The 72,089-nt window shown below is 41.8% G+C and overlaps 1 protein-coding gene and 5 non-coding genes across 6 annotated transcripts; 4 read left to right on the plus strand and 2 right to left on the minus strand.

Annotated features, from left to right (window-relative positions):
- Positions 1-25,592: 25,592 nt before the first annotated feature.
- On the plus strand, positions 25,593-43,348 carry zgc:171566. The gene is made up of 9 exons (XM_050039425.1): positions 25,593-25,928; positions 29,439-29,553; positions 31,877-31,927; positions 32,542-32,626; positions 32,834-32,972; positions 36,306-36,412; positions 40,061-40,151; positions 41,270-41,407; positions 42,716-43,348. Exons 1-9 carry the CDS (start codon positions 25,820-25,822, stop codon positions 42,835-42,837), a joined length of 957 nt encoding a protein of 318 aa, XP_049895382.1. The 5' UTR covers positions 25,593-25,819; the 3' UTR covers positions 42,838-43,348.
- LOC126386862 (U7 small nuclear RNA) lies at positions 31,090-31,145 on the minus strand. Its single transcript, XR_007569556.1, has one exon. It is a non-coding gene; the product is annotated as a U7 small nuclear RNA (small nuclear RNA).
- Positions 35,837-35,893, minus strand: LOC126386864 (U7 small nuclear RNA). Its single transcript, XR_007569557.1, has one exon. It is a non-coding gene; the product is annotated as a U7 small nuclear RNA (small nuclear RNA).
- On the plus strand, positions 36,865-36,936 carry trnat-cgu (transfer RNA threonine (anticodon CGU)). Its single transcript has one exon. It is a non-coding gene; the product is annotated as a tRNA-Thr (tRNA).
- Positions 37,629-37,700, plus strand: trnat-ugu (transfer RNA threonine (anticodon UGU)). The gene has a single exon. It is a non-coding gene; the product is annotated as a tRNA-Thr (tRNA).
- On the plus strand, positions 38,705-38,776 carry trnat-ugu (transfer RNA threonine (anticodon UGU)). Its single transcript has one exon. It is a non-coding gene; the product is annotated as a tRNA-Thr (tRNA).
- Positions 43,349-72,089: the final 28,741 nt, after the last annotated feature.

Here is a 72,089-nt window from a genome sequence, read left to right on the forward strand (position 1 = left end):
AATCCGGCACCGTGCCGGAGAACTTCAAGCCCTGTATTTCTGGATCCAAACTAGGGATGTGCACGATTAGTTGTCTTAACGATAAAATGTCCGCCCCCTCGCTAGTCGGCACCAGAAATATTAGTTGGTTAAACCAGTCAGTGTTTTATTCATGTACAAGGCCACTTAACTGTCATGTAGCCGCCCTCCACTAGTGGGTGCTACAGAGCCGTCAGACAGCAGTCCCCCTCCTCACGGTAATGCTCAAATAGACTGGAGTTTTAAAACAGCACAGCAATTTTGGAGAGATGTCCTCTCGCAAAATTGGCGTGGTTTTGGAGTACTTTCAACGAGAAAATGAAAACAAGGTAGCATGTAGGCTGTGTCAGAAAAAAAAACTCATGTTTTTACAATGCTGTGTTCCCTGTTAATTGAACAGATTTGAGTCAAAAAAAAATTTGGAACTGTCATTTTACCGCTTTCGTATCGATGACAAAGAGAGGAAGAATTGGCTGAAGCTGATAAGGTAAGTTACAATTCTTAAATGAAGCAAACAAAAGCTTTAGCCCTAATGCTAACTTTGGCTAACGCTAACTGTTAAGTGTCAACGCTTGCAAAAAAGCCAATCCTTGCGGATATCCCCGATAAAAAGTAGGAGTTTTATACTGTATTTCTGTATGTGTAAGAGCACATTGGAGAGTACGCTCACATGCACAAATCTTCTGGATTTTACCCGTAAACTGAAAAACACAATTTTCCTACTAAACTGTTTACATAGTTGATGAAAATGAATTCTCCACTAATAATCCTGTTTACATGCAGCTGATGAATGAACAGGGTTCACAGCAGTGTAGCACTGTAAAAAAGTCAAGGCTTGGACCCGGAAATAGTATTTTCAAAGGGTGTTACGTCACAACTTAAAGACCTTATAGTGTGCAGGCCAGTAGACATTGCTTATTTTCTCACCACGTCTCATTTAGTTATTATATTAATGCCTATAAATAAACACACTAATGGTGTCCTGATGTTAAATGTTGCCAGGAGCTCCTTCACTGCTGTGTTCTGCCCTCTGACTCATGTCTTTTCTCTCCTCCTCCTTATCCTCCCCTCTCTCCTCCTCTGACCTCCTCCTCTCCTCCTCCTCCTCCTGTCTTCTCACTCCTCTTCCCGTCAATCAGCGATAACACAACTAAGCCTTATTAAAAGGGGTTTTTGGGGTTGGAGCTAAATCACACAGTTTATTACACACCCACACTTAGAATCACCGGCTTGCTCCCCACTAACCAGCACATTATTTGATCTTCTCGTCTCCTGATTAATGGGATCTCCTCCTTCAACTGATAAGGACTAAAAACCGGGCCTTCTATCTTTCTCCTTCACACTCTCCTCTGTTTTTATCTGTTTCCCTCTTATGGCTTTCCCTCTCAGGTCTCGCTCACTCAGTCTCTCTTTTCATTTGCCTTTTTGTCCTCTCTCACACTCTTTTCCTCCACTTTCTCCTCGTCTTTCATGCAAATCACACAGGCCATTATTATTTGTACCCTTAAATTTCCCCCACATCGTCTGCATGATAGATGAGTGTGAGCAGGCATTTTCGCTCTCTGGCACAAACAAACACGCACTTGCTTATCCATAATCTGTCCTTCAACGGGGGAACGAGATGGTTTGATCAAACAACTGTTACACAGTGGTGGCGGAGCTACTTATAAATGCATTACACAGTGGTCATTTCCTTTAGCTGTTTACAGACACACAATGCAACAAAGTGATTTATGCAGAAAAGAATTGACTGTCCTATCAACAGGTTTGTTATCCATCCATCTAATCTTTTATGTTCAGCATGCCTTGGAGGTTAAGATGCCAAACATGAACCACAACATTGTTGGTTTGAGTCCAGCCTGATGTCTCTGATAAAAACATAACAAGCCCAGTTCAAAACTAATATATTACTGGACTGTTTATGAAACACCAGAAGGCTTTTCACTCAGTCACTGTCTTTGCCCCACTGTTGCGGTCCAGCCCAGAAAGTCTTGTAAAGACATGTTAAATGAAGAACAGTACACTTAGACGCACTTACACAGTAGAAGGGGTCTGCTTTCTCTTAAGCTGTACCCACTGACCGTTCACACAACACTCCCCTCTTCAGCTCCAGTCAGTGATGTATGTCCCACTGTGACTGACCGAGGCTGCGCAGTGATTGGCCGCCATCAGAGTCAAGTTCTGCCGATAACAATAGTTTGTAAAACGTTCTAACGGTGCCAGTTAATTGTCCAAACCCATTCATTGGTCGACCTCAAGTTACAGGTAGTTAATAAAATAGCGTCACATGTTCCAACGCCTTATTTCCACTTCCTCCTCATATCGTTGGTGGCACCTGTTCTGACATTGCTATTTCGACCACTGCTGGCTAGTCAGCGAGCTAGCTTGCTAATTCCATCATGCTAACGTTACAGTGATTACGGAAAATGAGCCGAACAAAGTTGTCACTCATCTGATGAAAGCTATGTGCTTTCCTATTCTGTGTATGGACGAAGCATTAAGTTGTTAAATTTTACTCGTTTAGCAGATAGCTAGCTAGCTAGTTTGCTAATTACACCATGCGATCAGGCTACTCTGGTTACAGAAAATGAAGTATACATTTTTTGTCATAGAACAAAATGTCAAAGTATCTTAAGCTTGTGTTAACAACAGACCTTATTTAAGGCATCTAACCAAAAACCCACTTAAAAAACCCATTGCCTCTGACATGAGGAAACTGGGAGTGCTAAAATGCTGACTCATGTCTTTGTTTACGACTTATTTCTGAGGCACTCTACAGGGCTGGCCTCGCATGCAGGTGCCAAGCCACAAATGCCCCCAAAAAATTGACTGTCAATTACTTTTCTCAAATGTGGAGAATTAAGTGCAATTGATAGAATTAGGTGATTAGACAGAAATGCTAGAAAGCTAAAATTAGCTTATTAAAAAGTGATGTTATTAACCGTGTTTTTAAAAACAAACCGCTTGGTTAATGTCGTAGTAAAAACTGCCTGGTACTGTAGCAGTTGGAGAGAAGGTCAGATTCTTCTTTCAGTCTCTTTTTGTATATTTTCTTTGGAGGTTTCTTTCTTTGTTCTTTATCAAGCAGAACAGGGCAGATACCAATTAATTTCCGACAGCTTTATTTATTTATTCAGGGAAGGGGAAGTTTACATTCAGTCGTATTTGCCACTCATTATCACATTCTGCACACTCCTAACCTTGAAGTAATGATGCACTCCTTTGCCGATGAGCAGCTCCACCAGAGCGGCTCTGGGTTTAATGCCTTGCTCAAGAGCAGCCACGGATACTTAACTAAAGGAGAGGATGTACTCACCTCCTTCACGCAGACTTTCAAATGCATTCTGTGAGGTGCCCCCATTAAACATGATGGACTGGTACAATTAGGAGCCTCAAACAGCCTTTCATGGGTCCATAAGGCAGTTATCATTGGACAGCAGGGTCACACACCATGAGCAAACACAATTCACGCACCATCTCTCTTTGTGTCTAGCACCTCTCCTTCTCTCACACAAATACGCATCATAAACAAACATCATTCTTGCTCTGTCATTTTCATCTCTCTCTGTCTCACACACTCATCTTGAGCAAACACCTTTTCCGCTTAGTCGCACACACATAAATATAGCTTCACACCTAACACACACACAAACTCTACACCTTAACACCTATTCTCACTTAGTCATACACACCCTCTCTACGCTCATACACACATACGGATTAAATTGAACGTGGAGGATTTTCATTCAGAAGATAAACATCCTGGCAGGGTCAGAGGGCATTTGGTCTGCTAGTACGCATGAGGCACAATGATGGAAAACACCACTTTTCTATTCAATTTTTTTATCAGTGATACAGAATACAGCAGCGAAACATGGACAGAGCATACAACAGAGCAAATATATGCTGACACAACAGATGCATTACTGAGACATCACTAAGATGAAGAATTGCAAGAATTGCAACATTTGCTCAATATAAGGTTTTGATTCAAACAGAGTTGTTGGCAGTGATGCCAATTTGCAACAACTACCAGGATCCCATTGACCAAGAACATCATCTGGTAAACTTTGGTAGCAGCTATACAGCGTACATGTATAGGGTTTTTGTGAAAGGTTAGATCAGAGAAAATGGATCTAGTTTGTGCTACCTTTATCAAGGTTGAAAGGAGTGATAAAGTTTTCTGTCTGTGTTTGAACTACAGGGCCTCTCTGTTGTTTTAGGGTGCATTCACACCAGGATGGTCCGGGGGACTCTGTTAGATTGGGCGGGGAATGCCAAAAAATTTCACACCTTCATTTGGTTTGGTTCACTTTCACACTGCACTTATTAAAGTGGACCAAACCGCCTGGACAACGTCATGCAGTTACAATAGCTGCTCGTTTGGGGGCAGTATTGACCAAAACGACCACTGACCAGGAAGGAAAAAGCATGAGGAAGAAGAAAACCCGGCTCATCGATTGGCCAAGACCGAAAACGGAAATCCTTCCAACTAACCAGCGCTAGATAGTCCTCTGACCATATATTAATAAGCGCCTGAATCGATATATCAATTCATTGATCAATGGATCATTACAACCCCAGGCAGGGTGTCCCTACTGTACGCAACACCCAGACCCTTCAAAGGAGGCTGCCTCATGTCCCACTTTGAAAAGCCCCCACACCCCTCAGGAGGAGGGCTTATTCGCTATCGGTCATTTCCTTATTTCTCAATTCATCTCAGCATCACTTCTGTTCATCCGTCTTCACTGGGACCCCACATCCGTCCCCCTTCGCCTCAGGAGCAGGTTAATGTAACTTCAAGTACTTTCCACCAAGCTGCTTAATGACAGGACTAATGAATGGCAGATCTGAAATGACCCTTGAGTGAAGAAATAATCCTGGTATACAGTCTGCTTGGGACTAAATCACTTAACTGTTCCTGTAAAAGCAGCAGCTTCGATCATTCAGACAACAAGGAACGTTTCCACCGTATTCAATGTCATGTGACCATTTACACATTTCCACCAACATCGCTACAGTCCCTAGTTTCAGATATTATAAGTGTTGTATGCACTGCATGACCAACAGTATGTACACCCCCGATCAGTATCTGTAATGTGATTGTTATGCCTCTCATTCCAAAACGATTAAACTGCTGCTATAAAAGCCTCCACTCCTCTGGTTTCAGGCTTTCCACCAGATTTTGCAACCTGGCTGCAGGGCTTTGCTCCCATTCAGCCACAAGAGCATTAGTGAGCTTGGTTACTGATGTTAGGAGATAAGGTCTGGCTCACAGTCAGCTTTCCGGTTCATCCTAAAGGTTTTGGATGGGCTTGAAGTGGGAGCTCTTTGCAGGCCAGTCATTCCACACCAAGCTGAGAAAACCATTTCTTCATGGAGCTGGTTTTGTGCATGGGGACATCGTCATGTTGAAACAAGAAGGGCCTTCCACAAACTTCTGTCACAATGTTGTAACATTAATATTCCCCTGATTCCCTAATTTACGAAAAACAGCGCCAGATTAAAAGTACACAATGAGTCCTGTTGTTATGTTGACACACACAGTAGATAACAGTGCTACAAAAGGGAGTCAACCATGCCAGCCTAACACCAAACAACTTTTTAAGTGATTTCACTGTCACAAACAAATTTCAATGTCGGAATTAAATCATGAAACTCAATCGTTTGGTGTAAGGCGGTCCTAAAACTCACTCAGAGCTGTCTCAGGTCAGTCTTATCTCATCTTGACGTTCCAACAAGATCAAACATGTTTAATAAAATCATATGTTTATAGTCTTGGCTTGTGTGAATAGTGCAGTTCAATGCTGTGAACATTGCCAACAACCAAACAGGAAGCAGCAAACCAGGTAGAGAGTAAACATGGAGGGGGCTCTGGAGAGGTGCAAGAAGAGTTGTGGAGTGAAGTGTTTAATTTGGCATCTATCTGATCCACCAACCAGCACTTACATTCGTGAGAAATCTCAAGTTTTGAAAACGTTCATAACTCATTTCCCACGGTCTCCTCCCACTAAAGTAACGCAGCTAACCAACGGAGGCTGGTACACACAAATACAGTTTATCTTGGCAGATTACTGATGTCAAGTTGACAAGAATATTGTCGACATATTATCTTGTGCATCTAGAATTATGTGTTTTGCAGACACATGAGGAGCTGTTAATATGTCATATTTCTTGAAGGGAGTTTGGCGTAATACTTTCCACCAGGAACAGGATTGGATAGAATCTCAAAAGGAATCTAAGCGTAGTTTTGCAAAAAGTGACCAGTCATTGCAAAGACTTACACTGTGTGACTGAAAACTCACATTATCTTTAGATGTGAAAGGCTGCCGACTTTAGTCTTTTAAAGCTGAGCTAAATGCGCTCAAACTTGTAAGGGTTATTGGTGTAAATGTATTGGTTTATGTATTTAATTGTGCCTTCCACGTTTAACTCAAGGCAATTGAATCAAACGCAACTGGACTTGTGTTTGTTTAAAGCATATTGTGGTTTTATGATGATTTTAACAGTATATTTTTAATAACATTTTAGATCTACATGTAAAAGCCCAACTAAGGACAAGAGCTGAAAGTTAGCAAGAGCTATAAACTCTCTGTGCAACACATCACTCCCATACTCTGTGTTGGAACTATGTTAAATTGCATCGTCCCTATCAAATAAAATGACATTTTACCAAAGAATTTTAAAGTCTGTGTATGATTGACATTAGTTTTAACTGGTTTTCACTCACATTTTTAGTTAATGCCACACACTCTTGAAGTTGTTTTATGCTGCAGGAAGACATCATCTCCAGTAGTTCACAGTTATCAGCACAGCTCAGAAAAACTTCCAATTAACTAAATGAAAAGTGAAGAGAAATATTGAAAGAAAACCTAAATGAGGTGCTGACTGCATTAGACTCCCTCTCCAGGGTGTCTTAAAACAACAGTCAGGTGCCCATATGGACACTGAAACAGGTTTTGCTTGCTGTAGTAATTCGTCCTCTTCACACTGACCATTAAGACCATTAAGACAAAGACAAAACAGCACTTACAAAGAGCTGGTACAAATCGGAGCGTCCATGCTTTAAACAGTGGATGCACATAGTCAAGGAGATCTTTACAATGGAAAAGATGGCTTTTTCCCTGAGGTCTAGAGGAGCAATATTCCATAGGAAATGGGAGAAATGGACTGTCCTTACTTCAGAAGACATGGGCGCAGCTTCACTGTGTGAATGTCTGGACAATAAAGGGACATTTAACATGTGGACTCATCAATACATATACATACATATATATATATATATATATATATATATACACATATATATATATAGTTTAAACCAGGGGCCATATTCACAAACATTCTGAGAATACTCTCAGAGAGCTCCTAACTAGCCTAAACATTTTTAGTAAGGAGTTCTAGCTTTAGGAAAGTTCTCAGAGGAACTCTGAGCAAGGAAAGGACAGAGACTCTTGTCTTACTGAGGAGGTGTGGTCGACCCTGCTGCTAGGCTTGATGCTTTCTTTTAACAGATGTGATTGGTTGTAACAGACACACCCTTTTGTGAGCCTGCAAGGTGTGGACACCCAGTGGAGATGAAATGAACTGCTGACTGTGAAAGTGTTGTCATTGTTAGTGTGATCACTCTGCTGATGGAAGGTTGAGACAGACTCAAGTCATCACTGCTGCAATGTTTCATTTTTACAGTTCTCCAAATATCTCAGTAATGTGATCATTTTATTTTGGCGTTATAGCGTGAGGTGGAAAAAGTGTGCGTATCCCTAATGACATCAACCACACTTATTATCCCTGCACAATCTTATCTGAAGCATTTCATTTACTCGCTGTCATCCAGTCAATATTTCTCTGACCTCTTTGTGTTTCCACCATTTTCTCCTCTGATTAACAAACTCTTAAGTCTCTTAAAAGTCCTCCTCCCAGCAGTTTTCTACCTTAGGAGCTCTTTTAATGGCTAAGATGCTCTGTGATTAACTCTTTATCTTTACAAGGACCTAGTCTTAATTTGAAGGGGAAATTTTAAGAAAACATCACAATTCTAACAATTTTCTTAGACTTTCGTCACTCAGAGACTCTTAGCACTGAGAAGCTTTGTGAATACGGCCTCAGATTTTCATGTGCTTTTAATAGTTCGTATATGTCTGAATTTATTCTCTTTCAAATATGGATAAAAAAGTGTTATTTTTCATTAAAAAATATATATAAATAATTCAGACGCAATGCCAGTGTGCATATTATGAGGTGATTTTGTTTTAACTTCTATCTGCAGTTCTCTCTTCACACCTGACCTTAACCTTCACAGATGCACAGTAAGTCACATAGAAATATCTCTCTTTCACTCCCTCATCCATACCATTGTCAACACCGCTCTGTCTCTGTTTCACATGCGACACTGTCTCAGCTGCACACATTCACAAATGCGCACTTTCGCGCACGCACGTGCACACTGTAGCTGACCAACATCATCACTGTCTGCCTCCTGTGTTCATGCTGCAGGACCAACACGCAGCCTCCTCTCCCTCTCTTGTTCCCTCTCACTCACACAAACACGCACGCACACGCACCCTGACCTGCCAGCATCAGTAGCCTCGCGCAATCTCTGCTGAAAAGGCGGAACAAACCCGTGGTGACACGTGTGCGCACAGCGCGCGGCTCCAACAGACCAAGCGTTTCCGCGCACACACACAGGCTACAGACACACATACACGCACACGCACACACACACACACGCACAAGCAATTACCAAAGCTGCAGGTGCTTCTCAATCAGCCCTACAACACATGCGCAAAAAGACGCGCGCGCACACACACTTCCAGTGATCCAGAAAACTCTAAACACATGAAGCAGAAACAGCAAAGATTCAAAGTGTCTCCAGAAACAAACTGCACGCGTTTCAGCACAAATTAAAGCAGCAGTTAAACCCGCATCCGCTGGAAAACACACACTCGCACGCACGCACGTGCCCAGCGCAAACACAAGCGCACATTAATTTGTTTTTGCCTTCCTACCTTCCTCGTGCATCCGCTGCAGACAGAAAGTGAGGTTCCTCCGCCAACCCGGCATGTTCATGAGGGAGAGGAGGAAGAGGAGGAGAGGTCTAGATGATGAGGAGGGTGAGGGTGATGATGATGAGGGATGATGAAGAGGAGTGATGATGATGAGGGCAGTAGATCCTGTCCGGTGGAGGTGATGACACGCAGGCGACAGTAGCCACGGAAAATATAACGATTCCCCCTGTTTCTTCTTCTTCTTCTCTTCTCCTTTGGCTCTTCTTCTCCTTCTCTCTTCCTCCTCTGTGGTCCTCCCCCGGTGTGTGTTTCGATAAACGGCGAGTAGCGGCTGCTCTCTGTGGCAACGACCCCGCTGACAGTCCGTGTGACAGTCGGTCCCGCTGCGGCACCAATGGTCTCTCTCTGCCTCTCCGTTACTCCCTCACTCTCTGCTAACGGAGTCCAGTCACCTTTCTCTCTCTTTCATTCCTCCTTTCGTCTCTCTGTCTCTGCCTCTCTGTCTCCCTGCTGTCCGTCCATCCCTCTCCCTGTCTCTACTTTATTGTCTTTAATTTACTCTATCTCTACTTGTCCCTTACTATTTTGTCTTCCTTGCTCTACTCTCTGCATCCCACCATCTTCCTCTCTCTGAGTTCATTTTCAGTTCAAAATGTTTTTTCATTTGTTTATCAGGACAAAACATTTTTATTTCCAAGGCAGCTTACAAGTACGAGTCATTTCTGCATTTATAAGGACAAATACAAGGCTGCATGCAAATAGGCATGCATTAAGCTACATGGATACGCATATCTCAGCTCATATTAACACTTTAACAAGCAGCTCCTGGTGGACCACTCATTTACTCCTTCTGTGCTGCCAAACTTTGCTCAAAGCTACAAAACTTTTTTCTTAAAAAAAAAAAAAAATCCAGGAAGTTTTAAAATGGTGGGTAATCACATATTAATTCTTCGTCACAGACAATCTCACAGACCAACAGGCATAGACTCTAGGTCTTCATTAGGGTCTGATAATCATGAAACCAGACTAAATTATACACCAGCTGTGAGTGGCGCTCGGCCCAACACATGAGGTCGAGCATATAACAAATAGAGGGCACTAAAATAATAGCATAGGACTATATTTATATTGGTTGTATACTAAAACTCAATCACGGCTGGTGTATTATTTAGTCTGATTCTGTGTTTTTCCAGCCAAGTGTCATAAATATATGTGAAGTTGACACAAAGTCTTAACGGATTACTTGGTGGTGAGCAAGAAATGTGATGAAATTACATGACAACAATGCCAAAGCAAAGTCAATGAGGATCTTTTGTCATGGTGGACACACATAAGGATTAAGAGCGAGAAAGTTCACGTAGGAGGATGTGGTGGACACCACAGTAAATCTTCAGTAGCTCGGCTACAACTAGAATGCTGCATTTTAAGTGGGAAACATCGTAGGTCACAAATCACCCCAATACTCACCTCCCTTCATTGGTTGCCAATTAACCTCAGAACTGATTTTAAGATTCTTTTAATACCTATTCCAGCTCAACATGGTTTAGCACCGAGTTATATAGCTGAGCTTCTGACTACCTGTGCTCCAAGTTGTGACCTGAGGTCCTCAAGCCAACCCTCGCTAGTCGTCCCTAGATCGTGGCTGGCCCCGAAACTGTGGAATTCTCTGCTTGAGGAGATTAGGCTGGCTAGCACATTACCTTTTAAAGTCATTGCTTAAAACATATTTCTATATGAAAGCTTTGCCTTTCAATGCCTGATTTGTAATGTTTGTTTTATTTCCTTTTGTTCTATTTTTGCCTCTGTACATACTATTTTCCTTAGCTCTTACATAAATATTGTATTGTTTTGTTGTATTTTTAGGCACTTTGTGAAGCACCTTGTAACCTTATTTCGATAAGTGCTTTACAAATAATTATTAATATATTATTATTAAACATGGACTTTCAACCAGGAGATCACTGTTTGTGTCCTGCGTGAAACAAAAGTCAAAGTAATTACATGAGTTTAGAATTCAGTACGCAAAGTACTTAACGTAGCTCGTCTTGTCGTCCTCTGCTTATCCGGGTCCGGGTCGCGGGGGCAGCAGCCTCAGCAAAGAAGCCCAGACAGTCCTCTCCNCCAGGAGATCACTGTTTGTGTCCTGCGTGAAACAAAAGTCAAAGTAATTACACGAGTTTAGAATTCAGTACGCAAAGTACTTAACGTAGCTCGTCTTCTCTCGTCGTCCTCCGCTTATCCAGGTCCCGGTCGCGGGGGCAGCAGCCTCAGCAAAGAAGCCCAGACAGTCCTCTCCCCAGCCACTTCCGTCAGCTCTTCCGCGGGAACCACGAGGTGTTCCCAGGCCAGCCGGGTGATGTAATCCCTCCAGCGTGTCCTGGGGCGGCCCCGAGGTCTCCTTCCGGTTGGACATGCCTGAAACACCTCCCAAGGGAGGCGTCCGGAAGGCATCCTTACCAAATGCCCGAACCACCTCAACTGGCTCCTCTCGATGTGGAGGTACCACCAAACACATGTTAAATTAATGTCCATTTTTTATCTATCATTCAAAACAAATACACAGCTTTCAGCAGGTTGCATACTGTCCTGCACCACAGCCATCAAAAATCTTGGTAGGCTTGGTGGTGAATACAATTCATGTCCGCTGAGTGAAGTGAATTATTTAGCTCTTACAGTGAGTTTACATTATTTAGGTCTCGAGCGTAGTTATTTGGGTAGAAACACAATCTTTTCAAACGTTCTCAATATCGCCAAACATTGTAGTTTGTTTTTATTTTGCACCACTCCACTAGCAAAAGAGGTATGTTGGCATGGCTACGCATCAGTGTCGACTTAAGGCAGACACGTTGGCCTCTAGTGATTGTTTAGGGAAAATCAAATCCCCCTTCCTCACGGAGATCGGTTAGAGTGGAGGGAATATTGGACTGAAGTTGGAAATGGCGTGTTGAAACTTCTGATATCAGGCAAAGAGGGTGTGTCCAGGAGATGTCAGTCAGTCTGTCTGTACGTGTCCACACAGTCCTGAGAAGAAGTCTAATCAGTCAGACCGCAGTAAGTGAGACACCTGTGTAGACTGTGGCTGTGTAATTAACTGGTTTTAGTTGCCTATACAAATTACAGTGCCAGGTGTATCTAATGTTCTGGCAAATCTGTACATTTTGGGCATTTATTTAGAGAGTGCAATCTGGTCTTCATGTACAGCCATGCTACTTTTTTATACACTTTATATTATTATTTTAGTTTTTATTCTAAAACTTGAGGTTGTTTTGGTGTATCAGCACACCAACAGCAACTAGACTAATAGTACAAAAGAATCAGAGAATGTATAAAGTAAAACGGAGAAAAGTTAAATAAAAAGTGACATGAGATTAACAGTTGAATTAATTCCAGTTCAATTCAATTTGATTTATAAAGCCCAATATCACAAATCACAATTTGCCTGAGAGGGCTTCACAGCATACAACATCCCCCACAGCAGATAAGGAAAGCAGCAAATAAGGAAAAGCATTATTTAAGAACAGGCCAGGGTTTTCAATACCTCTTGTATATTGGTACTTTGTAACAAAGACCAAGCAGCAAAGAAAAGCTTCTGACACACTCACAACTCATTTCATACTGCATGCATGTCATGTTCTTTGCTGGACCTTCATCTTCATACTTTGAGTGTAGAATCGCGAGGTGACGTAGCTGACACATACAGTTGAAATGTCCTCGACTATTCCTGTGTGACGTAAGTGAGGCCCTGTTGGCCTTGTAGTATCTGTGACAGCTCTTGTGCTTGTTTTGTTACTCTGGTTGTCAGTGGCCCTCCAAAAATGTCACCAGAAACACTCCCAAGGCTATCTCTTAAAATATGATTAAATGGCAGCAAACTCTAGAGTGCAGAATACATGGTGTGGACACAGAGTAAAGAAACATTGCTTTGTTTGTCCATCGATACTTGAGTTAAGTGGAAAACTGTTTGTAACCTGAAACTTTGCTGATACAGTTTGGACATCATGGTTTTGGCCAGTCACTAAAAGATCAATTTAAAACCTTTGTGTCCATGTGACACATTATGATGAGTGACTTTCAGAATCAGTAATTTTATTTCTTATTTTTCTTATTTCTTTGCTTTGTGTGGACAGAGAGACGTTTGCTGGCCAGCTGTTAGGACACAGTGTTTGGCCTACATATTGTCAGAGGAAATCATTTTTACAAGAAATTATAAACAGGGAGGTTTACACTAGGGCTGTCAAAATTGCTCAAAAATGACATTCGAATATTCGTTCTAAAACTAACTCACAGGTTCGAACCATTCAAAAAAAAATTTTCCGCATTATGTCCACAAGAGGGCAAACTAATACAAGGAAACATACTTGTAAATGTATTAATACAAGGAAACATAACTACCTGTAGGTATTTTTATTTCAACATAAACGTCTTTGAAAACATTTACATACCTACACATTAAAACACATAAAACAATTATCTATAACATTACGTTATAAACGACCGCGGACCTCTCGCTCGCCCCCGCTCTCTGACCCATGGCCACACCGCCCATGTTAACCGATTGTGTCATCCACACCGGCTGCGCCGCGCCGCGCAGCTCCGTTTCGGCGTCTGGTCTATTTTCTGCGCGAGCCGCGAGCGAATGTGTCAAGCCAGGGGGTGACGGAGACAACAGCTGAGAGCAGAACCTCTTGTCAACCAGCAGCACTTCCGCGGGCGGTGTGGCCCTGGCGTTTATGCAGTGCATTCAGTGCAGCGGCCTCAGGCCAACGCACACTCGCAAAGAGGACAGCTGCGATGGTGGGTTTTTTTTCTCCACAATTGAATATCAATTTTCACATTCGAAGGTCCATTTTTTTTTTTCAAATTCGAATTTAAATTCGAATTTAGAATATTCTTTGATAGCCCTAGTTTACACGTTAGACTTTACCAGATTTTTCAAGTCAAAAACCAGTTAACATAAACTCTGAGTGCAGCAGAGCTGATGATAAAGGTGCTCGCTGTGTGAAAGACAGAAACAGAAGGGGGGGGGAAGAAGGTGGAAGGTGGACTATTGCACAATGTTTCTGTAAGTTATTAATAAGTTACTCTTAATGCTGCTTTGTCACTTAATGACCTGCCCACCCAAAATACACAATATTTTCTGGCAAGTTTACCCGAACCATCACTAGTCACCACTAGTAATTACGGTAAAAGTGGGTAATCATTTCTGTTCTTTTTTTTTTTTTTCAGTGGCTAAAATCTTTTTTGCTGTGGCGACCGTCCACAGCAGTATATTGCTTAGCTTCTGTGCCAGTGGTTTGGTTTATCAAAGATGCTAGCAAAGCAACACAGTACACAAAATAAGCACAGCAGAAATGTCAAAGAAGTTGGACCACCATGTTTAACTATATATCTTTAAATGTTACAGTTAAGGCTCAAACAGAGAACAGACACAAACAAGTCAACCAATTTCACATATCTTCACAATTCAAAACATCTGCCAGTTGTCTATATGGAAGTGCGAGCATGATATCACTGGGATTCAGTCTATGGGCTGGTGAGCTGCATCAGGTGCCTTCAAAACAATTGCGAAAAACCACAGCATGCTGAAGAGAAGAATTGTGTCACTTCCAACTTCAGTAATATCTGCCAAGCAGAATAACTGGTTATTGTTCTGTTCAAGGTTTTGAAATTTCCTTATATCACGTTATATAAAAGATAGACATATTGGTCACAAATTCTACTTACGGAGGTGATAGTATGCTTTAAATGAAGTGCTTGTCAGAAGGAGACCAGTGTCTGAAACCCTGATACCTCTCAAAAGTCAAAACCGGGAGGCTGTGGCCGACAATTCTTGTAACTTTCCAAAACCGACAATCTGACAAGCACGACCGCTGGACACAGCGACTGGCCAGGCATGCAGAGGTGAGACAGTAAGCTGGATCTGAGCTTCCCTCACAAGCTCTCTCAGACAACTTCTACTGTCAGTTTTCTTGTGTGCAACCCAGTGGAAAACCATGAATGCCTTTGAGGACACACTGTCCAAAAGTATGCACCCTTATCCTCATTTGTACAATTCATCGCATCTGGCCCCTCTCTGTGACAGCAGGCTGTCTGCCTGTCTTTTGAGTGTGGCCTTTGGAACAGGTTTAGACACTTGTGCCTGTAGATGTGAGCAGATGACACTTTTTATGAAGTAGTTTATTTCAAGCAGAGCTACATTTATTTTTAGTGTTGCCACCTGATGGCAGTACAACTCAATATCACAATAAGCACAGTCTGACACAATATCACCTTATGAAGTTGCTAGGGCTGATGTGTAAGCAAAGAAATGACTTTTTACCAGCCCATTCTCAACCCCAGGGTGTCAAATACCAGTGCATTATCAGGCCCTTGGCATGTGATTTTGACACCTAAGGGACCCTTTTGTGTCTTTATGAGATTCACAGGGTTTTCAACGAACTCCAGTGTATTGAAACAATACTTGACGCTGAGAGCAACTGACATAGTATAAAGAGTGAGGAAGTCTGCAAAAGGCGGGAGGAAGGGGAGGTGGATGTTGACTTTGATGACTTTCACCCTGGAGACCAAAGTTAATGACCAGTGTGGGTCAACAATGTTTCAGTGTACGTTATGCAATATATTTATGGTCGTCATTTTAACCCAAATTATCATCTTTTTTTTTAAGTAGTTTTGTTTCTTAAACCCTGCCATTTTTCAACATTAACCACATATTACATTAGTGAGCTGCAGGAATGAGTCCTAAAACACGGAAAGGAGTCTGCATTTTTGCAAGTCAATAGGTTTTGGTTAGATGTCTGAAATAAGGTCTGTGGTAAACACGAGTTTAAGAGACTAACATATGTGGTTCTACAACAGAAAATATGTCTGTAAATACCCCACTCATGAATTTGGAAGCCTTTACCTGTCTTAAAAACAGCAGTTCCTGGCTAAATGAGACTACAGAATGCCATCGTGCTGAACATGTCTTCGCAGCCTCATTGTGGCGGCAAGTCGGCAACCATGATGCAGTTTGTTTATGGCCTGCTGTGGTTTTTTATTTCTGGCGATTACATTTGCGCCATTTACTAGCAGACACAAAGCAACAGTAGCATTTATTTGAGTTCATGTTCCTGTTTGCCTGAATGCAATATTCATTCTCTTTGTAGCTCTGGTTTGGTTTTCGACAAACCTCAGATAAAAACATCTTGTTCTCTCGACATTTCAGATAACAATTGACTTTTTCCTTATCTGAAGTGAGGGTCAAAGGACAGAGGGTGTCGTATGCTGTACAGACTCTGGAGCCCTTGAGGCAAATATGTGATTTATGATATTTTCAAACATGAATAAAACTGACTTGACCTGAGAGCATGGCTACCGAGCTGGCAATAGGTCTCTGTGATCTGTGGTACACACGGTATTTTTCTGTATTAACAGATCAAATGACTAACTAGTGATGCTTTAAGTCTTCAATGCCATTTAGTATTGAAAAACAGAACTATGTGCCTACGTCCTCAGGAAAGTCACATCCTGTAGCTCCGCTGTCACACTCATCTACTGCATGTTCCCTAATTCAGTCCCAGTGGAGCTTCAGTGTACATCGGTGTGACTTCACAGATGAGGGAGTGGAACACACTCTTCTTCATTTGGTGATTGCGGACTAAAGAGTGTTCGCCGGTACAAACTGAACTGCCCTGAGGCGTAGGAAGAGCAGATCTGAATACACGTGTTCTTGTCAGTGGCTTCAGGTGCAGACTTATAGACTGCAGTCACAGCATAAAGACGGCCAACACACAAACAATCACAAAACCACATACTGTCGTTGTCCTTGAAAGTATTGTGTTGTCTCTCTTCCTCTAGCACACACACACACTCAGGTTTTACACACATGCCATGCAGTCTGAGCTGTGGGTTGGGTGCAGAGTCGGTGTCAAGAGCTCAGCTCAATCCTGATGCGTCATCATGTTCTTTATAGACTTTATAAACAAGAAGTGTTAAGTTGACTTTAAAGGTTCATCCTCGATCTTGGAAATAGCAGTTTGACACATTGTGCTTTTCACCACACGGTCCACTTACTTTGTGTTTCTCAGCATTTGGACTTCAATATATGAACACAAACAGAGCAGGGACCTAAATACACTCAGCTACAGGAAGATGAAACCAGCACAAAGGCCCTGATGTTATCAGACACTCTTGTTGTTTGCAGTGAGGCCTGAGACTCTACATTTAACTGAGGTATAATGTGTGGTACAAAAAGTTTACAAAAGCACACACAGACAATCAAAAACTAGGTGCTGGACAAGTGATCATACAAGAGACAGAAACCAGCCCCACCTTTTCTTTAAATTTTTCTCTCCTTTTTTCGTCTTGACATCGCATGACATTAGGGCTAGGCGAAATAACGACTATGTACAATATATCAATATATATTCAAGCATAATATCATTTAGACAACACTGTTTATATCAATATAGGGTTAAGTTACATTACATAACACATACCAGTGTGCATCTCTCCTCTCTCACACTCTCCACACAGCTCTGCCTGCATTTAATCTGTTTCTTAATTAGTCAAAAAAGTCAAAAAATGCAGCGACAACACAGACGTTTTATATACAAGACGTATATAACGAGGACAAAGTGTCTCTCGCTACCTCCCTCCCTTGGCCTGTCTGTTGATGCTCTGTAAAGAAATAAGAGCCACGAGAGAGAAATAACAGCCTAAATAAATATTTTTAAAAACTTAGTCATTTTCCAGCAACAGATTCATTTAAAAAGGACATGGAAAACATCTTTTTAACTCCCCCAAAAAGATTTTTAATTGTTCCAAGCTACAATGGATTTAGACCTACTTGATACTTTTATAATCTTGTTATAGTTTTGTGTCCTGTGCTGCAAACCTTTAAACCTTTGCAGCTCCAGTGCTGTGTGCAGAAACGTTAATGTGCAGCCCTGCCAGACTATAGTATCTCAACTACAGCACCCCCACCTAACCTTCATAGACTGATGAGCATACCAGGAATAACTCGGTACTGTAACTCCTTCATTTTTCATAGAGCACCATCATTAAAATTCCAATTTGTCCAATACTTTAATGACTAAATAAGTGCAAAACTAGCTTTTAAACATATAAACCAACACTAGACATTAAAAACCTTCAGTTAAGTCCATAAGGACAAACTTCCCCCACAAAATGACCACTTGTTTATCAGTCATGCCGTTTTACCTTAATTTCGTGAAGAAAATGTTTTGCTCGTATGCCTCAATTAAATCGGCGCTTCAACAACAGCAAAACTATACAATAACATCAGCTTACAAACTCTCACACAACTCGTGCAGTATAATCTAAGTCTAAGCTCAGTGCTTCCCAAACACATGCATTTTCACTAAAACCTTACTGTTAAAAACTGAACACAAAGTCTCTTCGAAGCCAGACTCCAAAATGCATGTGTTTGGGAAGTACTGAGTACACCAGAGGATAAATGTGACTTGGATTATACTGCACAAGTTGTGTGAAAGTTTGTAAACGGATGTTTTGATATAGTTTTGCTGCTGTTAAACCTGGTCCCAGTCAATCAATAAATCAATATGTTCACCATTTTCCATGGAGCTATGCGAGGAAAAAGTTTTCTTCACAAATTCAAGGTCACACAGCAAAACTAACCGATATACAAATTATCATTTTGTGGGTGAAGTGTTCCTTTAAGCGACATTCAACTTGGAACAGTCCAGTTGTTTTAAGCTGCACAGACCACAACAGGACACTACAACTCCCCGCTGAAACCCTGAGTCAGCAGCTCGCTCAGCTCAGGCAGGTTCTACTGCAGTTAAAACTCTCACCACTCCTGACTGTTTTTCTCGGTTAGACGCATAAAAATAACAACAAACAAACAAGTACATACTTATATAAGTAGGTAAATATGTGATTAAAACATAAAAAATACCATCATTATCATTAACATACCAGGATGCTGCAACAGACATAATATTAAACCCACATGTTCTCTATTTACTTGAACCAGAGTTAGGATAATGGAGAGTATTACAGGCTGATATCCAACTAATACTAAAAAGGTGAACCATACATACAGCTTGATTGACTCAGCTAAAGTATTGTACAGTAATGGTTATGCACACACAGCCTCACACAGCCACTGTTCAAACCCAGAGGGCTGTTTGGTGGAGGAGTGTGACCTCTTGTGGTTCTTCAGTAGAGGTGCAGTGCAATTTGTCCCACTGCAATACACTCTGACTTAAGTCACTGATCCGTGGGCCACCAGCATTACAAACTGCTGACTTCATCAAATTAACACACATGGACACACTCAAAAACACCTTATCCTTACTGCAGTGCTCACTACACGCATTATTTGATACTCACACACCCTCATCTACTCCCTCTCTCTCACACACACACACACACACACATTCATGGGCACTTCTTCTGTCGAGCTCTCTCTGTCCAATTTGCTGCCCAATGACCAGATGTTCCACAAAGGACAAATTAAAATTAGAGGAGAACTTTGATGATGTGCGCTGGACAGCTGTACTTTCTCTTTCTGTGCACACAGTATGTTCTCTCTGTTTCCTCACCAAACAAAATGGACTCACATTTGCTCAGGAACAAGATAAGAAAAGGAAACACAACACGTGACGACAGTGAAAGGACCTGCTGACACAATAACACAATGCAACAAATAAGGTAAATAAGCAGAGTGCTTTTGATGACAAATGTGCAGGTCAGCAGAAGTTGTGAAGTTCACAGAGCCGCAGCAGAGATGCAGTGTGGGCAAAAAATACACAAAGAACTAATGGTACAGATTTTCTTTGAGTGCGACTTTTCCCACATGGATCGTGCCATGTTGGGGGGGAAGAAAAATAAAAAAAGCTTTGGATTGTTTCTACACACAACAGCTGCAGCACTGTGATAAGCTGGAATAGAGTGAAATCAAACAAGAAGAGTGTACTTGGCTGTGATTTATTTGCAACTGAACAGCTTTTTAAACCATGACCCTCATTTAGTCTGTTTGTTACAGAGGCCTATTACCTCAACATTCACAGCCTTGTAGTTTCATCTATCTATCTATCTATCTATCTATCTATCTGGGGCAGCAGTAGCTCCTTGGACTTGGGACAAAATGACTTGTGTTGGGAACCAGAGGGTCATCAGACTACTAGCTGGAGAAGTGCCAGTTCACCTCTTTGAACCTGCCCTTAAGCAAGGCACCTAACCCTAAATTTCCCCACGGGGAAAGTATATCCTCTTCTTCTTTTAAATGGCACTCAGAATGAAATTTAAGACTTATTTCTAGAGTTGTACCGATACCGATACCAATATCGGAAATGCCTCCGATACTGCCTAAAATGCGGTATCGGGTATCAGCAAGTACAGCCTATGACCAATCCAATACCACGTAATGCCTCACGTCATTACGCATACACACGCTACAGGCAAATGAAACGGAAATGGAGCAGAATTTAAAAAGCATTCTACTGTAGCCTTTAAAATGACTTTTTTACCAAATTGTGTGGCTGCACTTTAACCTGTGTCTTGATCTGTGTCAACACTGGATAATAATAATTAAAAAAAGTTTTATGGCATTCATTCTACTATTATGTATTTATTTCTTAATATTTTACATAGAGTTTTAGGAGTTGAGACATACAACAATTCATATCCCATCCATTTTTATTTTACGCGCCAGGATCGGATCGGTACTCGGTATCGACAGATACCTAAGGTTCAGGGATCGGAATCGGTATCAGGAAGGAAAAAGTGGTATCGGTACATCTCTACTTATTTCTGTCACCTTTTCAGACACCACAGTACCTCTGCTTTCCTAACCCTACCTTCAAATGTTCGGGGATCTGTTGCTGCTAACCCTGGTGCTACTTCAGGAGACGTGGGTGAAGGCGTGACAGGTAAAATGTAATGCATGAATAGGTCCTGTTAGTGCATGTGTGTGTATCTTGGGCCTGTGTGTATATGACAACAGAGTGGAAAAAAATTAATTTCCCCTCTGGGATTAATAAAGTATGTCCTCTTCTTCTTTCTTTCTTCATGCATCTATCCATCTATCTATCTAAAAAGATCAATATGAGCGTGGTAGAGATGACTTTAGTAGCAGTATACAGTACTATGGATGGGGAAGAGCATGTCGAATATTCTGCTTCTCTATGGAGTAGAAGAAGGCCTCTTCCATAGATCTTGTTCTATGTTTCTTTTAGCTGATCCAATTCTTGTTTTTTTGCTGGGGCACAGCCATAGCCCCATGGACATTTCACTCTAAAAACTGGACAGTCGATAGGATTAATTCTGGAGGGAGATAGGACAGTCCTTTCACTATAGATCAGCAGTGTCAAACATGCGGCCCATGGGCCAGAACCGGCCTGCCAATCTGGCCCACTAGATAACCAAGAGGTGCCAGATTTCATGAGCAAGTTACACTAAGTGTTGCCTACGTCATGCAAAATTCTGCTCAAGAGGCTCTTCCACCCTGACCAGAGTACACTCACCTGATATAACAATAAATACTTACTGTGCCCATGTTTAAAGATAGTGAACATTGTGCAAAATATTGTCAGCAGCTTCAGATCAAAATAATCTGTGTCTGGAAATGTGTGGATAAATGCACATGTACTGACAGTGAGAAGTAGAGTGACTGAACTTTTCTTAAGACATCTCAAGCTGTTCATCTGTTTTGTAAAATGATGATTACATACAGAGTGTGCCTGTAATTCTTTACACAAAAAAGGGGAACATATTGGAGGTGATGGTACTTATAGGTTATTGTGCCATGGTTTTATTGGTCCAGCCCATCTGAAACCCCTGTGTTAGATGTTCCTTTTGCTGCAAAACAACCATAGCTATTCTTGTTTTTATTTTGGTGGGAAGAAGGCATTTACTACAACTATCCTGCTTATATCCCCTGAGCCCATCAGCCACATATCTACCAACGCCTCAGCACATAGTGATACTGCTACACCAAACCTCACCACAACAACCATGAACAGAACATGAAGTCACTCCAAAATACATCACATCTTTCAAACACTAAACATCTCTCTCCAACACTGTGCCATGCAGGTGAGTTACAAACACAATCAGAACATTTCTGCACCACTGCAAACACTATTGGTGGGCCTACACCACACCACATCAGATGCACTGTAAGCTGTCAGTCACTGACTTACCTGTAGAAGTGTCTGCACCTGGTTTTCTTTGCAGCAAAATCCCGCTTAACCTCTCTGGAGTCCAGTTCGCGAAGAAAGTCACCCTCAGTGGACATTAGCGTCAGATGACTTAGTGTCTCCTAGTGCTGTGTTTGACACGGACAAGTCAGAAATATTAAAAGGTCCCCAGGTATACTTTGTCTCTATAAGCAGTGGCATCTCCCAGATGTATCCGTGTCATTATGGATCACCTGGTGAAACGTTACTCTCAGTGTCAACTTCGGTGATGCGGGGGGCGGTGCGCTGTCCCTCGGTGTCTTGAGCAGCAGGTGACCCCGCTGGTGACGCACTTGTTCGGCTGTTTCCAAGTCAGAGTCGGGGTCTGATGGAGACGCTATTTGCTCTTCTTCACAGCTGGCATTTTCCAATATAAAGCTCTACGGGTCTGCCTCTTAGCTAACGCCACTCTTTCGAGGCACCAACAGTAGAGCTAACCGCAGCTAGCTAGCAGTTTTCCGGTACCGTTAGCCGAGTCTGACCACTTACACCTCGCGCTTCGACACTCTGAGTCTTTCTTTAAAAAATCCTGTTAACATTGGTATTATTTTAAAGTAACTCCTATTTGTATTTTTTTGGGACCCCTTTCCGTTTCAGCACCCCCCACAAAACTCCGTTATCCCGCCATGTTTGTTTGTATGTTTTTACAAGAGGCCAAGAGGTCGCCCGAGCTCCTAACGGTCCAACGCAAACTGACCAATCAGAGTCAAGAGATATCACCTGGCAACAAACTGGCCAATCAATACGCGCGATTCATGACATTGCCCCGCCCTCGCCCAGCAAATATCACTTCATTATAATAGCACTATATTTTCAGGATATCAGAGGTCTGAACCATGAAGCAGGAGTTTTCTTAATTAATTGATTAAGTCATTCATTCATTCATTTATTCATTCATTTATCTGTTTATTTATTTTTATTTATTTACTCATTTGGATGCTTTTTTATGCACTCTAGCATCGCATTTTACCGTTAAAACGTTTTATAAGGTTTATTTTTCAACATTAATTATTAATTGTGATGTTCATCAACCATTGTTTATTCAGGGAAAACAGCAATGAACTGAGTTCACATTCAATGGGCTAGATGGATACAAATACATAATTGCAATAAAGTGATGAAAAAAGTCCATAAAAAAAAAAATAAGTAGCAACAATGTCTATCAAGAATTATAAACAGCAATAAAAACAGTAAAAAGACGAAAAAGTTAAATAATTAAAAATGGAGTCTGCCATAAAGGACAGATACATAACAACAACAATAAAAACAGTAATACGTATAAAATCATGTGTGTCAATTAACCAAAGCAGCAACACTGTAAAACAACCATATCATCCAGCATATACTTGAAATGATCCACCGATACCTACCTGTCCAATTTCAATACTTCTTGCAACTTGTTCCATTTACGTGGGGCGAGAAAACCATATAGCTAATTTACCGAGCTCTGTACTGACCTGAGGGGTTTCAAGGGAAATAAATCCTGTGATCATGTGCGATCATGTTAAACATATTAGCAGCTGTTAGTAATTAGTACTGATTAGAAACAGAATACTTTGCAACAACTATCATTAGATTGAAGAGAATTTTGAGGTATGTGTACTTACATTTGATGCACCTATCCCAAAGGGAATCATTGTACTTTTTACTCTACTACATTTATTTGTCTGCTTTAGTTACTTTGAAAACTTAGATTAGTAATATAAAAATACAACCAAGTAGTAAATCATGATGCATAATTACATATTAAACTACCCAGCAGTATATAAAGTATTTAAAATGAGCTCCACCTTTACCAGCTGCAACATTACAGTTATTACCTGCTCTCTCTCTTGCACGCAGTCACACAAAAGGTGCTGCTTGAATGACCCAAACATGTATCCAAAATATCATGTTCTTTTCAAGGCCTTTAATAAATTAATGAATTATTATTATTAGTCTGATCATCATTAATTCCATGTTAATAAAGTTTGGTATTGTTCAGGGCTATTTCTTGTCTTCTCTGCAGATGAATTTATCACAGTGTTCTCTTACTAAAATAACCCACACAGTGTCAGTCAGTTCTCGTTCTCGCAACATCTCAGTCAGATAGACCTCATCAGACATTAACTAGGCAACATTTCCACTCTTTAGTTACAGTATGTAGCAGAAACAGCTTGCCGTTACTTTTAAGTGTTTTATGTGATATGGTCAGAGTAGGTCCTTCATATTCCAACTAAATAGCAAAACACTCACTACTATTTATTTCTTACGGTGATATCCTAAATCTATGTCAGGTATTGGATCTCTTGATATGTAGAAATAGTCTGGAATATCTACAAGTTGCCATTACATGATAAGGCGCTGTGCTTTGAACATAATATTCCTGTAGAAAGTTTCTACTACCGTTTCATCTCATATCATATGAAGTAAGCTCTTTGATTCATGGTTCTGATGATGTGGCTCCTAATTAACAGCCCCGCCTCTTTCACATGAACGTGCTCTTGGCTGGAGAGGAAACCCAGAGATGACTGAGCCAGCTGATAACCAGCTTTGTAGTACCGAATATCCTCCTGAGACCTGAACTTGTGTTTGGCATGCATTTTTAATTTCTCCTAGCTATTTGGGATCAGTAGGACCTGATTAGTATGAAAAACTGAACATTGTTAACGGTAATTAAGTCCCAATGTCTTCAAACTAATACTAATTAAAAGCGTCTCAGCTTGTTATCATTTCTGAAGTTTGTAAAGTTTGTAGGGCATATCAAACTACACTTATAAATCCTTTTATCAGGTTTTGTACCTTGTCCACTTTTGTGTCGGGGTCGGCTGCAGACTGACGTGGCAGAGATGGCTGCCATCTTGTTTTTACATGGATTAGGGTATTGTGGTTTTGCTACCACTAGATGGCACAAAAAAGTGTCCATGAATGAGGACAACAGGTCTAAGTTAAGCAGAATGAAGTATAAAGTGCAATAAGCCCAAAATGTGATGTCCTCAAATGAGGACACAGTGCCTCAGGAGGTCTTTCAGAGAGCCAGCGTTAGGGTTAGTCATGCCAGATAACCAAAATATATCATGGACATGTTGAACTGGTTTTGTAGCAGGCCCCAGGCTTCAGCCCAGCAAAGCCCATGCATTAAATTCCCACTGCATGTAGAGCAGGCTGTCCACTGTAGCTGATCTAACTATGGAGCTGAATCATTGTACCTGAGCTGAATAATAGTACCTGAGCTGAAGGCACCGGAAGTGTTGATGGGACATGTGTCTGATCTGTGTGATCTGTCTCTATGAGGAGAGAGCAGGAGGAGGCTTCTCTAGGTGACGTGGGTCTATGGAGGGGAGTTCCACACGTGACTGACTTGATGCTGCTCTTTAGCGAGCAGAGGCTCACACTTAGACCACACAGCCTCAGCCACACTCAGCATCCTCACCCTGACCATTATTTGTGCCTTCTTCTTCCTTCAGATCTTTATTGCATCTGCATATTATTATTTTTATAGACAGAAACCAGCACCGGTATTGTATCGTTTCCTGCTGAACCTGCAGCCCCATCCTCCATCCCACATCTCCAGCAGTTCAGTGACTGAAACACTGCCCGGTGTCTTGGATGTGTCGGCAGACTGCAGCGTTGCTCGCGGTGCTGACCGCCTGTCTCTGCGGGCAGCGGCTGTGCGCGGCGGCGAAGATCCAGCAGCTCAATCACCGGCCGGTCATCGGTAAGATTCAGCCGCCTCAGAAGCTGTTTGTGTCGGTCCCTGTCCGTGCAGAGACCGGCTGTCGGATTAGCTCTTATGTAATTCTAATCGAGAATGTTCGAGAGAGGTGTGTGTATGTGTGTGTGCTGACAGAGACACAGGGAGTCTCTGTATACTGTAATATCATCATATAGAAATACCAGCATTCAATTATGTGTCATCTGGAGGTGCTTCTCTTGTGTGTAGGCTGTATATGTAGCCTGTGTGCTGCAGATTCAGAGATACTCCACTGGAATGTAATCAGTCAGTTGGATCAAAACCACTCTTAATATCTATCATTGGTTAATATCCTAATTATTAAAAACCACTCGTCCTCATCTGAATTTTCAAGGCTGTGTTTCAAAAACTGTCAAAAATAATGTGTAAATTACAAATAATATTCAAAGTAATTACCACATCTGAAGTACTTTTTCTTGTGATGATTGGAGCAAGAGGGGGGCAGAAAAAGAGATGAATGGATGATGATGATGATGATGGATGGAAGGCTGCAGGGGAGAAAGTTGTGCTTTATTTGTCTTTCCATCGCCTTTGCCTCATAATAATTATGTGCAAATGTTCTCAGGGTGTATCAGCTTTTACACAGCCAACATGTATAATCACAGACTGTAATACCTAACACTTAATTTACCTTTAACTCCAGGCAGTAGGTATGTTTCTTTATATATTTTATTAATATATTGACAAAATATGTAAAGCCAATAATTACGCACTGAGGTCTGAAATAATCGATAGCAAATGTATCATAATTAAACATAACTAAACATAACAAATTGCCATTATTATCCTCCTGAGACCCTGCGTCCTCATATGAGGACATTACATTTTGGGTTTCCTGTACTTTACACTTCGTTCTGATGAGCTCAGTCTGCAGCTGATCCTGACACAAAAGTGGATAAGAGACAAAACTTGATCAAATTTTATGGTTGAAACTTGTTTTTTTGTGCTTGATAACATCTGTAGTTAAATATTTCATACACATTTTAGCTGATAGCAGTTAGCAGCTAACTTGAAGAAGAACAGCAGCCAGAAATGTCTGCAAATTGGGAATCCAGTGAGGTTCAGGGGCTCCTTACCCTCTGAGCAGAGGAAGAGATCAGCCGCCATAGTAACAGAGACGTTACTGCCATGTTATGCGGTTGTTATTGTTTATGAAGCGCTGCTGACGTGCATATATCACACTCGAGACTGTGTAAAAAATGAAAAAGCGGTGAGAAGAATGGTCCTAACAGCGGCCCCATAGCACGATGTCTGTGTAAAAAGGGGCCCCAGTTAAGTTTCTGCAGAGGCTGCAACACTCTGAACCTTATTTTTGAGGTACAGAATTAAAAGCAATAACATAACTCCAGCGTTGAGATGAGAAAACTTTGCCAGGCAACATGTTGTCTTGAGCAAACCTGCTGCTGTCACTGTGGTCAGAACTCTGAAACTTTTCTAGACTATGGCCATGACTCATGATCTGTGGTTTTGAGTACAGTAGGAAGTGTGTTGACATACAAAGGGGTGAGTTTGTCACCACATTCAGATGGCCTGTTTGTTTCACAGCAGAGTGTTACAAAAGAAAAAGAAGAGATACCCCATACATCCTAAGAGTTTCTGTTAATCTGTTTTGGAGCAGGTGGAAGTTTGTAAATGTTTATGATTAATATAGCTTCAGGATTGTGTATTTCTGTTTACCTATAAAACATTAGATAGTTTCAATTTTATGATGCATTTTGTTGGGGTGAAGTTCTTGCATGGCTGTAAGTGTAAGGACAACATCAAACACTTAAACAGGGGCTGCACAGTTAATCAAAATCGCAATACAGACAAGTGCAATATCCAGAGTCCATATTCCAGTTATAAGGGAACATGCTTGTTTGTTTACAGACCCCTAGCAAAACTACCATCATCATTTTATATTTTTAAAGTGAAAATAAAATGCAAAAATGACCATTCCCACTAAAATTGCGACACGTACCGCAATAGCAATATCCATCAAAATAATCGCAGTATGACTTTTTTCATGTAGTGAAGTCCTATTGAACACATTTTGCAGGATGTTGAATAAGTCACACTCAGAAACATTATTTAGATAACCATATTAGTTTGGTATTGTCTTACATGTAACAGGGTCAATTATACAGCAGCAATATGTGTCACAAAGCCAAATGTTCAGTATTATAATTACACACCTTTGGGGGTACCCCACCTATAAAGGGGTGTACCTCTTACCTCTCCCCTTTTGCTTCTGCAGTCCATGGGAGAGGTAAGCGACATTGCTCTTGTAGTAATTTTTGTGTTTCACCTATGGTTTTAAGTTCATTTTTCAGCCTAAACTTATTGTATAATACGCTTACATATTCCTGAGTCACCTAATTTGTGTAGGGGCTCGAGTTATATGGTCGTAATTGATGGTGGATTTTGTTTTTACTTCTTGCTGTCAGAGTTGTCCAGCAGTTATATACACATATGTCATATATACACTGACACCTATGCGTGTGTACACAAATTCTGCTTCTGCTTCAAACTAAAACTCAGGCATTGTGTTGTATATTATACTGGATGCATGAATTTTAGGTCCAGCACTTCACATCTTACATTTCTCATCTGCCGTGCTCTGGCAGAACTTTCACTCTCAGCATGGGACACCCCCGTTGTTTTGGTGGCTGCCAAGCTGCAACCTCCGAGGCTGACACATGAAGCCAACACTGAAGTGCCAAAAACTGTAGTTTATCAAACGGCTACTTGGGCTGGCACCAGAATAAATTAAATCCCCACAGAACCCCATGTTAAAATGTCCAACTTTACAGCAGAAATAAACGTGTATATCCTGGTACAACAGTTTTGGTCTCTGTAGCTAATATAAGCATTAATTAGTTGTATAACTCACCTGTTAACATTTGATTAAGGCCCAGAGTTATGCATGTTTAGGGCTGGGCTGCTTGAGTGACAGGCTGTCTGCAAGGTGTCCCCACAGTCTGTGAGTCACATCCACCCCTTGCTCCTCCACAGCGCCACCCTCTCGCCCACCTCTGGCTCCAAAAAACAACTTTAAACAACTTTAAAATAGAAGTCCCCAAACCAATAGGTGACATCACGGTAGCTACGTCCATTATTTATAGTCTGTGGTGGCTGCAGGTAAAACAACAGGCTGGGGATGAAAACACCTGATGGACCTGATGGAATTTTTTAAACTATATTTAGTACATACATCTGGCTGGTAGAGTTTGTGCTGTTTTGTGATACATGTGAATTATGATCTGATGTTCCGGTGACCTTCGGGGAAAAAAATGAAAGGAAACATGAAGAGAGACGCACACGTCTCCTGAATTAACAAGTCAGTACCTGTAAGAGATTTGATCTCTTCAAGAGTGCATCAGTGTGGACATCTCTTTGTTTCTTCTTAGTCTTTCCTGTGTGGTTCGGATTTCAAATTTTCAATGCATTTATTTATATATCTGTGTTATATTATTTGTCTTTTGTCCTCCTTAGGTGTGTTGGCGCAGGAAAATCTTCCCGGAGACCGGTTTGCTCGTGGCTCCTCCTACATCCCTGCCTCCTATGTCAAATACTTGGAGGGAGCCGGGGCGAGAGTTGTTCCCATCAGGTACACCAGTCAGATATAACATCTCTCTCATACTGTATGTATCAGATGTAGGAGCCACATTGGATTAACCTGTATTTTGCTGTTGCATATTGACCCCACCTCACCTCTCTGTATATTGTGCATTTCTTATTTATGTCCTGTGTTGTCTTTAAGTTCCCTTTAAGTACAGTGCACGCAGCAGACTGTTGTTCATTGTACATTGCAGCTTCATTATTTGCCCAAGCACCCAGGCTCCAACAGACCTGCTCCAAGTGAAGCCAGGGCAACACCCATGATCACTGTGGCGACTGCAATTTAATACTACAGCAAAAACTTTTGTTTTGTAGATGTGTTTTTGACTGATTGCAGACAGTGACACAGTGACACAATACATTGCATTTCCTGTGGTTGCTTCACAATAAAAGCCACAGTATAAGGCCACTTCAGTTTTATTCTGGCTGGTTTCTACACTCAAAAAAACAGCTGCATTCTGATGTGAATCAACCCATAGATTCCCCTTTCTGTCTCCTTTTGATGGGCCATTTGCCCTAACAAAACATGACAACAACAATCCATGTGGCTCTCAGCAAGAATGTAAAGGTTCAGATTACCTAGCAGGTGAGTTCTCAGTGATTAAGTAGAAATATCTTTACTTTCAGTTTCAATACCTCAGTTTAAGCCACAGCAGGCAGCTGTTTTCAGTAAAGGCACGTGTGATACCACGACCCCATGACTGATACCGCTGTGTGTTAGATGAGGATCACAGAGTTTTAAAGGTAGTGAAAACAGGATATAGGCTTTTGTAACTCCCATAAAAGGGATCTCATTAATAACAAAGTACGTGCCTCTTCTGCTAGTGCTTTAAACTTAACAACGGAGTGTCCCCCTACAGTTAAGGCCATCTGGCAGTCCAACATTGTTGAAAACTTGTTTATTTGTGCCATGTTCAGGTCAGTTTCTTCATCATTCAACTCGGCTATATAGCAGAACATACTCTTTCTCTCTTTTAATATTTGGAATTTTTTTCTAGTCTTCTCAGCTGTAAAATGACATGCCAACATTTACATTTCACTGTGATAAAGCAAAGCATTCTTGCAGATAATTTTTATAACTGTTTCATCTGTCCTATAATATAACATAGGCTACTTAATTCATGGTTTTGATGAGGCCGCTAGTAATTAACAACCCCGCCTCTTTCACATGAATGCACTGGCTGGATAGAAAAAACCCCAGAGTTGGTTATCCAAATGGCCAATGTTAGGGTTCGTAGTATAGGCCTCTGCTCCCCCCTGAGTCACAGCCACTGAAGATATAGTAGTGTGGAAAAGCTGGTTGGTTTGCTTGAATAGACTTAGTGTGCTCCAGCCCCGTTGTCCCTTAAAAATATACAGACAGTACTCATGTGTACTTACATATCAGAGCTACACTTTCCTTCATAACTCACATACATGCATACTGTTAGTCAACCCACCACTATGACATCAGTAATGTATGCTAATGTTCAGCTTTTTAGTAGTTTGAAAATCTGCAAACGAAATTTTATTTTCACACATTTTGGTGGGATTTCTATTAAAGAAATCCTGCTTGAAAAATACAAAAGAGCTTTTGTTCCAAGTGATATATTCTGTCAAATTGTGATCAACATGTGACTCACAGCAGTATCAGTCATGGTGCCCAGAGTGTTTTCATGTGGGAGGAGCCTGTGCAAATGAGACGGTATCATGACATCAGTAGCTCACTTGAATTGTGAAGTTTTGTTCCAGTATGACAGTGAAAGTTTTCATTCACTTCAATTACCACAATAAATATTGGCACTGCACGTCTCTGCAAACCACAGAAACATTACCATTGTACATCATTATGTAGCGGAAACATTGAAACTTTACGTTTCTTTATGTAACCACCACGCTGTGGTAAAGATGTGCTTACGTTGGAGTGACTTGGGGAAAATACATGACCCTCCCTTGATATTTGATCTTACCCTTTGAACTTTGAAAGCTGAAGACGAATCCTGGAGTTGATTAAGGCCCTGCTTTTCACTCTTGTCGTCCAAAATTTTAAATGAAACATGTAGAACAAAGTGATTTTGATGAAATACCACTATTTTAAACTTCTTTTTTTTTCTGATGGAAGCATTCGTTCCACATAATGTATTCAAGGGCCGTTGAAAATATATGAAAATCCAACGATGTTTTCTGTTTTTACTGGTTCTGGCTGTGATAAATGGTGTCATTTCGTCAATTTGGTAAAATTAATACAAAATACAACCATTTAAATTAATTGTTTGATTGTCAATGAGTTTAACTATTTATTTTATGTCTCTTTGTGCCTTTTTTGTCACCAGAATCAACCGCACAAAAGAAGAATATACCAACATATTCTACACAATAAATGGGTGAGTTCTCTTGTTGTCTCCACTGCTCAGCTCTCCATATGACTACACTGACTGTAATTTGCTGTGATCGGACTAATAATTACAACTCTCTGCCTGGCTCTCGGCTTCCATTGTACGACAGGTTTCCATTGTATCAGCCATGAATACACTACTTCTTGGTTAAGACAAGTTTTGGCATAGTTAAAAGGTCAACAGGCTAATGTAGTTCTGGCCACTTCTGAGACAATTGTTAGCTTACACACAAGACAGGACAGAGGTAATAAATAATTCATTTGGTGTTAATTGGTGTTAGGCTATCAGGCTGAGAGGGTGACATTTACTATTGCATTTTACAACATTATTTGTTTGTCTTTGCTGCTCTCCCTGCCTTAGGCTTTCCATGCAGGCACATGGAAGGGCAGGGAGGTGTGCTCTCTCCGCCTTAGGCTTCCCATGTAGGCCCGTGAAAAGGCAGAGAGGCCCCAGAACACAGCCATACCGCCAAATATAATACTGCAAATGGAAATAAAGTTTTCTTTGTGTCATGTTTCGACACACAAATGCTGTGTAAAAGCAATATTAGCCTGTCTACAAGATTTCCGCGCCTCAATGTAAACACAGACGTGTCTCCTCAGGTTGTTGCTGCCGGGAGGAGATGTAGATCTTCAAACATCGCAGTTCAGCCGAGCTGCCAGGATTTTCTACAACTTGGCTCTGAAGGTAAAATATTATATTTGACGTGTTTGACTGACTGCCGAGATGAAGTGGCATCTCAGGATAAAACAGAAAGAGATAATGGAGTCTTTCTCTTTTTAATCAAGAGCCACATTTAGCCTCAGGTGTTTGAATGTGTGCAAGTGCATGAGATTGATATGGATTATGTTATATATTATACCCTTTCGTTCGTCACCCTCTTGTCCTCTGCAGGCCAACGATGCCGGGGACTACTTCCCTATCTGGGGGACCTGTCAGGGCTTCCAGCAGCTGTCTGTCCTCACAGCAAACAAAAACCTGCTCACCCTCACTGATACCAAGGCTGTGGCTCTACCTCTCACTTTCTTACCAGGTATTCTTTCCCATCCCTGTCCTCTGCTCTTTTTTCCTACTGTCTCGTATTTGCTCTGTTCTTCATTGTCTTTAGCAACCTCAAATTATAAAGACAAACACGTCACTTTTCAGACGGGATGTCTACAGTCAGTTTTTCTGTAGGGCTTTTTCATTAGGAAAAGTAAAGACGTGTTGCACACATACCCACAGGAGAAAAGGGACGATCCTATTCATTAGTATCCTACTAGAAAAGTTCAACAAAAAGCAGCTGTTCCTACAGTTGATTACACGGTGCAAAAAGCAAAATCATTTGCAGGTTTCCCACTGCCATCTTGTGGCGCTTTTTGCATTACAACAAGTAATTCATGACAGTCAGGCTGTGACATTAACACAATAACTTAAACAGTATGGTAATAGTTTAGATGAGGAATCCAGAATTTATTGAGGATCTAGGAGTTTATCCATCACTTGTTTTCTTCCCCTCAGCCTGCTTTTGGTAGTGATGTTACGCTCGAGCCAGTTTGCTCGACACAGTGTCGATCTTTTGAAGCGCAAGTGTTCCCTGGCAGTGTTTCGATACCTGCTTCGGCACGCCCACAATCACGTGACTACCGGAGCGAGGCCTCATTCCAGGCAGTCTTGAGGCTTTTCCAGGTCTTCCGCTTAGATGCAGTTCTGACACACAGCCAGCAGATGTCACTCTTCTGACTGTATGAAAGCAGTGTGTCATTCTTGAAGCAGGTGTGTCAAAGTGGTTCAATGCTTCATGAATCTTTGATTTCACCATCACTAGCTTTTGGATCATAGCCTTTATCAGAGGACACATTGTGGGTTGAAAACGTGTTACAGATCCTCTGCATTAAACTACATCATGATGGCACAGATATATGGAGTTTAATTTTCACATTAAAGGTGGGATCTCTTACACAGAGATCCTTCTGGAAAATATCTAAAGAGCTACAATCCCTACCATTCTGTTTGTCAAACTGTGATCCCTTCATTATCCACACCTCCTTTGGTCGTGGTGTGCAGTGTGACATATGGGTGGATCCAATGCAAATTAGATGGCTCTGTTCATTATCTTGCGATTGAGCATAGTCACTCAAAAGCCTTTTACATGTTTGTACTTTGTAGCTTCATATAACTAAAGAATAATTTTGAACACACCTTCCACAAAATCAACTGTAAGAAGTTTTTTGTTGCTGATAGTGTTAAACGCTAATCTTAATATGTTACCGTACATAGAAATCAACCTAATCCTTCTTCTTCTGCCTTTTTTTCTGTGGGTTTTAATGGCAGCTGGGAACCAAAAGGTTGAATTATCACCACCTGTTGGATTTAATCGAAGGTCTCCATTTACCATATAAAATAATAATAATAGTAATGATAGTCAGCCCCTCCTATCCAGCTCCCACTCTGTTTTAAATTTTTATATTTCCTGATTGCTTGAGACAGCCTAAAAGCTCCTCTCTTCTCCAGAAACACACACAACATCTAGAAATCTCTCTGCAGCATTGATGGCTATCTCAATTTTCTCCCATTTTCTTTCAGTCCCAACAGTACATTTAAAGCTATGGTCTACGTTTAGAAAGACGATGAGAGAGATTTGAAAAAAGCATCCCCCCCCCCACACACACACACCCCTCCCTCTGTGCTCCATGATCCCTCCCCTCTGAGCTCGTGTCCCCCTCCCCTCGGAGCCTCCTAACGACACACCCCCTCCCGCATAGCAACATACAGTTACATACAGCATACACTTATCTATGTCACAACATCCGCTGTATCAGCATCACTTTTCAGGCCCAGATCTTGCCGGAGCTTTCTCCATCGGTCACAGGATGACCTGATGTTTACTCTGCTTTGAGCCCTCAATTTGTCGCATTTCCTCTTTGTTTCTGCCTTTTCAGAGGCAGACTTACGCTTCCTTTCGGCCTTTGCCAGTGGGGCAAGCAGAGGCCGCTTGCTGCTGTCGCTCACTTTATTTGCCATATCGAAACTCGTGTAGCTGAATCGCTCAGGGCCTTACAAACTGCTCGTACTTTCAAATGCGGAGAGGGGTTGGGACAAGGCGGGACGAGGAGCAGAGGAGTGTCAAAATGGAGTGAGGGGATTGGACGGAGGGTAAGAGAGAGAGAGTGCAAATTTGAGCAAGGAGTAACTCCCATGCGAACCGGATGGCTGTGGCTGTGATTGGTCAATTTCTTTGCAGGCCTGCAGCCGCCAGAGAGAATGGATCTTTTTGGTTTCTGCAGGCCTGCAGCCGCCAGAGAGAATGGATCTTTTTGGTTTCTTTTGCTCTTCATATTGTGTAGCTAGCACAACCACCATCTAAATGATGTTAATAATAATGATTAATCTTTCTGAATGTAGACCAGAGCTTAAATAACCATTGTCATAAATCAACTAAAACTTCATCTGATCCCTACACAAGTGCCATATCTTGTCTTACTTACTGCCTCACTTGTGTTTTTCTTTGTTCTGGCTCTGATTATTTCTGCTTCCTTTACTCTCTTTGGACCTCCCATGCTGCATGTCTGCCTTTGCGAAGAACACACTCTGCTTCTTTCTCACATTCATCTGCTCCATCCTTCCTTGCTTCTTTTAGATTCACAGTAGTGTCACATATGGTGCTTGATGTGATACAATATGACACTGTTATATCAAGCAGGTGGTTCACATGTAAATGAGAATGGACATGTTTGTGTTTCTACTGACCTGTTACTTTGAGATTCATTTATGTTGTCATTCTGAAGAACTACAAAACTGTGAAAGCAATACTAGACCCTTCAACCATTGCTTTGGCTCCATTGAATTTTACTAGGATTTTGTGAAACAATGCAACAAAATCATTGTATAGTATTAGTTTCATTTTTGACACTAGAGGTGGGACTTCCTTTATAGAAGTCCTGCTGGAAAAAAATCTAAAGAGCACAAATTCCTGGTTACCCAGTTACTCATGTTGGGATTGATATTCAACCCACAGCAGTTTTTCTCATGGTGCTCAGTGCGGTTAAATAAGGGTGGACCCCGTGCAAATGAGAGAGAAAACTGCTCTCAGTAGCACACCTATCTATTATGAAAATGTATTTTGAGTTCTTCCAAGTCTTTAGGCCAGCTGCAGTTGTCGACAGAAAGTACACGTGTTAACATATTATGTTAAGGGAGTGTTTTAAGTAATCATTTAACCAAATGTGGCTGTCCCTTACCTCTGATCCTGCTGTTAAATGACTGATTCCTATAGTAATGTTATATCACACATGCTTTTTCTAATTTATTTTAGAATTAATGTGACTTCCTCTCTTCTTTGTTGTGTGACCTCCTGCCTCGCCACACATCTGTGTCCGTGCTCCAGCGGTCCAATCCAGCCGTATGTTCCGAAACTTTCCCAGCGACCTGCTGCAGTCTCTGACTGAGGAAAACATCACTTCCAACTTCCATAAATGGAGTCTGTCTTTGCAGGTATTTTCTGCACTCCTGAAAAGCACGATCACCTCCTGTCATGATGGAAATCTGTTGTTTGTGATTGTTCTGATTCACTTCATAAGTTAGCGGGGTCAGTGTTCTTTGAGGTACCTAGCACACTGATCAGATACTATAAGATGGAGCTAAATAACATAGCAGATTGGTGAAGAGAAAATACAGTCAGAGGGATGGATGGAGCAGTAACCCAGCTGTTACCATCTGCTAACAACCATGCCTACATCAAGAGAACTGTCTGTAGGGGAAATGCAAAACCAATATACGGTTTAGGTACAAGTCCTTATAGGTTACGTACGGGTCTAAGGGTACAATACTGAAAAGTGTTGGGTAGAAACACAGCTTACATGTAGCACTTTTCAAATAATTTATTGTTATTAAATTATTTCTATATCACCCAACGAGCTTTAGATTACTGTTATTTGAAGCAACATGGCGTGGTGGCCAAGTGGTAAGGCGTTGGTCTCGTAAACCAAAGATCATGGGTTCGACCCCCATCCATGCCTGATGAGCTCTGGTGCTTCCTGTTTCAATATCCTTTGATTCAGAAATGGAGTCCTAAGTGCCATATGGTAGACAGGACTTGCTTGAGTTTCTTTAATGATCTCTCATCCAAGAGGCTTCTTCATTTCTAAGGAACTGGTGTGGAACCCCCCAGCCATTATGTGTCATTAGGATTTAAATTGGAACAGGTGTATCGTATTGTTAACGATAAAGCACTTAGGATTACCATGACCTTGATGACTGAGAATCTTCACAAACATCAGAAATGTAGGGTTATTTCGCTCAAATGTGTGTGGAGGGTAGGAATCATGAAACTGTTACAAGTGTGTGCCGTAGGAAACAATCTTATTACTGTACGTATTGTAAGGCATTATATGGACCTCTTTACAGGTCTACCAGGACGAAGAAGATCATGGGTTCAACTCCCACCCATGCCCGATAAGATTTGGAACTCCTTATGGGTTATGTACAGTTCTAAGGGTACAATACTGAAAAGTGTTGGGTAGAAACGCAGCTTATGTGTAGCACTTTTTAAACAATAATCACAAAGTGCTTTCTAAAGTTAGGAAATTCACAGGACATATGCATATTGTGTTCTCTTCTCTTCCCAAAAGACCAAAATAGATCCATCAGCTGCACCCATTCAAGTAATCTATATCACCCAACATCATGTTGATTACTGATGAGGCAGTATGGCGTGGTGGCCAAGTGGTAAGGCGTTGGTCTTGTAAACCAAAGATCATGGGTTCAAACCCCATCCATGCCTTTTAAGCTTTGATGCTTCCTGTTTCAATCTCAGAAGTAACAGAAGTGTAGTCCGAAGTGCTATTTGGTAGACTGGACTTGCTTGAGTTTTTTTAATGATGTGATGAAACACCGCTCATCCAAGAGGCTTCTTCATTTCTAAGGGACTGATGTGGAGCCCACAGCCACCCAGCCATCATGTGTGTCATTAGGATTAGCTGGGTGCAGGTGTGTCGTATTATCACCAACATCGTAAAAGTAGTGTTATTTCGCTTCGTTAAATGTCTGTGGAAGGTAGGAATATATATCACTACTTACTGCCACCAACTGTAGCTTTGTAGCTGTGGCGTTGTGTGGACTTCAGGAGCTACACATTTGCATGAATGTGGTCAGTAGGAATGTGTATCATGTTAACACAAGGCTGGGTGTGTTACTAGTTTCTTTTCACAGTTACAACTCCTTAATGGGATATCAGACACAGTGGGGCACAGTTAAGTACTCACTGAAAGACTCCTGTTGAGTGTCCATCTGCAAGGAAATTGATGGCGGCACATTTTTTTTGCTGAATAAGCCTCAGTAATAACGGTAATAATGATAACAATAGTTTGACTTATAGAGTACCTGTCAAGCAGGTTATCCATGATGAAAGTGGAACTAAACAATTTCAATAAGCCCTGTCTCAAGCTGGAGAAGGCTTGGTGACCAAGTGGTAAGACATTGGCTTTGTAAACCAAAGATTGTGGGTTCAACTCCCATCCATGCCCGATAAGATTTGGAAATCCTTATGGGTTACATACGGGTCTAAGGGTACAATACTGAAAAGTGTTTGGTAGAAACGCAGCTTATGTGTAGCACTTTTTTTTTTTTTTTACAATAATCACAAAGTGCTTTCTAAAGTTAGGAAATTCACAGGACATATGCATATTGTGTTCTCTTCTCTTCCCAAAAGACCAAAATAGATCCATCAGCTGCACCCATTCAAGTAATCTGTATCACCCAAGATCATGATTACTAATGAGGTAGTATGGCGTGGTGGCCAAGTGGTAAGGCGTTGGTCTTGTAAACCAAAGATCGTGGGTTCAAACCCCATCCATGCCTGATCAGCTTTGATGCTTCCTGTTTCAATCTCAGAAGTGTAGTCCAAAGCACTATTTGGACATGCTTGAGTTTCTTGAATGATGACATGTCAACACATGGCTGGGTGGGTTACGGGTTTCTTTTCCCAGTTCCCAGTTCCAACTCCTTAATGGGATATCAGAAGCAGTGTGGCCCAGTTAGTGTACTCGTTGACAGACTCCTATTGAGTGTCCTTCTGCAAGGAAATTGATGGCGGCACATTTTTTTTGCTGAATAAGCCTCAGTAATAACGGTGATAATGATAATTATAGTCTGACTTATAGAGTACTTTTCAAGCAGGTTATCCATGATGAAAATGGAACTAAACAAATTCATTTAGCCCTGTCTCAAGCTGGAGAAGGGTTGGTGGCCAAGTGGTGGGACATTGCTTTTGTAAACCAAAGATAATGGGTTCAACTCCCATCCATGCCTGATAAGATAAAATTGCTGTTTCAGTCTCCTTTGGGATAACAGAATGGTGGGGTTATTTCTCTCTGAAATCAACATTTTACATTAAAGTTAAATGCGCAGCGTATAGAGCTGCCGGACTCTGCCTGGTTACTAAATGACTCACTGCTCAAAATGAGCCATACAGTGTATGGAGAGAGTGATGTGTTCACAGACAAACGTCCAATCGTTTGCTGCTGTGTCAGCCACGGTTCAGCAAGACTACAGTGAACAACCATGTAACAAGTAATTTGTCCATCACATCTCACATTTCTGCAGTCAGCACAAGTGTGTGCCATGTCAATAAGGTGCTTGTTGGGTAACTGGTTTCTTATTCCAGTTACAACTTCAGGACTTTGTGGTTGGCGAGGCTGGAACCAGACTAATTAATGAAACTTAATGTACTTACTGGTAACAGACCACACCCAACACCACTCAGCTGCAAACACAGATGGTCAGGCGTCAAGCAAAACTTGTCAAACTACTTGTAATTCTTACATGATGTGGCTCAGCTAACGTCTCAAATAGGATTCCTGTTGAGTATCTTTGTGTAAGACCTTCAGCAGCATCTTATTTTTTGCTTAACATTTCAGCTCAATACCTGAAATCTTCACATTTACAGTAATAAAAGAGCTGCTTTTATGTTCTTGCTATAGGTTTATGGATTTCAAAAATGTTTTAACTCCATCCATAGCATCAGATCACCAGTTAGTTTGACCAAAGCGCTGAATGTTTCTTTATAGTAGTTATAGTAGTGTATGTAGTTTTAGGGCATACAACTCCTCTACTAATACAAAATCTCTGCCTTTGAACCAACAGAACTACTCCCGCAATGCCAAGCTGAAGAAGTTTTACAAGGTCCTGTCCACTAACAACGACGGGAAGAAAGAATTTATCTCCACCATGGAAGGTACCAGTCCTCCCTGACTTCTATGCAGTTTGCCATGTGCCGTGTCATTCATGTTGCTCAGTATACATTTGTCATAAACACAAAAGGTTAGGTGGCACGGTGGTGCAGTGGTTGGCGCTGGTGTCCAAAGACATGCAGGTTAATTGGTTACTTTAAATTGCCCATAAGCATGAATGGTTATCAGTTTCTGTAGCTCTTTTACACAGAGACTGCACATAAGGCGCATTCACACCAGGATAGTCCGGGGGACTTGGTTCGATTGGGTGGTGAATGCCGAAAAATTTCATACCTTCATTTGGTTCGGTTCACTTTCACACTGCACTTTTTAAAGCGGACCAAACTGCCTGGACGACGTCACGCAGTTTTAACAGCTGCTCTACGTCACTTCCTCTCTGTGGTTCACTTCCTCTTTTGGTTCGCTGGATAGCTCGTTTGCATTTCCCACTTGCAAGTGAACCGAGACCCCCAGTTTTCAAGGGGACCAGGGTTCACTCGTTTGGTCCCCACCAGAGTTTGAATGAGCGTTCACACCACTCCAAACTAACCGAACCATCCGTGGAAGCGGACAAGGGTTCGTTTAAAGCGGACTAAATAGCACCAGTGTGAATGCGTCCTAAGTCTCATTTTTATGCAACCTTTACATTTGTGCAGAGAATCATATGAGGGCGCTCCTATGTGTGATTATAGACAGTATGCCGGCATCGCGGCATCAAAAGAAGTGTGACAGCTGTGACATGTGAAACACCAGTGTCGTCCTCTAGTGTGACATATAACATATGCGTCAGCAGCATTTTATCAACAATAACAATTAAAATGGCAATAACAAGACGGTAACAATCATTTACCATCTACCATCAAGAAGCTCCCAAACTTTGCAGACATTTACGGCTGATGTTCTTCTTCTTTGAGTTAGCTACTGACTGCTAATAGCTACTTCTTAAATCACCCGTGGTGGATTACATGGATAACACATCGTCAAAATGTCACACCTGTCCTGCCCATGGTCCTGTCCTGCTGGCTGTCCTGTTCATACAGACACCGTTTGCGACCGTACCTGTGAGGCGGCAAAACAGCGTTTTCTTTTTTGTCTGCTTACAGTGTGTCTCTTTTTTCCTCAGCCTACCGCTACCCGTTTTATGCAGTGCAGTGGCATCCAGAGAAAAGCACCTTTGAGTGGATAGATAAGCCCGGCATGGTTCACTCCACGTCTGCTGTAAGAGCCTGCTTCTACACTGCCAGCTTCTTTGTCTCTGAAGGTAACATGTGGTTCCTCTGTGTGCTTTTATTACCTCTGTCAGGTTGTCTCCAGCACTGTTTGTCCTTTTTTGTGTGTCTGTTTCCCAGTTTCTCAGCAGAATATTTCCAAAAGGCTAGGTCAACAGTTTCACTGTAATTTAATGGAACGTTAGGCCATGAGCCAACAGGGATCGGACCTTTTTTGGCTCTTAACTCCTGATGTAAAATAATAACTGTTTACTATTACAATCATGTGATTGTTCTGGCTTCAGGCGTGTGGACTCTGGGCACAGCACACGCTCGCTCCACACGAGAACGATTGAAACAAGATGCCAGCGCTGAGGAAAAAAACACTATCCATCATTTAATGATTTTTTCCAAAGCTGATGTTCAACTTTACATCAATTTTCACCAAATGTGTTACATATTGGGACGAGCCTGAAAACAATGAACTTAGTAGCAGTTCCACAGATTTAAGTCTTAGCACATAATCTTTATCAGCAGATGGAGTTTTCCTAGTTCTCATGTAAATGTAAATGAATTGAATTTACACTTGTCTGTGCACTTTGAGGAAATTCTTGCCCATGTGGGCTTACAATAAATCAAATAAATTGACTGATATTTCTTGCCATGGGTTACCAAATTATAGCAGATGTGGCCTATTTGATGGAAATTGCAGTGACACCTGAATTGTTCAGGTGCAGCTGAATTTATGTGACATGCACACATCAGCAAAAGTTGAATGTATTTCAGTCACATTTAAATGTTTATTTCAGCAGCAGAACATAGTTTGGCATCTAGACTCAGGCCTCACCGCTCCCTGCAGATGTGTTTACTTGAGATATTGGGGAGTGATGATTAAATATTCCCCCCCTGAGCACAAGCCTGCAGGTGGATGCTGGGGTGGAGGTGGGGCTGAGAGAGCGAGCAGCAGCATGGCCGATGCAAAGAGAAGATTTTGCAGCTTAAACAGACCACCAATTGGGAGGGTGTGTTTTGTAGATGACATAGGGGGAGTGACTTATGATGTGTGTGTTTGAATCAGTGCAGTTGAGTTGACTGTCTGAACTAGCTTGCAGGCGTCACTTCATTTTCAGTATAACCAGCCTATTACCAGCATTAAAGCAACATGACACATGATAAATGCCAGTTTTGTTGCACAAGATTTATACATCCTCAAAAATAATCGCTAATCTGGAATGATTATAAAACAAGACAAACAAATAACCAGTGTGTGTATGCTTTAAAGGAAAGTTCAGTTGCTGGTCTAATAAAACTTTATTTATGCCCTCCCATTTTTTTTAACTTCCTGTCTCTCCCTCCTCCAGCCATGAGGAGCCAGCACCACTTCCCCAATCCTGTGGAGGAGGAGCGAGCTCTCATCTACAACTTCTCTCCCATCTACAGAGGCCCCCACGCCATCTTTGTGCAGAACTATTACTTTGATTGACGGACTCTACCGAAGACGATCTTGGCCCGAGTTTAAAACCAAACTTTATGGTATCGTCTCTTACAGTAGCCTCAAACATCAAGTCAGTAATTAGCAGTTTAGCTGAGCTGGTTTGGACAGTAACACGAAAAGCAGAAGTGCCAACGGAACAGTGATGAAATGCAGTGATAAATAATAGAAGATGAAAATAAAACAAAATATTAAAAAATCATGAGGTTGTGTTTCGTCTAATATCAGATAAATAACAAGTGCAAATGTGCGATAGCTGCGACCACATACGCAGTCGCCCTTTGGCTCGTAACTGATCTTTCCACAAAATCTTGTGCAAGTCTGAATCCATTAGGAAGTTAAGCGCCTTTTTGCAGTAGGCCACTCCCATTACCACGCCCCCATTTAACACACGCCTTCACACACACACACTTGACCTCAATGCCAAATACCTTTAACAAAACATGCACAGTAAACCTTTAACATGTCTGTCTAACCAACCCACAAAGGGACAGTAATACAATTAAACAGACTGTATTCTACCTGCAGTTATGTCGGCCCAATAATGACCAACCTAATTTAACTAAGAATAAAAACAATGATAAATACATTGTTAAGAAAATTATGACCTAAATTCCAAATATCCAGTTGTGAGGGTATCTCTTTTGTTGCAGCACGTCTATCCCATGGATACCTTTACTTGTGTTTGCCACTATTAAATTACACCTAATGTCAATAAAAGTGAATCACTCACATCTGGAAACATCACGCCATGTTGGTTTTGTTTGATTAGACAAGTTTCCGTAGGTTAGCTCCAGGCTCCAGGCTGGGCACAATTTTTATTTGTTTTATTAAATGTAATACCTTGCATAAATAAGACATTCTAACTAGGTGAATCTCATCATGCAATTAATAACTGCAACTGCAGATACCACTAAAAAAAAAAGACCTGTATTAATGTTAGTCGTCTCCAATTTCTAAAACTTGCCTTTTAACAGAGCAGAGAATTTTACAAATTACAAATTGCCCATTTCCTCCTTGGGAGGGATTATTAGCCTCCTTTAGCTCCTAAAAATGCACGAGGTTGGAAAGACAGTAAGTTTCAACAACACTGGTTAATGTGTGGTTTAGTTTAGGCACGAAAACCACTTGGTTATGGTTAGGAAAAGATTATACTTTGGTTTAAATACCTGGCTTTGGGTGCACAGTCCTGGCTGGAAACGTAGTGATGGGTCGCTCCAAAACACCCATGTTTGGTGGCTAAAAAGCTGCTGGAAACACAGCAGTGACTCGCTAAAGCACAACTGGTTTTGTTTGTTGTGTCTAACAGTGGTCTGCAGCTTAGCAGGCATCTTGCTTCATATCTAGTTTTTTCATTGGGACATTTATTTTTCTTTTCAATTTTATGAGGCTAAAGTAATGACATTTATGCAAATGGTGGTGGAAACCTCTGTTTTTTCATGACACCAACAATGTTCATGTTCTTCATGGGAAAGGTGGAATATATCGGTCAGTTTGTCTAAAATGTAATCTTGAATGTTTAATGGTGTTGCATGGTATCATGACTGTGTCGAGCCATTTTGTCTTTTTCTTCATCAGTCAGTCATCAGTCTTCATCTGAAACTAGTATACCAAACTGATAAGGCTCATTATTTTTTTGTTTTTTTTTATCTGACAAATATACAGAAGCCCTGAGAGGTAAGGTGAAAACCTGGCTTGTTGGCTGGTATTTGAAATGCCTGTGGGGGGTTAATCAGTTTTATGGTGATGGTGTAATGTTAGTGCAAACAAACATGAGTCAGTCAGTCAATGAATCAATCAATTTTATTTATAAAGCCCAATATCACAAATCACAGTTTGCCTCACAGGGCTTACAGCATACAACATCCCTCTGTCCTTAGGACCCTCACAGCGGATAAGGAAAAACTCCCCCAAAAACACAACAACAACATTAATGAAAGTAATAATATTATAGTTATAGTTCTGGCTACTGTGGTACAATATGTTGAAAGTATAAATTTGTATCTGACAGTATACATGTGTGACAATAGTCATATGTGTATAATAACAGTAGAAGTATGACTAATGACTAATGACGGCAGCAGCAGCAGGAGGCATCTGGCAGGACCACGGCAGCAGCACAACCACACACGTCACGCTGTCCAGACACCGCTGCAATATGAGTTAATCTGAGAGACAGTGGAGCACAAAGGCTCCGGAGAAGAAGCCGAGNGAAATATGATCTTGTTTCTTAGTTCCTGTTAGTACACGTGCTGCTGCATTCTGAATTAGCTGGGGAGTTTTTAAAGACTTACTAGAGCTACCAGATAATAGAGAGTTACAGTAATCCAGCCTTGAGGTAACAAAAGCGTGGACCAATTTTTCTGCATCTTGAGAGTAAAGTCATAAATCTAGGAAAATATAGTTGTAGTCTGTACAGACAGTGTTGGGCTGACAGTAATATCCGTTTTAGCAGTACCAAAGTAATATAACACGTTACAAACAAGATTTTAGGTGATATTATCATATTTACAATGTCACCATCATGGCCCTAATCCTAATTAAGCCTAATTAAGCCTAAAACATTATCTTCTACCTCGCAGATAATATCTTGTATGTAGGAGATAAACTTGCCGACATTGTCCAAAAGAAAAAAAATCACCTTGCCGCTCAGGGCTTCCATACAAATAAGATTATTATTTATTTATTTATTCATTTATTTATTTATTTATTCTTGCTATCTTGTTTAAATGATTTTCACCCATTTTGCTGACCCGCATTGAAACATAATGTTTCTTGCTGCAAGAGAAGTCGTCCGGTGAAAAATACAGCCATAAAAGAATAAATAAATAAATCAGTAAACAAAAATCCAGTAGTTCTTTTTTTTGTGTTGTTAATAAACCAAAAATAATGAGCCCCACAAACAAACTATGTGTCCGAATCCTACTTTGGAACCTTCTTTATTATATTTAGCAGCTCAGCTCGGTGGCTTTGGAAACATTGATTGTACAAGTTTTGTTTGTTCAACCATGTGCCGGATGATCAGACAATAAAGGAAGTCAAGTAAACCTCAGTGCATCCAGCATCCTTTGTTTTTTCTTTGTGCCTCTTATTGTAAGTCCCAAACTCTGCCTCGTTCACTGACTGATAAACAGGTCATGTGATGCTGCAAAGTGTGAAATCACTTATACAACGTGTTTGTCATGTAGCCTTTATCCTGCCACAGACACCAACGGTTTTAAAGACGCCAAAGGCCCAATCCATACTTTAAGGACGGCATGTTTCATATAATCCAATGATTTTCACAGAAAATATTTTATTTGGCTTAGGAAGTAAAACTGTCGCAAACAAAAAAGGAAAACTGAAACCGTAAAAATCCACAAAATATATTGTTACTGGACATAAAAACAAATATTAGAAGAGTTTGAGTTACAGATTAAAAATGTGCTTTTAAGTAAGTAATTTTGTTCACTATCTTTATATTATTGATGTTGAATTGAAGAATACTGTCAACATTTGAGGCCTGTTGAGTTGTGTTTAAGGAGTTATGTGTTTTTGTGGACATGTAAGGAACTGTTAAAAAGTCATATTTCTTAAAGGGAGTTTGGTGTAATATTTTCCACCAGGAGCAGGATGGGAAATAATCTCAGAAGGAGTCTAGTTGTAGTTTTGCAAATAGTGACCCTGTAAGATCCCCAGTATAAAAACTAACATTGTTTTTAGATAGGGGAAGGTGACAGACTTTAGTCTTTTTAAAAGTATTTTCATATTTTCAAAGTCCTCTAGTAGAGTGGTTCCCAGCTGGTGGGTCACGGTCCAAAAGTGGGTGCAGGTACAGCATATCCTGCTGTAGATTGAGCGACTAATGGACAGCTACTTGACAGAGACAGCAAACTAGCTCAACGACATGGCCAAACACAAGTATAATGCTGACTGTATTAAACTGTGTGGACCTTGAACTAATGACTAAGGAGAAATCTGGACCAGTTGGGAACCACTGCATGTGAAAGTTTGCAAATTAAACAACATCCTTGGGTTGAATTCAGTTATTGGGTGTAACACTAAAAATCAGCCAGAGCTCAAACACAACACACACACACACACACACACACAGAAAAATCTCTCCATTGAAACAGATGTTGTGTTCATGAAGGACCCCACTACTCATGGTGGCTGAGAACATGTTTAAATTGGATTAAGCAGTTGTTTGTCTTGTCTGTGTTAAAGGTTCTGTCCATCAATTTGGGAGTGAGGACATGTTCTATTCATGTGTTTGGATTTGGCACACGTGTGTAAAGGGTTTGATCAAAATTGTCACAAGTGACCACTAGATGGCATCATAAGACCACTGAATGTGTGCAGATGGTCCCAAGCAATGACATCAGAGGCTGCTGTCAGTGTGTGCAGACTAGATATCCAAATTCTCATTGTAAATGAAAATCCTCCGGTTTTACTACATGTTCTAAAATTTCTGTCAATATGCACAACCTTTTATTCCATATTCAAACACTGTGAGTCCCACCAGTGAGCTACAGATTCAAACTCACATCTCAGCATTGATGATTTGTTGCATAACTGATATACATATTCCACTTATTCCATTTAATGCCACATGATCTCTCATGTGCACAAACATCCCACAAAATGTGCTGGTTTGATATTACATTAATGTGTTGTTGGTGGCACAGTTCCCTATACTACCAAAGAGCAGTGAATGCATCACTTCAAATACCATTATGTGCGACTTGGGAAGGACTGTTACATTCTGCTGAGCTGGAAAAGCAATGATGAAACTTTTCTTTTCTTACCCGAGACATGGATGGTGAATGAAATATTTATCCAGGCATAAACTGTTCTTTGGTCACCGCTGTTTTATACATTATACATAACAGTCTTGGCCATGGATCCTTAGAAGCAGTGTGTGTATTCGTGAGTGTGTATCTGTGTGTGTGGTTGTTTGCCATTCAGATATGTGACTGTAGATATAAGGACTTGTCTAGACAACAGATGAGCTTTATGTTCACTCTGAGCAGCTTTTGAGTGAGAGGTTTTTCTTTTTTATATATATATATATCCAGACGGGCTTACAGACACACACTTCAGCTTCAGTTTCATGGCTTTGTTGGGTTGCTGTGGGATCATTTTCTTTTATCCAAAGCTTCAAGGATCTTCAGAAAAATAAGCAGTGTTTCTTTGCGAGGTGTCTTGAGATGAGAGGTGAGGGTAGGAGGGAAAGAAAGGAAGGTGGAATGGACTGGAGAGAGAATGACAGATGATACAATGACAGGATGGAGAGAGAGGAGGAAGGAGAAGAGAGAGGAGGAGGAGGAGGAGTGAAAATGGCTGTCGGGACAAAGAGAAGTCGGACTGGAAGAGAGAATGAATGAGGCGCGAGAGTGAATTAGGCATCCAGCCAGCATGTCGATGTGGGACACACAAGTTTGATGGGCCATATTTGTCTACCGGCTCCATACAGGCCTAATGTGTGTCTGCCCATGTGGAGGTTAATGGGGCCAAGCTGAGTTACAAGTTGGGCCTCTGTGAGCAATGATCCTTATGTTCCACATGGGCCCCTGTTTGTGTTCACTTACTGTATGTGGGTTAATTGAATGTGGGAAGAGAACGACTGCATGTGGGTCAAAACTAGGTCCCACCGTGGGATATCTGTTACTACCTGGGTACACTGGGGCTCCCACAGTGGGTGTGGATACATTAAACTTTAGGGTTCAGTATGTAACCTTCAGGAAATCCTTGTTATTAATGACACTGGTGGCTGTTAAATGAACTGCATTCAGCATCCTGTCGCTGGCGCTTACACTTCATAGCAATGAACACCTGGGCATCAGTCGAACTGACCAGCATCATGTTGATAAATGCTTGAAAATAAACTACAATCACATTCAGAATAACGTCTACAATGTTCCTATATTTCAATAGAACCAATGACTCCATGCTAACTAGCTTGCAGTTCACAAATTACTTCATCAGCTGACGTCACGAAGCAACCAACGGAAGATCCATGTAGCGTAGCTAAGTCATAGCTAGCTGGCTAACCTTAGCATAGGTTAGGGTTAGCTTGTTTGCTGCCCCCAGCATCACTCTTGGTCACTAGTTAAGTGCTTTGTATTGTTACATAATTTATTGTTGGCTAAATCAGTACCATTTCTCATATTACATAGCTTAGTGACACGGATCACATTAGCTCGTGAGGTAATTTGGCAAGCTAACTGACTGATATATCCACTCAAAGCAAGCTTCCAGGAAGTGGACCAGGACGTCTGTAAATCAGTGTATTCTTTTTTTAAGGGTCACAACCTCCGCAAAATGACTCGATTCAGGATTTGATCCATTTGCTCTAATAGCATTTGGAAAGTCTAGAAGAGGGGCACGATCAAATCATTTCATTCCCGTTTAGGTTTGCAGAGTGGTTAATCAGAAGACGCTCGAGCGCACTCTATGGTTCACACAGTGCAGAAGTAGTGCTGATCATCCCCGGATCATATGGGTAACTTTAAAAGCAGAAGTTGAACCACTGAGCAACATTCATAGAAATGAACGGGCCTTGCATTTAACAATTCATCCAGTTCTCCTAATACATCCATGACTTAGTATTTTACTCTAGTAGCCAGCTAGCTGTTACTTAGCTACATTAATGGATCTGGCGTTGGTTGCTTCACAGTGGGTTCAGTTACATGATGGCTTCTCATTCAGAATGAAATAAATCTGAATGAAATCATTTGGAATTAAAGTTTTTCCAGGTAGTTTACATGAGAAATATTCCTTCCGAATGAGGGTTTACATGGGAGATCAGTTTAAATCGCCTTTATTCGGGTCCACGCAAGGTTTGGGGCAGGGAAGGTTTCTGATTGGATAGGGGGCGGGGCAGAAGTGACGTGTTTACGTTTACCGGAAGAAAACACTGTAGTCTTCGTTCCAGATAACAAGATGCTTGACGACGCCGTTCTTAGTGCCTTTTTCGGGCGTGTTTTGCTTATATTCTTGAAGCAGCAGTACGACAACAACCTTGTTCTGCTAATGCTTCGTCTGTTGAGGAGGAGAAGGGAGGTAGAAGGTTGAAGAAGGAAGATAGAAGACCGTGTTGTGGCGAATGGAAACCGGTGAGTGCAACGAGTCCGACTGCTCTATCTCAGCCCGTTGCTATGCACGCTGTATACGTCATCGCGCCAGACGGGCAAGGAAACGAGCATGCGCAGAAAGACCGGAATGAACTTAAAGAGGAATGAGTGTATACAAGTGCGAGAAATTCTTTCATTCGGAATTAGAAAGGGAATATTCCAGCCCCTTACATCGGATTGAATTTTCAATTGATTTGGCCATTTTCATTCCAAATAAGGTGTTTACAAGATCACTTTAATAGGAATGAACTTTCATTCTAAATGAAAAGGGAATTAAACTGTCCATGTAAATGCACTCAATGTTAGCTGATAAAGTATGTTGCAGAAGGAAAGCAGCTAAACAATTTACAACAGTCAAAAACAATCAAATAAATAACAGACATTAACAAATAAATAATTCCATTAAACATTCTAGTCAAAAGCCAGGGTAAAGTCGTGGGTTTAAAGTTTGTATTCTTACAGATATCAGTACTTTCTGTTGCTCCGACAGTCTGTTCCAATAGCTTAGAGCAAAAAAATCCAAAAGCTGTCTCACCAAAAGTTTTTGTCTTGCTCTGGCTCCAACGGACTTGTGCCAGAGGACCTCAGGGGTAAATAACAACATGGCACCGCCTCGCCGCCTGAATGCGACTGCCAGATAATAATAAAGAAAGACATAAATACACATATTGTAACTTCTATAGAATTAATGCACATACAAACTGCCACGCCATTGTCAGCCCTTGAATATGTCTGTATCTGTTTATTTCCCATGTTTGTGCGTCAGACCCTGTGTTACTAATAACATCAGTGATGGCTCTGTTCTCCTCAAGTGTTCCAGTGAGAGTGACAGTGAGCAAGCATGCTCGATACTAGCTATGGAATTCAGCCATCATTAATTTCATTATTTACACCCCTGCTTTTCCTGCTGTGACAATCAAAATGTTTCCAGTGAAAAAGGCCTGTTGACTGTGTAATGAGCCACATGGCTGCACACCTGTCCTCCATTAGTTCATTAGTGCTTTAACACATATAGATAGCAACTTGTTTCTGACTCATTTTTTATATCATCTGAGTTGCCTTGTAACCCAGTGGCTATTTTTGTCAACAAGTACCTCACCATACCATTGTTTGGAACCGCTGATTAACTCTGTGTCTGACATTTATGTTAAGGATACTTAACTGTCCCTGTGGGGAAATTTGACTTGGACTCTGCAAAGCTAGACCCGTCAACACATATGGGCACGCACCACCAGAAGACATCAAGACATCAAAGAGCAAATAAAAATACAAATAACACAAGCAAAACAAAAATACACACCCTGAGGCATCAGTCAGTTTGGGTTTTGAACTGCAGTACAGCCTCTGTAAGCTCTGCTTATTTTAGGCTTCTGTTTAAAATACCATCTGATGCAGGCACAAAGGTGTCCTTAAACCAGTTCAGTTTGCACTGCTGAGCTCTGCATCATCTGCCTGATGGTAACAGCTCATATTGAGTGTTCAGGATATGGGATAGATCATAGAGGATTCTCTTTACCTGTTTACGCACTGGTCAAAGAGAGACAGGAGACTATAATGATCTTTCATTGCAGTCTGAACCAGATGCTATAACTTTGATTTTGATGATACAGGAAGGTTCCCAAACCATGCGGTCATTCCATACCTGATCACACTCTCCAGAACAGCCTGATAAAACAAAAACATATTTCAGTCAGGAACACTTTAGTCAAAGAAAACTTAATTTCCATTTGCAGTATTATATTTGGTGGTATGGCTCTGTTCTGGGGCCCCTCTGCCCTTCCTACGCAGAAAGTCTAAGGCGGAGAGGGCACACCTCCCTGCCCTTCCATGTGCCTACATGGAAATCCTAAAGCAGGGACACCAGCAGCAAAGACCTCCTGGGAACAGAACAGAGCAGCATCAGTGACAAACAGAAATGACACTGATAAGTCAGACACAGCAAAAGGAGGAGCTGGGGTGGAGGCAGGTTGCAAAGCAGCTTGCAGAGGAAGCAGCAACAGTAGGCAGGCCAGAGCAGTTTAGGGCGCCCTGAATGAGATTCACCAATTGGTTGCATAGAAAGGAATCATGTGATCTATCAGCTGACTCCCTTCCATCAATCAGCTGCTCCATCAGTTGATTGGGCTGTTTGAGATCAGCTGATGTAGCTGGGATGTGAGCCGTGTTTGACATCGTGTCCTGCCTGAACTAAGGCTATGCTTAATTTTTTAAGTAAAAAAATACACTCTGTGGACGGGTCAAGAACATAACCAGTCAACATGAATATTCCATGTTACAGTGCCGTCAATGTGGACACCAAGATACTGGCTGGTTAAGATAATTGGCGTGTTATGTGTAACCCCGGACCATGATCACCAACTCCTTTGGGATCCAAATTGATCTCTGAATTTTTATTTAAATACATAAAAGCTTAAAATGCATAAACAGCCCAACAAACACCTCTGGGTGGCAGCAGTAAGAACCTGGGCTGCTAGCAGAGCAGCGCCACCTGCAAAGTCTGACACAAGTTTGCCTTGATCTTGTCTGCCTGTTGCTGAATTATGTTAAGTACTTTTAAGCTTCACTTGCTCTGTCTGAAAAGTCTGATTTTGGGATCTCAACCTGCAGCTGTCAAAGATGCCTCTGAATTCTGGATGACCCAGTGGACCCATGAGACTCTGAATGCAATGTCAGGCTGTGCTGCCCTGGTCAACTTGTTACAGAGCAGTTCTGAGATGCTTTGGAAACAAAACAGCAGCTGATTCATCCCCACAGCTATTCACCATTTCACCATCATCATCATTTCACTGACAAAGACCACGACAATAAAGAGTAAAAGGTTTAGAAAAGCTTACTGCATATGAGGGGTTGAGGGTCTGGATAGAAGGATGAAGGGATGATGATCGAGGTATGAGGGGATAAAGGGATGATAGGATGTGGGATGAAGGGATGAGGGTTGAGGGATGAAGGAATGAAAAGATAAGGTCAAGGGATCAAGGGATGAGGGGATGAATGGATGAGGGTTGAGGATCAAAAAGATGAGGGATTAAGGGATGAGGGTCAAAGGGTGGATGGATGAAGGGTGGAGGGTTGAAGGGATGAGGGCTGAACAATGAGGGTCAAGGGATAACTGGATGAAGGGTTGAGGGGATTGGGGATGAATGGATGAGTACTGAGGGATGAGTGGATGAAGGGTTGAGAGAGAGGGATAAGGGTCAAGTGATAAAGGATGAAGGGATGAGGGGTAAGGGATAAATGGATGAGGGTTAAGGAATAAAGGGGGGAAGAATGAGGGTGGATGAGGGTTAAGGAATAAAGGGGGGAAGAATGAGGGTCAAGGGTTGAGGTGATAAAAGGATGAGGGTTGAGAGTCAAAAGGATAAGGGATGAATGACTGAGGATCGGGGAATGAAGGGATGAGGGTCGAGGGATAAATGGATGAAGGGTTGAGAGTCAAAGGGATGAGGTCTGAGAATCAAAAGGATGAGGGATGAATGGATGAAGGTTGGAGAGTCGAAGGGAGGGGGAATAAAGGGATGAGCAATGAAAGGATGAAGGGTTGAGGGTCAAAGGGATAAGGGTTGAGGATCAAAAGGTTGATGGATGAAGGAATGAGTGTCAAGGGATGAATGGATGAAACTTGAGGGATGGAGGGATGGGGGTCGAGGAATGAGGCGATAGAAGGATGAGGGTTGAGAGTCAAAAGGATAAGGGATGAATGGCTGAGGATCAAGGAATGAAGGGATGAGGGTCAAGGGATAAATGGATGAAGGGTTGAGATTCGGAGGAATGAATGATGAATGGATGAAGGGCAGAGAGTTGAAGGGAGGGGGGATAAAGAGATGAGGAATGAATGGATGAAGGGTTGAGGGTCAAAGGATGAGGGTTGAGGATCAAAAGGATGAGGGATGAATGGATGAGGATTGATGGATGAATGGATGAAGGGTGAGAGATGAAGGGATGAGGGTCAAGGGATGAAGGGATGAAAGAATGAAGGGATGAGGAATTAAAAAAATGGAGGGTTGAGGGTTGAAGGAATGAGGGTTGAGGATCAAAAGGATGATGGATGAAGTAATGAGTGTCAAGGGATGAAAGGATGAATGGATGAAGGGTTGACGGTCAAAGGGATGAAGAATAAAGGTAAAGGAATAAATGGGTGGAAGGAGGAGGGTTGAGGGATGAAAGGATGAGGGGTAACAGGGTAAGGGATGAAGGCTGGGTCTCTGAGTCATGGACGAGTGAGATGATGGATGTGTCGGTTGCAGGCAGGAAAACAGGAGGGAACCAGAGGAGCTGAGACTGAGTGAGGGAGATGTCTGTTTGAAAACCAAACTTCATTTTAAAACAACATTTATTTGCACATGCTGTCACCTCTAGATATTTGTCCATAACTTATTTTGTAATGAGGAACCATAATTCTGCAGTGCATCAACTGACAAATATTTGAATTAAACATAAATGGCATGGCAAGAGACTCAATGCCCACTGCTTCGTGACTTAAATTTCAATCTGAGGCTGAGAGCTCTGCTCTGCTATTGTATCTATTAAACATGCTTTCCACACAGATGTAATACTATGGTATTTGATGAATGATGCTCAGTGTTTTTAATTAAATAGTGGATCAAGTAAAGGGCTGCAACCAGTTTCATATTTGTTCCCTGAGACCCATTAATTACACAGAGCTTTCCTCTCATCCATTCATGAAATAACTCAATTTCCTCTGCATTATTGAAGCACAAGGACACATGGGACCCAATCAGAATATTTGGAGTTTATTAAATGATTGAGTGTGGTGGGTTGAGATGGTACTATAAGCTGGGTAATCTTCATCGGACATGCTTTATGAGTTACTGTGGAGCTTCACTCAGCCCGAACATTACCCCGAGTCCACCACACACACACACACACAGATACACACACACTGTGTCTTCTATCAGCCACTCTCATACATATACACACTACCGCACACAAACAGAGTAATTCCTATCATCATCATGATGATCGTCATCTCCCTGGCATCATTTCAGCAGCAGCAACATTCATCTTCACACCTCATTAACATGAGACAAGGATGTCAGGTTCATCTGAATGCACACACACTGTCATGTACAGAATCGCATGAAATACAGAAGCACTCGTGCATGAAAATCTCATACACACAGACAACCACAGAGATGTACACACTCCACCTCCCGTACAGAGACACCTGCAGCGTGCAGAGCAGTGTTGATCCATAATGTGTGTTCACACCCCATCATTATCCATGTAACATATAATCACTGCAAGTTAGCCTGGATTACCATCCACATCGTTATACATCATGGTGTCTGTGCCTTGAAATTATAGTAATGAACTGAATTTGTGGAGCATTTTTAGTGTTGGTGCTTCCAGAGCGGGTGCTGCTGCATTCACACACCAAACCACAGAGAAATAGGTTTAACTTTTGTACAAGGAGGGAGAAGTTACTAAAATGTTTTTGCATATCTGGGACTGAATTTTTATGCCTTTAATTAATAAAGGTTTGTACTTGTCAGGCAAGCAAAGGGAAGTAATGAACTAATCATTTCTCATAATTGGTACCCATTTTTCAGAGCTGCAAAACCTTGGACATTTGTTATCGCCTTCTGCAGAATAAATCCACAGGTGAAATGCTCAGCCTTGTTCGGGCACACTGGGGTTTGTCCAAGGTCATTCTGGGAGATGTCAGGAATCACAAACTGCAAAGAGCAAAAGAGGAGGCAGAGTACAGCTGCTAGGATCGAGCAGATTTCCCATTTGGTGTCCTATCTCGCCATATTTTTAAATAAATATGAGTGTTTGGAGAGGAGAGGTGTACCACGCCGCGTGGCATTTAAGAAGCAAAGTGTTTTTTACAGCCGTCTTTGGAGTGTAATAAGTTTTTGATACTCACTAGATAGATTTTGGGTAGAGTGTCATTTTATGACCATGACTATTATCCATTTCTTATGACAGAAATCTGGTAAATTCATAGCCAAATGTGCTTCACCTTCAAATTGACAGACAGTGCATGTCATCCTACTTTAATGTCTCAGTATTTCAGTCTGATTTTTGCAGCTCCCCCTTGCTGCTTTCCATAATAAGAATGAACTAAGATACGATCACACTGAGATGTGTATTGGCTGTCAGGGTGGCACCCCGTAGTTTTCATTAACTCCATATTTTCAGAGGTTTAAGGCTGTCTGGTTAAGGTGAGTAGCTTCCAAAAAAGCACGTTAGACATACATATAACAGATATATTATAGATGGTGAACTACTCCCTTTGAAAAGAGTGTCAGTTGGTCTTAAAGGGGCTTTATGCAAAGATTCAGAGTGTATGAGTTGTGCAGACATGGTTCTAAAGAGCCCGGTCTCACTCTGAAGTTGAAAGAAGGCGTCCTTTAACGTCGGCATGATACGTGGCCCATTGCTGTTGTAGTTTAACAGCGCCTGGCAGTGTCAGGGAGGAACATGGCAGGACAAGGACGAAAGTTAAGGCGACGACTTTCACCGGAGAGACAGTAAGAGAGATTATAAAGTCAAACCCAGTTCTTTTTTCCTAAACCCAACCATGTGTGTTTGTTTTTGAAGGGTTTGGCCCTACAATCTAACAGGAAGCGACCGGAAGCGAACACTGGCCTCCCAGGTGAAAGTCAGTGGTTGTTGGATCCACCCACCTTACTCGGACTTCTGCCACCTTAACTTTCACTGTCGTCCTGCTGTTCTTTCACCCTGACGCTGCTGGGTGCCTTTCAACTATAGTGGTGACCGCCTGTGTATCATGTAAAAAGACAGCTTTTTTTGTCGGTGTCTGACACCAGAAGTCACTGACCAAGCACCGGATATCAATGACCGTGTTGCTCTACCACAACGAACCACAAAGAAACTTGAGTTCCAACACACACAGAAGTAGCATAGAAGAAGAAGAATGGGGAAACAGCAGCAGTAATTTCGTCTAAGTCAACCTCCCCTTGTGCCCTGATTTATGTAACTCTCATTAATTATTTCGACAGGTGGTGAGGGACCAATAAAACTTAATTTAAAAACTGAACAAGATGATGGAGGCAAAAAGCAACCCGGTGCTGGGTCTCAATAAACTCAATAAATAGTCTCTGCAGGACCTGGAGACTGTTTCAGCTGCCTGTCCTCAGTAATTGGGTCATCTAATTAGATGATGCAAAAGATCGGAGGACAGCAAGACACCTGTCAAACCATTAGTTCATGGGATGAGTTTAGCAATATCTACAAATGCAAGAGAATTAGAGATTAGTAGATTTACTGCAATTATTTAGTATCATATGAATACAGTTAATAGTGAATGGGGTAACTATATAGATACAGACTGCTAGAGATGAGACCATATGGCTGGTCTAATGTCTAATTTACAAACAGGTGGGTGCAGGACCTGCAGATCTACAAGCCAGATATCAACCACACAATCATCTGGACAAAGATAAGCTAGCTAATGTCATGCCATTTGAATGATCAATCACTTTTTTTTTGCTTTTTAAATCTTGCTTTTGACTCTTAAGCTGCTGTAACGTGAATTTCCCCGATGTGGGATTAATAAAATCTTGTCTTGTCTTGCAGAAGCACAGTCTAGGGATGTTAGAGTGTAGCATAAAAAGTGAAATGGAAAGCATGTATGAGTGAACGACAATAAGCAGTTTATTCCTAGTACAATGGATCTGAAAGTTGATTACAGAAACATGATTTTCTGCCAAATGCAGGTGATACAAGAAACTTTGGCACAATATTGAAGCAAAGACTTCAAGGGAAACACACATATCTTTCTTCAGATTGCTGCCTAGACACTACAAACACAAGAAGCAAATGAAAATACAATGCTGGGTCTGACTCCCTGAACTAAGCTAAAACAGAAGAAAATGGCAGTTCACCCCTATGGCTTCGTGCAAAGTAACATATATAAAGTGCAATGCTTTTTACAATATATACAAGCGAGGTTAGCACAGAGCTGGGCTAGTGTGAAGCTAACACACACGCTGAAACCTATGTGACAAAGAACAATCACAGAGTACAGTCACACAACAAAAACACAGTGTTATAACGATCGGAAGGCTGAGGAGGAAAGCGACCTGCTGGCAACGTCAACCCTTGGTGTCATCGCGGCCAATTCGGATGTTAAGTGGGCCAAGCACCCAGATCAGCCAGTCCACAGCAGTGATGTCACAGAGGATCGCCCAGTCTGCACTGGGTATCTGCACCTGGAGAGAAACAAGGGGCGTCGGTGGCTTAGTGGTAGAGCAGGTGCCCCATGTACAAGGCTGTTGCCGCAGCGGCCCGGGTTCGACTCCAGCCTGTGGCCTTTTGCTGCTGCATGTCACTCCCTCTCTTTCTCCCCCCTTCACACTTGTCTGTCTTGTCCATTAAAGGCTAAAAATGCCCCCAAAAATATCTTAAAAAAAATAAAAAAAAACCTGGAGGGAAACAAAGATCCTCACAAGAAACAAGAGTTTTCACTCCCCTATAACATCACTGCTGCCACACACAATGAAAAATATACAAATAAAAACACGGCTGGTCGAAACACTGGTGATTGGGTTGCATCTCGTCCATCTTTACATACGTCTGTACTCCCACGTAACTTTCACTAACAGCTCCACAATGTTGAAGTTCGTACATCATTTCAATCAGCTCTGACTAATCAGACAATGTGTGGACAGTTAAAGGGCCAGTGTGTAAAATGGGTTGAAAACAGTGACATGTAACGTTTAGATTCTAGATTGCAGCGCTCACTCGCTCGCCTGTGCTCACCCCTCCCGTTGGCAAAGTTACGGTGGCCTCCGAGGATAACAAAAGTGGATTCACCGCACACAGGGCTGAATTGCTTCTTATTCTATTAATCAGTCTACAAAACAAAGCGTTTCGCCCATGGCTTCATCAGGTTTGTTACACAGTCCACAGCACAGGTGATTTGAAATAGGCTGCAGCTGTTCTGAATCCAATCAGCAGGGTACACAGGAGTAACGTTACTGCTATCTTATTGTCTGTTATGCCTTTGACATAAGACTAAAATTTTAGCAAGTGTTTTACAGTAATTGCTCTACCTGGAGATGATGTAATGTTATGAACTCTCCTCCTCACTCCCTACTATTTGAGTCTTACACGTAACGCTATTATACTACGTGCTGACAAATAGTAGCATTTATTTTTGTTTTTATTTTGTTTATTCTCTGCCGCCGCTTGTCCCGTTTTCTTTGCCCCTCTTTGCGTCTTCTTTTCCTCGCAGATGACGGTTCGGGTTCATTCTCTCCTGTTGCGTGGTAAGTGTGGTCCATTCGCAAACTTTATAACTAAAAAAACTTTTCACTACTCTCTATCTACGAACTACTAACACTCTGCTGTTTCCTCCTCCTTCTTCCTTCCTTCCGCTGTCTTCGTTGGTTTATTTATACACGCGAAACGCGTTCTCTGGCTGGCTGGATTGTCCGCTCGGGCTGCTGTACATACATGGCGGCGCAAGATGGCGACCTCTCTAAAGCAAGGCCCTTGCTATATATATAAAAGCATAATTATAAGGCTACGAAAACCAAACGAATTTTATTTTATAGCGATTATACACTTATATAAACATATTAATGGGTAGAATATTCAGATTCAGATTCAGATTGACAATAAACCATGCCAAATATTACACACTGGCCCTGGCCCCGTGTGATGCTGACCTTTCCGTGTAGAGCCAATGATTTTAAAATAGAACGCAGGCGGGGGACGAGGGCGGAGACGGGGCGCAGAAAAAATTAAAGATCCGACTGCAAGATGGAGGAGAGATCAGCGTTGGGTCAAGCTGATGGCGAACGCTGCGGCGTAGGCAAATTGGCAATCATGTGCAAGCACCTTTACAGGTTTCAGCTTCATCACTTTAAGGCAGCAAAACTGTTGTTAATCTGAAAGATTTACCTACAGCTTCCTGTTCTTGTGAGTATATTTGATCCTCATAGAAGTACAGGAACACAACATATGTACACACCCACTCTGTCTGTGCTGTCTCACTCACACACTCACACACACACACACACACACACACACACACACACACACACACACACACACCAGGGATTCCGTTCAGCCAGGCTCTAAGTCTGGATGAGACGAGATACTTTGGTAGGTAATTGCAGCTCGTCTCGCCTTTGAAGTGAGGTGAAGCATAGGTCGGCCGGCGTTGGAAACATGGAGGAGGCTGGAGCTGGTGGGGTGGAGTGAGTGTGTGTGTGTGCGTGTGTGTGAGTGTGTGAGTGTGTGTGAGTGTTGTGAAGTAGACTGAGAGAGAAAAGCCAACCTGTAAGTCAGTTTAATCTATGAACCAGACTGACACCTGGAGGTAAAATACATCAACTGGAGAGAGCAGAGGCCTTTAGAGAGAGATGGAGGGAGGGAAGAGGGACTGGAAAAAAAGGAAGACAGAGAGAGGAGAGTGAGAAGGAAGGGGCAAGTGACAGGGTGGGGATAAAAGGGGGGAAGAGAGAGGATGGAATTGGCAGAAAGACGAGACAAAATACTAAGGAGGATGAGATAATAGGATAAGGAACAGAAAATGGAAAAAAGAAGTAGAAAAGAGAGAGGGATGGGAAGTGAAAAGATAGGAAGACAGACTTAACACACACACTTATCCTGAGGGTGAGAAAGTTCTGGAAAAAAATCCCACTCCTGGAAAGTCTTTTGATGGGTGATAATGCATTTTCAACTAGGAAGTGACAGATAAATTCAAGCCATGTCCACACCAATACTGACAACTTGAAAGATGTTTTTGTGTAAAAGGGTTTTCTATCCACTCTCCCTGAAATGAAAACTCTGCGATCCCCTCTTCCCTTTTTTCTGCAGTTCGACAAGAGTTGGTAAACAAGGATCAAGATTCTACTGAAATGAATTGATTTTGGTTTGCCGTGTTACTTTTAGAAACGCTGCTGTGACGTGCCCCCAAAGCCTCACGTTGCATTGGGAGCATCAAGCCGCTCATGCTGTGGTCGTAGTCGCGGTTCTCTTCCTGAAAAGTCTCCCTTCTCAGACTCCAGCTCTGCTCCCGAGGTACGCTTTTGAGGCAGATCATCAGATGTTGTCAGGAAATAAAAAAATAGGATAGGCATTTTTGGCAGTTCCTGTTGAAAGCACGCGTCAATGTCAAGCATTTGATGGGTTCAAGATATTTGAACAGACGTGTTGTTTAAAGCAGAGATGGTTTACAGTTTGACACTTTGACAAAACTCAGTGTTTGAACAGTACAGGTAAATCCCCAGCTGCTGCACCCTCGATCAAATCACAATCTTTTCTTGTGCTGTGCATAAATATAAAAAAAGAGTCAATGAGAACATCTTTTTTGTGTTGAGGTATTCTGAGGCTAAATAACAGAGAAATTTCAAGGATATGTTTGCTGTTTATGGGAAGAGGCTACAGGTGTGTTCTACTGAAAACCTGGCCTTCCTCTACACAAAGTGTTGCCTTAATTATCATCAACCCAATCCCCAGAAAAATCTTTGGTATTGTACGTTTGTGTAGCAGATAAAATACGTTTACAACAGCCTTGTTGACACTTTACGTTTCAACATGTTTGTGGTTAATGTGTGATTAGGATCATGGAAAAAAACCTCACTTGGTTATGATTAGGAAAGTTTTGGGCTCAAAATACCCAGTTTTTGGGGGCACAATCCTGGCTGGAAAAGCAGCGATCTCTTAGTAAAAAACAACCACTTTTCGTGGCAGGATCCCGGCAGGAAACATAGCAAATGTCTCGGGAAAAACAACAACGCTTTGTAGCACTATTTCTGCTGGATGAACAGCAAGAAGTCCCTACAAAACACCCATGTTTGATGCCTCAAAAGGTAATTAAACACAGTGACAGGTCGCTACCATACACCCAAGTTTCAAGCCTTAAAAGTCACTGAAAACACAGCGATGAGTCACTAAAGAACACCCACGTTTGGTACCTTAAAATCCGCTGGAAAACCAGTTATGCGTTGCAACACAGCACCCATGTTTGTGCCTAAAAAGCTGCTGGAAACACAGTGACAGGTCACTACAAAGCACCCAAGTTTGTTACCTAAAAAGCCACTAAAAACACAGCAATGAGTCATTACAGAAAGCCCACGTTCGGTATCTCAAAAGTCACTAAAAATGCAGTGACAGCTTGCTACAAAACACCCAGGTTTGGTACCTAAAAATCCGTTGGAAACACAGTGAGGGACTGCTATAATACACCCACATTTGGTGCCTAAAAAGCCACTGAAAACACAGTAACGGGTTGCTACAAAACACTCAGCGTTTGTTGCTACAAAATACCCTCGTTTGGTGCCTAAAAATCCGCTGGAAACACAGTGAGAGACTGCTACAATACACCCACGTTTGTTGCCTAAAAAGCCGTTGGAAACACAGTGAGAGACTGCTACAATACACCCACGTTTGTTGCCTTAAAAGCTGCTGGAAACACAGTGAAGGGTCACCACATAACACCCACGTTTGTTGCCTAAAAAGCCGATGGAAACACAGTGAGAGACTGCTACAATACACCCACGTTTGTTGCCTTAAAAGCTGCTGGAAACACAGTGAAGGGTCACCACATAACACCTGCGTTTGATGTCTAAAAAGCTACTCAAAATGCAGTAACAGGTTGCAACAAAACACCCAAGTTTGGTGCCTCAAAATCTGCTGGAAACACAGTGACGAGTCTAAATCGCAGCTGGTTTAGTTGTCCATTGGCCTGAAACATTAATCTGTATTGGTCTTCAGCTTGGCAGACATCTAGCTTAGATGACACACCATCCACTATCCTCTCCACCCCCCAATGACAAAGTCAGCTCATATATTAACCTCACTTTATAAATGCTGATGATACATATGAAACATGCAAATATAACATATTTGTGGTTTGCAAAGAGGTACAAGGCCAACATTTTCCTCTAACGACAGGGCTGTTGTCATTCAGGTTCACTCCTTGTTGCACCTCTTGCACTTACGGTTTGCAAATCAATGGCATGATTTGATGAAATGTGTGTTTTCACTTGATCTGCAGTCTTTATCACAAACACTGAGCAGCAGCTGAGGCTGCACTGGGTAAGAATCTGCTAACTGCTGTAACTGTCACTGTTCATCTGACACTGAAATGCACTGAACCACTCACAGTGGCTCAGCATGAATAGACGGGAGAAGTTGACGGAAGAAAGAAATGTGCCGTCCACTGGTTTGGTGAGCAGTGCTGCACCTGTGCCACTTTGATTTGATTCCCGGTTATGTGAAGTTTAATTTAAAAAACTGCAGGAATAAACATCCCTAGTGTGATGCTTGGAGACCGGTTGCAAGCATCACTGGGGTTGACGGTGTGCTCTGAAGTCATTTTTATTGAAGTGTTTGGTTGTTTTACTTCCAGCAGCAGAGCCAAAGCAATGAGAAAAAAACATAATTTGCTTTTTTGTAATGTTGATGTTTTAGGATTCTATGTAATCAGGGTTTCTGTGAAGAACAGGTCGACCCATAAATCAAGCTGCTCTCAGTGTGAATAAGGAGTCAGGTAATAAAAGTGTTTGGTTATTTGCAGTTTCTTTAAGCAGCAATCTACATTCTGAAATCAAGGAGTAAAGTGTGAGGTGGTTACAAAAACTGAGAACAGTTAGACACATCAAGAAGGAAGCATTTGACTTAGAGAAAGAAAAATCCTAAAAAAGGAGGTAGCTTTAGAGTCACTGAGACAGAACACAGAGAGTGGAGATTTAGGAGGTTTAAGAGATACTGAGAGGGGGCAAAGAGATGAGATAATTTGGTCTTTAGAGATGCGTGAGCTGGATGTGTTAAGTGAAAAGTTACAGACCTGTGGGAGTCTGGCAAAAGATTTTTGTTGGAGGAAACTCAAAGGCAACAGTTGGGATTGACCAGCTGATCAATTATTCTGACCATTCATCTATCCATCCACACTGACTTTGACTTGCAGGTCTAATGTGTTCACACCAAACACAATGCGAATTGAATGCCAGAATATTTTGTGTTGACTCAAATCATATGCGCGTGAAATCATTGAATTGATGAATGAAGTTCCACCGGTACGTCCTCGCGTCATACGTCCCCAGAGGATCTCAATGCTGACTGACAATCGCAACGCAAATCGGTCGCTGAAGTTCAGTTTTCAACTCTCAAGAATAAGCATATGCCAAGAAATCACACCACTTGCTTCATTTATGCCAATTCATTCATGTATTTCGCATCGCGTCTATCGCACCACCTGGTGGGAAGTTGTGTCTAATCATGTCTTGGACATTACAGGTAATTCACTCACGCACATTGTTTTATTTGCGCCTGCTGTGAACACAACATAAGATGTCTAAACCTGGGGTTTCAAATAAGAACAAATATATTAGTTTGAGTTTTTTATAAGCCATGGTGAAAGAAGTATTTCGATCATCTTCTTAACTACCACAGTATTTGTACATGAAAACAACCACAATGTAGAAATACTCGTTTACAAGTCAAAGTCCTGCAGTCAAAGGTTGTTTAGAAATACATAAGTATGAAATGTTGTGGTTTGTCAGGGTGGGGCTAATTTAAGTTCATTTATATAGCTTAGTGTTTAATCTTTTACAATGCATCATATTTTATGAATATATTCATAAGTAGTGTATAGTAAATTATCTTAGTATTAGTGCCTTGAATTGCACTTAAGTTAAGTAAATGTACTCAGTTACTTTCCACCATTAGTCCAAGTTGCATGTGACCATGGACATATAGCCATGGTGACGTTACCCATTGGTATATTTACTGTAGTTCTGAAACCTCCTGTTTTGCATTTTGTCTGTCACCATTTTGGACTTTTGGAGCCAGAAATGACCAGAGAGCGTGGAGCTAACCCTAATGCTAGCTCTTAGCTTGGTTAGCACTTTGCATTTACAGCTATGGTTTGATGCAGTAATGCTAATGCTAATTTTTGCTAACTAAAAACAGGCTTAAAATCATTAAAACGAAATGAGCTTAACTGGAAAAATGCAACTCCTTAGAGGGTCTTTCAGTGCAACCAAGTCATGTTCAAGACTTTTTTAGGTGACCAAATAAAAATTAACCTAAAACGCCTATTCAGGGTACACCCAAATCATAATGCGACCGGCTGCGTATCATGCTAACGTGAAAGGATGCTGTTCTGGACAACTGAAAAAAAAAAATCACTTTCCAAAAAATTTTAGGCGACAACTAGGCGTCTTTAACCCTCCTTAAATATTTGTCACTGCTGCCCTGCTCCTCTGAAGGCAGGTGTATCTCAGATCTTCTAAAATTTAAAATTAATAGCACAAATTGGACGTACTTTCACCTCATTGTTATCTAAAAAATTTCCGCGAAACACTAAATACAACAATAAAAAGCATTGTTTTATTCGTCTTTAATAATGTGTGGATCAGGACTGGACGGACCAAACACCAGAAAGATGGAGAGGGTAAGGAGGGAAACTGCAGAAGGGTGAGATAAAAAAAAAATAGAAAGGAGGAGGCGAGGGAGGGATTATTGGTAATTGAAAGATAAAATGGTAATCATCCATAAGGGGTGAAAGATTAGAGCTCTCCTTTTTCATTTAGGTGGCAGACACATGGTAGCAATGGAGACAGAGGGAGAAAAAGGGAGCTAAGTGGAGGGAAGGACTGGGGGAAATCGAGTGAGAGAACAAAGAGGAAGGAGAGAAAAGTGCGAGAGACAACTGGAGAAGGGGAGAGAAAAGAGCGATCTGCTCAAACTCCACTTTTCTACCACTCATCCTTCTTCATAATAGAACTGTCAAATCAATGTGGAGCTTAACGACAAGCTGCTCCCCCGCTCTCTCTTTTACTCTCCATCTATTTATCCCCCTTTTTCTCACTTTTCTCTCATACTCTACTCATTCTAGTCTTTTCTATTTGTTTCTTACAGCTTCTTGCCCGTCTCTTGCTCCATCTGACTCCTCTGAAATCATTCATGTCAATGTGATTGAGAAAATATTGCTAAAAAGTGTTTTTGCCTCCTCATGTTTAATTCTGATACTCCATACTACTTCACTCCCTGCATCACTCCATACCTTCTCCTATGTATTATTATCCCTCCTTTCTTCTTCCTCTCTACCAATTTATTTTATATCCATCCTCTCCTCTCTCCTCCTCCTTCCCTCGCTCTGTAATCCCTCTCAGTTTTCGTCCTCTTTAGCGTATGTAAATTGTGCCTAAAAAGCTCTGCACTTAAACAGCGCTGGTCGCTCGGGCTCTGAATATTTGATGAAGGATATGTCCAACTTTCCTGCTAAAAACAAATCCCCACAAAACAAACTTAATAGAATGCAGTTTACTCAGAATGAAAATAATATATATGTGTCACATCCATTGCAAAACGGTGTTCAGAAGCAATAAGGTTACACTGAAATGGGACAGCCTTGTGGTCCCTTTAAGTGCAGCACACACAAGCCTTGAATCAAGAGCACAGACTGTAAAGGCATGGATGTAGCCACCCATTGGTTTGTGGACTTGGTCTGGCGTTCTGGCCATCGCCATCCTTGATTTTTGGAGCCAGAAGTGATCGTATTTGGACGAGAGGACGGGGGTTAACCCTAACACTAGCTGCTAGCTTGTGTAACAGACTGTTTTATATCGTCTGTCCCTCTTGTCAGTATTCCTGGCCCTCAGTCTCTGGTTTTCATCATACATCTCTTTCATCTCCAGTCTCTTCGGGGTCATGGATTCGAATTTTCTTTACACCAAAACTGTCACACATGCATGAGCCTCCTAAAAAAGTGGAATGTCACCCCAAAACTTCTTCTGCCCTACGGCAACTCAAAAGGGGCAGACAATAAATTAGAACAGCCTGTTACACTTGGATAGTATGGTGCATATACAGCTACGGTTAACTGTGATAATGCTAATGCTAATTTTTGCTAGCAAAAAACAGGCTTGAAACTATTAAAACATACTGTGCCTAACAGAAAAACTGAATATCTGACTCCTTAGAGGGTCTTTTAGTGCAACCAAATGCTGAGCAAGACTTTGTTAGGTGACCAAAAAGTTACCATGAACTTTCATGGACTAAACACAGGCAAATAGTGCAACATGTCCTCATAGAACGCTTTGTATATGCGTGTGTGGTGTCCTGTGAAGTTAGGACGAAACACTCAAAGTTCACCCAGTACCAAAAATGCGTCTCAAGGGAAATTTCCCAGGGGAAAATTAGAGATTTTGTACTCCAACCTACCTCCTTACAAGACCACTCAGACTGCTTCATTGTTGACTCCCATCAGTGCATTGGTCATGTGATCGAGCCTTTCACAATACGTGGGATATGTACGGATTTGGGTGCATTACTATTTGTAGGAAAACGTGCAAACAGTTTACGAGAACAGCCTGAATAGCAGAGAGAAGGTTTCTGGAGCAACTTTACCAACTTCCAAGGTGCAGAGAAGGGAGATGAATCCAAGGTGTAGAAACTCCAGCGACACTTGTATTATTTAGAACAACTTTATTGCAAGACCAACGCGTTTCAGCTTATGGCTTTCATCAGACCCTGATGACCCTGATGAAGGCCACAAGCCGACACGTGTTGGTCTTGCAATAAAGTTTTTCTGAACACTACAAGAACAGCCTGACTAGCGACAGCTACGGCTACGTCTGTGAATCTTGGGTTACACCATGGCTACATTACCTAACCAGTATTGTCACTGTGGTGGTGACTTGTCAAAAGACAGCACCCACCTGTCACTCAACGTGTCCACGCCCTTAATTATGCAGGAGTGGCTGTGGCCCAGGAGACAGAGTGGGTTGTCCACCAATAGGAAGATTGCCGTTCGATCCCCGGCTCCTCCAGTCTGCATGTCAAAGCACCCTTGAGCATGATACTGAACCCCACATTGCTCCTGATGGCTGTTCCATTGGTGTGTGAGTGTGTTTGAACGGTTACTGAGTAGCTGGTGACACCATGAATGGTAGCCTCAGACACCAGTGTGTGACTGTGTGTGTGAATGGCTGAATGTGACATGTAGTGTAAAAGTGCTTTGAGTGGTTAGAAGACTAGAAACGTGCTATACAAGTGCAGTCCATTTGCAAAACTTGAAGCCTTAATGACATTAAGGCGGACTGACTCGCTCTTGGAGCCAGCCCCAAGTGACCATTAGAGGAACTTCAGTTTTCAGCACTTCTGTGTTGCCTCCATTTTTCCGCCCCAGAGGTTGCTGCTTCATCAAGAGGTGGAAATTAAACATCACTTTGCCAACTTTAAACATTCAAAGATCAGAGATTTGCTGCACTGATACAGGACAACATTTCGCTGACATGCACACACACTGGCCATTTGCAGGATTTAACCTGAATGACCTTTCAGCTACAGGATGGCCCTTCTAACGGCTCTGCCAAGATGAGAGGACCAGGAATGAGCTCCTCCTAGCATGGCTCCCCTCCTCCTGCTTATCAATCCCTCTCACTGTGTGTTTGTGCGGCAACAACACTGTGAGGAATACTCTCTGTCCAATAGGCTTTGCTGCAGGTTCCCATGGGGAGAATGATTCGTCTCTCTTTCTTTCTCCATTTGTCTTCACTGTGGGCTGGCAAAAGAAAGATGCCATGGAGGGATGTTCTCAATTTTTCTTGTCTTGTCCTCTTGTTCTTTTTTTCTCTTTATATATCCCTTCAAGAGCCCTTTAGAAGACAAATGGGCTTTGTTTGACTGCAGCAGACTTTCTGTCAGAAAATAGTGGTCTTGATGGTGATGGCCATAAAGGCTCGATGATAAATGTAAAAGTTTAAAATGTGCAACTAAAAATGAAATTAATTTCTTTTCATAGTAACAAAGGAAATCCCATGACATGAAATTCTATGTTTAATTCCTGATTCAAAAACTTCAGACCTACATTCGTCACTAACAGCAAAGATGTCTGCATAGCTACTTTTTTTGTCCTTCGCATTTCTGGTGAGGATGCTCCTGCGTAAGCTCGTACGCATTAGGCCTCATTTACACCGCAAGCGATGTGTTCACGTAGCGCTTGCGAACCGTCGCTGTTTACTCGCGTTTTCATTTTGGCAAGCATGTTAACAGGTTAGAGCATTCACATCGCATCCGTTCTACGCGCTGTTCAAGTCGCACTGCTTTCGAGAGCAAGCTCGAAAATAGAAGAGACGCCGTTTTTTTGCGCGAGTTGCGAGCGAATAGTCGATGTTTTCAACAAAAAGCACGAGTTTGCGTGTGTTGTGACCTCTCTTGGCCATCGTAGACATCTCCCCCCTTGACCAAGCGAGACCTGACAGGCACATGTTTCATGTACTTACCCATTTGTAGTGCTAAATATAATTATTCTCCAAGTGTTGGAATAACCACTGGTGCACGAACCTGTCCACCCCGGGCTTTGGGTCCAAACTCACTTCTTCTTCCTTGGGGTTTATTGGAGATTTGCAAACATGGTGCACTACCGCCACCGACTGTTTTTTTTTTTTTTTTTTTTGTTCTTTGTTTTAGTTCCCAACCCAAGTCCCTATGGACTGAGCTACTGCCGCCCCCACACCACATTTGGGTGTGGTTTGTATTTTGACGGGACAGCAGTGGCCGCTGCGCGACGCGTCTGTTCGGTTTTGGTGTGAATACACGTGTGCTGCCGTGAAGCTTGTGGACCGCTTCGCGAATGCTATGCAAACGCATCACTTGCGGTGTAAATGAGGCCTTAGGTTGCTTTCAAAAAGAAAGAAAAAAGAGAAATGGCTCTTAAAGTGAATAATTTATTCAATTTACAATAATGTTTTAAGTGTGTCTTAGGCCTGCAATATTGTCCATAGAGCTGATTTTAAAGCTCTGTCTATACCTGTGATCACCATCTTTGTTATACACTGATATCAATGGGGAAAGGAATGATATCTGCCAGCTACGACTGGTTGTTCCTCTTCATATGACATGCACATTACTGCATTCCAAAAGTCAAACCTTATTTATCTTAGAGCCAAAAGAAAAGGCGCTTGGGAACGCTTGCACACCACATTGGCATCATTTTCGCTTTTGGGCATGCGTTTTGCACATCCACATTGACAACAGATTTGAGGGAGCATTTGCCGGTATAGGCTGAGTCCTTGGCAGTGGCACAGTTTAGATTCTAATCTCTTTTCTCCAGTCCTCCTCCTCTACAGGGAGAACGATCTGTTGGACCTCTTTCTTTTTCACTGTTTCCTTTCACAGTGGGACTGCACAGAAAAATATGCTAAAGGAATAGTCTTTGTTTTTGTGCATGTGCCGAACCTCCCTGTGTGTGATACTGTATGTAGTCGCTGTGCAAAATCAAAAGTTGCTGTCTGCATACTCAGCAGGTGTAAGTGTGTGTGTGTGTTCCCACCCTGCCGTTTAAATGCCATCCCAGAGAGGAGCCCGAGGATGAGAACTGGAACCAGGTTACACATTCATTTCAGAGGACTGGGATCGTGGGGAGGGAAAAGAAAGGAGAGGGGAGGGAGGAAGGTGCTGAAATAGGAAGAAGATGGAGGAGACGAAATGGAGCGAACAGGATGGAGGTGGGGAGGAAGACAAGACAAAGAGGAGGGAGGAGAGGAAAATGGAAAAGGGGAGATGGAGTGGAAATCAAAGCTAAAGGTGGGGGAAAGGTGGAGAGAACACAGAGAATGTGTCGGGAGGAGGTTGTAGAAAAGACTTAAAGAGGAAGGAGTGAAAAGTGACAAGCTGAAGGAATCGGTGATGCATTCATCCAGAACCCAGAAACCATTTCCTCTAGTTCTCTCCATTTTTACGTCCTATTATCCAATTCCACAAGATTCAGATGCACCGAGGAACACTGTGTTGGGGAGACAGGGGCTGGTTCTCACTTTTTACTCTTGTGTGAATTTCTTGTCATCAAAACATCTTTCAATAGTCATTCCTACGTTAAATGAAAGCTTCAGGTCTTGGCTTGAAATGGGTATCCCTGTCATTTTTACAACTTATTGTAACAAGAAGTAATTGACCATCAAAGACACTCTGACACACTGTGACCCCATCATGGAATTGGTTGTCCCTGCAGTTATCAATGGAGATCCAGAAAAAAAAAAGATAAAAAAGTGTGTGTTAGTGTTAGTTTTTTAAGATAGAAACACCAAATAAGTTTTGAAATGAATACCACTTCCATAATATTACCCATCAGTACCCCTTGTGTTCAAACCATGAATTTGAACCAGGTGATTGTTTGAATTATACTCTGTAATGGGAAAGTAAGTAACAGACATAAAAGAGAACTAAAATGGTAAATTTGTATAGCGCCTTTCTAGTCTTCTGACCACTCAAAGCGCTTTTTTTACACTACGAGTCACACTCACCCATTCACACACACATTCATACACTAGTGGCTGAGGCTGCCATACAAGGTGCCACCTGCTACTCAGTTTTTAACACACTCTAACATCGATGGAACAGCCATCGGGAGCAATTTGGGGTTCAGTATCTTGCTCAAGGATACTTCGACTTTTCTTTGTCTTTTCGGAGCCAAGGATCGAAGAAGTCTGAAGAAGGGCACCTGCGGCCCGAAACGTCACTCCAGGATGTTGGAATAAATGCACCTAAAGGGAGCTGAAGTGTACAGACTTTTCTTTGTCTTTTCGGAGCCAAGGATCAAACCACTGATCTTCCGATTGGTGGACGACCCACTCTACCTCTGAGCCACAGCCGCCCAACTTAGTAACCAACTTAACATTTTCACAGACCTCCATGCTGCTGTTTACTAATGCTGTTCTCCACCACGTTTGTGACCTCAGACGTAACCAACACGTTCTCATTCCCAGGTTGTTCTACGTGACACACGGCTGAAACACATTGTAACACGTGTTTCATGTTGTGAAAGAGAGTTCTCAATCTCAACCTGAGCCCTACGGGTCCCAAAAGGCCTGAAAGGTTCCTAAAAACCTGAAAGGTCAGACCAGGTTCAGGCCAAAAATTTGCACGGTCGGGTTTGCTCGGGCTCAGTATTTCATGTCAAGATTTCAGACGGACCAGGTTCGGGCTTCAACTCACATGGGTCAGTTCTGTTCAGGTTGTAATTTTTTGGCCCCTTGAAAACTCTGTTGTGGAGTGCTTGCGGACTTTTGGTTTCACACAAAACACGCACTGTGGTCTCCTCGATGAAAGTCTGGTTTTCTTTGACCCATCCTTTCCCCCTCCCACCAACCCCATTCGGACTTTCTGGCTCGTCTATGT

Source organism: Epinephelus moara, chromosome 24 (genome assembly GCF_006386435.1).
Source record: "Epinephelus moara isolate mb chromosome 24, YSFRI_EMoa_1.0, whole genome shotgun sequence".
NCBI classification, from domain to species: domain Eukaryota; kingdom Metazoa; phylum Chordata; class Actinopteri; order Perciformes; family Serranidae; genus Epinephelus; species Epinephelus moara.

Bases quoted from the DNA above. Each gene is read 5' to 3' on its own strand.
- zgc:171566 (XM_050039425.1), top strand. From the start codon at position 25,820: ATGTGTCGGCAGACTGCAGCGTTGCTCGCGGTGCTGACCGCCTGTCTC. The intron at 29,554-31,876 runs GTACACCAGTCA...TTTTGTCACCAG, and splicing joins GCGAGAGTTGTTCCCATCAG to AATCAACCGCACAAAAGAAG. The intron at 41,408-42,715 runs GTAACATGTGGT...TCCCTCCTCCAG, and splicing joins CAGCTTCTTTGTCTCTGAAG to CCATGAGGAGCCAGCACCAC.